This window comes from Arachis hypogaea, chromosome 13 (genome assembly GCF_003086295.3).
Source record: "Arachis hypogaea cultivar Tifrunner chromosome 13, arahy.Tifrunner.gnm2.J5K5, whole genome shotgun sequence".
NCBI lineage: Eukaryota > Viridiplantae > Streptophyta > Magnoliopsida > Fabales > Fabaceae > Arachis > Arachis hypogaea.
The window spans coordinates 75,143,275-75,215,363 of NC_092048.1; the positions used below are offsets into that span (position 1 = coordinate 75,143,275).

Genomic DNA, 72,089 nt, shown 5'->3' on the forward strand with positions numbered 1-72,089 from the left:
GCTCTCGATTCCTACTTTCCATTGCTTTTTGAATCACCTCATTTGGAGTTCTGTAGCTCAAGTTATTCATGTTGGAAGTATACCCCTTCAGGCTGTCGTGGCGCCAACGTTTGCCAAAAAGTTTGAGGCAAACGTTGGCGCAAGCTTTTTCTCCCCTGGGTATGTTGGTGTGGCACCAATGTATGCCAAAAAGCTTGAGGCAAACGTTGGCGCAAGCCTTTTCCTCCAGGGTGTTTGTTTTGTGGTGCCAACGTTTGCCAAAAAGCTTGAGGCAAACGTTGGCGCAAGCTTTTGCTCCATCCAGGGTGTTTTCAATCTTCCAAAAGTTTAAGCTAAAGCTTGAGGCAAACTTTGGCTCAAGCTTTTTGTTCTCTCTTGCTCCTAGCCATTCCTTCTTTCTTCAACCTTCTTCAAAGCTCTTTTCACCTATCATCAATCAACCAAGCACATCAAAGCTATGCTCAAAATCATGAGATTGTTATTCTTTCATAATATATAACAATTATAGCACAAAATCTCTTGAAAATGCATTAATTTATCCATGGTTGATCGAATCAAAGGAAACATGAAATTCCACCCAAATGGCTTACTTATTGCATAAGAATGCATGAAAACCAAGTAAAAAAACTAGTGAAAAAGTATAGGAAAACATGACATGGTGACATGTCATCACTAGCTCTACTAGAGTGCACTAGGGGGAATTGGGATTGAGAGCTGAGTTCTCTCCTCCTTGTTCTTGCTTTTGCATTTCTTACTTTTTGTTTTAAATCTTGGGTGGAGAATTGAAGAAATTCTGTTTCAATCTCACCTTGGATTCTCTCTTGTTCTCTTATTGCATAATTCAATTTTTTTATTGGCTGTTGTTAATTTTCTTCTTCTGCAACTTATGCTCTTCTGCGTTGGATCTTGAATTGGGATTGAAGAGCTCCATTGATTCAAATTCTAAGAATCATCTTTCACTCTTCCTCTCAATTGATCTAAGGATTTAGTTTTAATCTTCTCTTCTATTTTTAAATCTCATTTTCTTCTACACTTGTTTGGCATTTTACATTGCTGCAAATCTCATTTACATTTCCTGCACAATTTTAAATTCCTCTGCAATTGCTCTAAAATCCTGATTCACTGCAATTTTGCTTCTCTGTTTACATTGCTCTCAATTTACTTTCCTGCAATTTAAGCTTTCTGCAAGAGTTCTAAGCTTTGATCTATTGCTTTCTTTAATTTTCAGCACCCACTCCCCTTTACATTTGATGCAATTTACATTTCTTGTCATTTAAGTTTCTGCAATTTACATTTCTTGCTCTTTAAGATTCAGTCACTTTACTTTCTGCACTTTAATTTTACTTGCTATTTACTTTCTGTTGATCAACTTCACACAATTCACTCAATGTTAGCTTGACTAAACTAATCACCCACTAAAGTTGCTTGATCCATCAATCCCTGTGGGATCGACCTCACTCTAAGTGAGTTTTACTACTTTATGCGACCCGGTATACTTGCCGGTGAGTTTTAGGTGATTGGAATTTGTTTTCCAAAATTATTCATCAAGTTTTTGGCGTCGTTGCCGGGGATTGATTTAGATCAACAATGATTAAGTGGGTGAGAAGTCTAGATTAAGCATTTTTTTTGTTTTTGTTCTTGAAACCAAGGTGTTTTTGTTTTTGCCTCACTAAGAAATTCTCATCTCTGATATGAGTAATTTCAATTTTCATTGATGTTGCATTTTACAAAATACAAATGGAGTTCAACTCATCTTATGGTCAAACAAAATTTTATGGGATATTATCCACCATCATCAATCTCTAATGATGGCTGGAAATATCACCAAGAAAATACAAATTCTGAGCACTCCAATTCATGGAGATTTGCTTCAGAGACACAAGATGAGCAAGAAAATCATATGGATATTTTCCTCCACCATAAAATGATGCAAGTCATTATTCTAATGGTGGCTGGGAGTATCACCAAGGAATGAAAGAGCATCCACCCTCACGTCCCAGTTTCTCATTTAAATGTTTTTCATCACTTGATTATGCCTCAACACAAAGTTTTCTCCAAAATCCATACAAGTCATCCCATCAATCACACAACTCCTTTCACACCCCTCAACACAACTTTACCACAACACATCCATGTCACCAAAATTACTCTCAACCTTCATCTCTTGCACCAGCAGATGAGAATTACCTTCAATGGTCCAAAGAACCCATAGAAAGCCAATGCCAAGCCATTGAAATACACAGAAAACTCGTGGAAAGATACACACAATCCCAATCCTGGAAAGAAATCATCTTCAAGAAGATGAATGGGCCCTTAGAGCAAACAAGGGGGAACTTAGAACCATCAAACAGTAAGGATGAAGACCAAATTGTGAGTGAGGAAGTGGAAAAATAAGAACAAAAGGTCCCTGTTGCAAGTGAAATTGCAATAAAGGATGAGGGACATGAGCCAAGGATTTTACAATCACAAAAGCTACTTGAGGTGACAATGAAACATAAAGATTCCCTCCCAAAGGAATTAATGGAAAATCATGAAGAAAAAATTGAGGAAGATACTCAAGAGAATTCACACTCAAGTGAAGTAAAGAAGAAAGAGGAAAGGCTCAGGGAACCACCAATACAAGAGGCTCTTATGAAAAGAAGACTCCAACAATCACACAACCACCCAGACATGGATTCAAGGAAGTGAAGGAAATTAACAAAAGCACCAAGAAGAGGATTGTGACCAAGCTACCAAGGACAATATTCATGAGGAATAAAGGGTCAACCATAAGCAATCCAACCCCTGGACCATTAGTAAGCAAGCTCAATCAAGCCATGTACAAAAGAAAGCTTGCTGAGAGGAAACCAAGAAAGGGGACAATAGCTGAAACCTCTTGATGACAAGTCATCTAAGCCTAGTTTCACTAGCCTTTTTCTTTGTTTTTATTAGGTTTTATGCACTTTCTTACATTCTAAGTAAGTGATTTGGAATAAAAATTCATGACTTCTTTGAATCAAACAACCACCATGTAATTGATGCTAAATCATGAGGTTTAAGCTACATTTAATTGAATTTTAATGATTTATAAACCTTGTGAATTTAGTGATACTTTGATTGGTTGTTTTGATTACTTGTAGGTGAAGAAAGAAAAAAAAGAAGAAAAGCGTGGCTTAAGAAACGTTTCCAAAGGAAGCAAGAAGCGTGTCCAAAAGAAAGAGAAAGCGTGCCAAAAGGAAAGAAAAAGCATGATCACATTGAGGAAGAAAGGAAAGCTAAGTTAAGAAAGCAAACTGAGCTTCACAAGGAATGAAAGGAGAAGGCAAGCTACAAAGCTAAGTTCCAATAGTTAACTGAGCACTAAAGAAAGCAAGGAAATGGTGCAAAGCTAAGTTAACTAAGTTAACTTTATCGGGACCTCTCCATATTAATTCAAGAAGAAATTCCAAGGGATGAAGCCAACAAGATTCGAACCAAGGACCAAGGAGAAGCAAGGAACTCACCTTGCAAGGAAATTCAAGAAGAAATAGCCAAAATGCATCCTCCATGGTTCGAACTTGGAACCACACGCTACTCCTTGCAAGGGAATTTAAGAATAAATAGCTAGAATGCTTCCTCCAGGATTTGAACTTGGGAATTCTTTGAAACATAAGGAAGGAGTACCATCAAGCTTGCAAGGAAAATCAAGGAAAAATAGCTTAAATGCTTCCTCCAAGTTTCGAACTTGGGAACTCTTGGAAACACAAGGGAGGAACACCCACTCAACCAAGAAAATTAGCTCCAAGGCTTCCTCCACCAAGTGTTGAACCTGGGACCTTGAAGTCTCAAGCAAAGCCCTACAAGAAAGCTCAGTTGGTTTTTCCAACTGAGTATTGCCTCTCCCATTCTTCCCCACACTTTGGCGCACAAGTCTGCACACCAAGGGAGCTGTGACACACATTTTGGCGCACCAAGGAGGAAGCCTTGCGCATCATGACACGGTCTAGAGCTAAGTTGGATTTTCCAACTGAGCTCTAATACAATTGACACCCAAACAAGGTTGGGCGCACCAATTTGACACGGATGGAGCATGCTTGAAAGCTAAGTTGGATTTTCCAACTGAGCTTTCCCCTGGAGGTGCAATTTGGGCTACAAATTGGATTAAAAATCCAATTTAATTCATTTCTTCACCAAATCAAAAGCCCACCCAAATTCCAAAATCCAAGAATAGAAAGTGTATAAATAGGAGTTAGTTTGATGTAATTAGGACTTTTACTTTTTGAACTTTTGACTTTTGGGATTTTTACTTTAGAGTTTTCATTTTCATTTTTGAGCTTTTACTTTGACTTTTCTGAGAGAATTGGGAAGGAGAATTGATCCCTCTTCTTCTTGGTTCTTGTTTTGAGCACTCTTTTATTTTCTTGCTTTGGATCTTGGGTGGAGAATTGAAGAACTTCTGTTTCAATCTCACCTTGAGATCTTGTTTTAATTCTCTACATAATTGAATTGTTATTTACTTCACTGCTTCATCTTTAATTTACTTCTGCAATTTACTTTTCTTTACTTCTTTTGCAATTGTTCTTGTTGGATCAAGGAAGGATTTGAGATCTAGACTTGTTATCTAGTCTCTTCCACCCTGAGATCTTCAATCTCTTTTACTTTGCTACAAATTAAGCACTGCTTTCTCTGTCTTTTAAATTCTCAAAGCATTTTTACTTTTCTGTTGAGATTTAGTTTAATTCAATTAATCCTCTACTCTTCTGTTTATTGCAATTTACCTTTGCTTGTTTAAGTTCTGCAAAATCCCAATTCCCAATTCCTTTTACAATTCAAGCAATTTACATTTCTTGCACTTTAAGATTCAGCCATTTACATTTCTTGCAATCTAAGTTTCTGCCATTTACTTTACTTGTTCTTTAAGATTCAGCACATTTACTTTCCTGCTCTTTCATTTATTGCAATTTCCCCTTCCCTTTTACATTTCAAGCAATTTAGCTTCTGCAAATCACAAATCACTCAACCAAATCTTGATTCACTTGACTAAATCAACCACTAAACTAAAATTGCTCAATCCTTCAATCCCTGTGGGATCGACCTCACTCATGTGAGTTATTATTACTTGATGCGACCCGGTACACTTGCCGGTGAGTTTTGTGTTGGATCATTTTCCACACATCAAGTTTTTGGCGCCGTTGCCGGGGATTGATTAGATTGACAATGATTATGTGAAGTGAAGATCTAGATCAAGCACTTTTTATTTTTCTGATTTTGACTAACACACTAACTGTTTGAATATTTGCTTAAGCCAATTAACATTTCACTTCAGCCATGGATTGAAGTGTTATTGCTTTCTGGTGTTGTGACTTTTATGCTTGGGTTGTATGTCAGGTACAAGGAGAATTACACCCACTTTTTGTGAACAAGACGAAAGAACCCTCAGAAGATTAAGAAGAGCTGAAAGAGGGAAAAACATTATTGGAGAAGAGGAGTCAGAAGAAGAATTCCAAGATATGGAGGAACACTTAACAAACCCACCAAATGGAGCTGAAGGAGCAGCCAACAACAACAATAACCCACCACAGAGAAGAGTTTTGGCTTCCTACACATGTGCAGATCTTAGGCATTGTGGGAGTAGCATTCTTACCCCAAATGTCAATGCAAATAACTTTGAACTAAAGCCACAACTCATCACCTTGGTTCAAAACAATTGTTCTTATGGAGGAGGACCACTTGAAGACCCTAACCAACACTTGTCCACCTTCTTGAGGATTTGTGACACTGTCAAAACCAATGGTGTGCACCCTGATAGTTACAAGCTACTGCTATTTCCATTTTCTCTCAGAGACAAAGCCACTCAATGGTTGGAATCCTTCCCAAGAGACAGCATCAACAATTAGGATGATCTAGTAACCAAGTTCCTTGCCAAATTTTACCCACCTCAAAGAGTTATTAGATTGAAGACTGAAGTGCAAACATTCACACAAATGGATGCTGAACCCTTGTATGAGGCATGGGAACGATACAAAGCTCTAATCAGGAAGTTTCCACCAGGAATGTTCAGTGAGTGGGACAGATTGCAGAATTTCTATGAAGGCTTGACACTGAAATCTCAAGAGGCTTTGGATTATTCAGCAGGAGGTTCTTTGCAATTAATGAAAACGGCAGAGGAAGCCCAAAATCTCATTGATATGGTGGCCAATAATCAATATTTCTTTTCTCACCAAAGGCAACGCCAACCATCACAAAGGAAAGGAGTGATAGAGTTGGAAGGAGTGGACTCAATCCTAGCTCAAAACAAAATGATGCAGCAGCAAATTCAACAATAATTTGAGCAAATGGCCAAGAGGATTGATAGCCTCCAAGTTGCAGCAGTTAATACAAGCCAACCATCATCCACATGGGGGCAAAATGAAGAAACTCAAGAGGAGCAACAATAAGAACAAGTCCAGTACATGCACAACCAAAATTCTAGGCCAAATGAAGTCTATGGTGACACTTACAACCCTTCTTGGAAGAACCACCCAAACCTTAGGTGGGGAGACAATCATAACCAGAATCAACAACCATGGCAGAGAAACTCAAATCAAAATACTTTAAGAAACAACCAAAACCACAACCAGCAGCAAACTAACCAAAACCCTTACAGAAAACCCCAAAACAACTACCCCAACTCCAACCATTACCCATCCAATAATCAAACCTCAAATCAAAATACTTACCCTCAACCCTCAACACCCCACAATCAACCGATCTCACAAGATTCTCAAAGGATTAACAACCTGGAGCTATTAATGGAAAAGATGATGAAAAATCAGGAGATGACATTGAGGAACCAGGAAGCCTCTATGAAAAATATGGAAAGGCAAATCGGACAACTCTCCAAGCAGATTGCCATTGAAAGGCCATCAAGCTCACTACCAAGTGACACCATTCCCAATCCAAAAGAGGAGTGCAAGGCAATACAACTGAGGAGTGAAAAAGTCCTGGTGAAAAATGAAGAAGCAACTAAGAAGTCAAAGGAAAGTGACAAGAAACAAGCTGAAGAAGAGAAAGTCAATGACAAGAAGGAGACAGCAAGCAAGCCAACTCAGAATCAAGTTCAAGAAAAAGAAGATCAGCCACAAAAATCAAGAAAGGGAAAGGAAGTAATTGAAGAGCCAATTAAGGACCAAAGGCAGGGAATGAACTTCACTCCACCCTTGCCATATCCTCAAAGGTTCAACAAGGAGACTAAGGATCAACACTTCCCAAAATTTCTTAAAATCTTCAAGAAGTTGGAGATCAATATTCCCTTAGCGGAAGCACTTGAGCAAATGCCCCTGTACGCAAAGTTCTTGAAGGAACTTATCAACAAGAAGAGGAGTTGGCAAGTTAATGAAACTGTACTGCTCACTGAGGAATGCAGAGCACTAATCCAGAAGGGACTTCCTCCCAAACTTGAGGACCCTGGGAGTTTCTTTCTACCTTGCGCCATTGGCAGTATGACCATCAAGAAGGCGATGTGTGACTTGGGAGCTAGTATCAATCTAATGCCTGCCTCTCTAGTGAAAAGCTAGGCATAAAAGAGGTGAAACCAGTACAGATGTCTCTAGAATTGGTGGACAAATCAGTGATATGCCCCAGGGGTATAATTGAGAACCTTCTAGTCAAGGTAGACAGATTCATCTTCCCTGCAGATTTTGTGATCCTGGATTCGAATCAGGATGAGGACGACTCCATTATACTGGGAAGACCGTTCTTGGCCACTGCTAGGGCCATCATAGACATAGAGCAAGGAGAATTAACCCTCAGGATGCATAATGAAAGTATCACTCTGAGTGTACTACCAGAAACACAGAGCAGTAATGTAAAGAAGGATGGTACAGAAACAGACAAGGAAAATCTGCAGTGGAAGGAGGAAATCAACAAGACAAACAACAACTGCCCTCCCAAGCAAGAGATAAATGATATAGCAGGCCAAAAAGAGAAAGAGACTGTGCAAAGTAATAAAGAAGCTCAAGGGAACATTGTAGTATTGGCAACTAAGAAAAGGAATTTCAAAAGGGAGCCTGTTTTCAAAGAAGAAGAGTCAACAAAAGGAAGGAAGAAAAACAAAAACAGAATAAAAAAGGGTTGGAAGAACAAAAAAAAATTCCAACAGAAGGGCTCTCCAAAGGTGACAAAGTGCAGTTAGTCTATCAACAACTGGGGGCAGACCAACAGACTAACGATTACTATACTGTGAGCAAAATACTATCACTAGAACATGCTGAGATAGAGCACCAAGGAACAAAGAAGAAGCTCACGATCAGAGGGGACAAGTTGAGGTACTACAGTCATCAACCACCATAAAAGAGGGAGTCAATGTCAAGCTAATGACAATGAACGAGCGCTTCATGGGAGGCAACCCATGATTTATGATTCCTGCTTGCTTTTAAATTCAATAAAAGTATGATCACTTTAGCATGATTTTGAACTTGTCAAGACATCCTTGACAGATACATATACTGCTTTGAAATACATGCCAGACTTCTAAGTTTGGTGTGCTTGACAGCACACAAAAAGTTAACATTTCAAGCATTCTTAGATCATATGCTTAGTCATTTTGGTGAAGTATATGACCAAACATTAAGTTTGGTGTCTGCATATGTACAAATTTTGAGAAAAATATAACTTTTGTTCAGAAAATCAAAATCATGCAAAGATGGATCATACATTGTTTAGTTTTAGAAATTTATGCTAAGAAATAAATTGGCACTTATGGTGAAAGTATCAATTGTAACAAGCATTTATTCAAATCACTGAGCAAGAGACAAGTTTGGTGTTCACCAAACTTTGGTTCAGGGACACAATTGATCTTTCACAAATAAGGACCATTATATAAAATATAAGCATATGCCATTTGACCACCATGCTTTAAATGAGTTCTGAAGCATTTTGTTTTGATTTAATTAAAAAAAAAAGGGGCTTGAAGAAAAGACAAGAGGAAGGAACGGCTATGACAAGCCAAGAAGAGGATCACATGTGCCTAGAGAGGTGTGCCAATCTTGGAAAGCAAAATCTGCATGCATGCACCATTGGACACCGAAAAAGAGCAAGCAACCAATAGGAAGAGAATCCTTATCAAACTTCAACAATACATGCAGGCCATTCATTTCATGAATATCTATACTATTCAACTTAATCTCCACCATTCATCATCATAACCGAATGCATTACTCTTTTGTGATCTTGTTGGGAAATTTGAAAACCTTTTCCATAAATAGCCCCCAACACATTATAAAGAACACTTTCATACAGACCATTCTCACTCAAAGCACACAATTTCCTTCTTCTCTTCACAACAAAACCGAACATCACTCCAAACACAACCCCCAACTATCTCTTATTCACACACATATTCAATGGCCTCTTTAAGATCAAGGAGAAGACCAGGAAAGAAACCAATGGTGACAGAGCCTCCATCCTATGACACAAAAAGGTTCAGATCCCAATTTCATGAAGCAAGATACAATAGACTCATGAAGTTATGTCAAAGGTGTTGAAGTGGACTTTAGTCCACCATCAATCACAAGAGCTCTAAAGCTGAGAACCATAACTTATGATGAGCTTAGCTATGAAGATAGACTACGTGGTGATAATGACCCTGATGAAATATTGGAGGGGTTATGTATTGAAGGAAGAGACTGGGAAAGAGACTCACAGGGAGCCCCGAGTTGTCTGAAGAGACTTGATCTCAGACCTGAGGCAAATGGGTGGTATGAGGTGGTAAGGGTATCAATACTCCCCACTGCAAATACCTCATCAGTCATAATCAAGAGAGCTTTCCTGACATACTGCATCCTACATGGTGGGGAAATCGACCTTGCCCAAATCATAGCAGATAGCATCCAAGAGATGGCTGAAGACACAACTAAATCGGGTAGGCTTGGACACCCAAGCACAATCCTGAGATTGTGTAACAGGGCTGGAGTGCTCTTCGAGGATGAAGATACAGAGAAGGTGAAAGGAACCAGAGGAATTACAAAGAGAAAAATGGAAGGCCTTAATGAAGAAGAGGAGGAAGATCAAGAAGAAGAAAGAACTCACAGAAGAAGAAGGTCACATAAGAGGGACGAACAAGCTCAGGGTGTCATAGATATGAGTCAATTGCAGGAACTTCTTGATGAAATATCACAACAGAATGCGAAAGCGCAAGAGCAGTATTCAAGGCAACAGAAACTCTATCTGCAACAACAAGAGCAATATCTAGAGCACCGGAAACAATATTCGAAGGACAGAGAGCAAAATGAAGCCTGGCAACACAGAATGGAGGAAAGATTGGATAGCTGGCAGCAACAATCAATGGCCCAACAACAAGAACTTCAAGCTAAAGTTCTTGAGGGACAAAGGGAACTAACAACAGGACTTCAAGAGCCATATGATAAGATGTTCCTGACCCAAGCTAAGTATGGGGAATATACTCACAACTTATATCAGTGGAAGAATGTTCATCATACCATCGGAGAAACTAGACAAGTGCAGCAAATAGAGCATTATGAGGATACACAAGCAAAGTTGGAGTATTTAATCCGCTGCATGCCAGGACTAAACTCGCGAATCAAACCATTTAAGCAGTGCCAAGACTTAAGAGACCAACAGAAGGCAAGGACCCAGCATTATACGGACAGGATGTATCAAAGATTGGAGGCAGTTGGGCTTTCAAGCCTCATAGATCCCGTCTGGGACAGAAGGTGTCGAGTGAAGAAATTCAGGACTATACCAAGCTCTGGACGAGAAAGAAAAAGAAAGAAGAAAAGCCAAAAGTTGGCAAAGAAACAAACAATAAGGCTAGACACAAATAGCTTGGACCCTAGGACATATGCCTGTGGTGTTTGTGTACTAGGATATGCTTGGACAAGTAGGTTCTAAGGAGTATCTTAAAACTTGGCAACTTAGATCAACTGATTTGGGATTGTCAACTGAAAGTCCACAATAAAGAGCAACCTAGCTACAAAACATTTAGTAATCCAAAGAGATGCTGGGCATCAATGATCCTAGGAAGAAAGAAGTGAGCCATGTGTCTGTGGTGAAAAAAAAATGTTGAGTGAAGATAAGCCAAAGGCCACTGCAACATTTGACACCAAGCTTCTAATAGATAATAAGCTCTGAAATGCAAAAGAAAGCAAAAAAAAAAAAAGCTAACAAAGGGATTAAGCAAAAAGGTAAGGAATCATAGCAGCAACCTTAGTAAACCCTTAAGAAAGCATAGTTATTTTGACAGCAAGTAATAAATGAGCTATTTTTGTTCTGCATAAAACCCCATAAACAAAATTCAACTATTTGCCTAATAAGGACATGCATACCTATCTACTTCATTCTATCTTCTCTTATGTTTAAGTGCTTGCTTGGGGACAAGCAAGTTTTAAGTTTGGTGTTGTGATGACAAGTCATCTAAGCCTAGTTTCACTAGCATTTTTCTTTGTTTTTATTAGGTTTTATGCACTTTCTTGCATTCTAAGTAAGTGATTTGGAATAAAAATTCATGACTTCTTTGAATCAAACAACCACCATGTAATTGATGCTAAATCATGAGGTTTAAGCTACATTTAATTGAATTTTAATGATTTATAAACCTTGTGAATTTAGTGATACTTTGATTGGTTGTTTTGATTACTTGTAGGTGAAGAAAGAAAAAAAGAAGAAAAGCGTGGCTTAAGAAACGTTTCCAAAGGAAGCAAGAAGCGTGTCCAAAAGAAAGAGAAAGCGTGCCAAAAGGAAAGAAAAAGCATGATCACATTGAGGAAGAAAGGAAAGCTAAGTTAAGAAAGCAAACTGAGCTTCACAAGGAATGAAAGGAGAAGGCAAGCTACAAAGCTAAGTTCAAATAGTTAACTGAGCACTAAAGAAAGCAAGGAAATGGTGCAAAGCTAAGTTAACTAAGTTAACTTTATCGGGACCTCTCCATATTAATTCAAGAAGAAATTCCAAGGGATGAAGCCAACAAGATTCGAACCAAGGACCAAGGAGAAGCAAGGAACTCACCTTGCAAGGAAATTCAAGAAGAAATAGCCAAAATGCATCCTCCATGGTTCGAACTTGGAACCACACGCTACTCCTTGCAAGGGAATTTAAGAATAAATAGCTAGAATGCTTCCTCCAGGATTTGAACTTGGGAATTCTTTGAAACATAAGGAAGGAGTACCATCAAGCTTGCAAGGAAAATCAAGGAAAAATGGCTTAAATGCTTCCTCCAAGTTTTGAACTTGGGAACTCTTGGAAACACAAGGGAGGAACACCCACTCAACCAAGGAAATTAGCTCCAAGGCTTCCTCCACCAAGTGTTGAACCTGGGACCTTGAAGTCTCAAGCAAAGCGCTACAAGAAAGCTCAGTTGGTTTTTCCAACTGAGCATTGCCTCTCCCATTCTTCCCCACACTTTGGCGCACAAGTTTGCACACCAAGGGAGCTGTGACACACATTTTGGCGCACCAAGGAGGAAGCCTTGCGCATCATGACACGGTCTAGAGCTAAGTTGGATTTTCCAACTGAGCTCTAATACAATTGACACCCAAACAAGGCTGGGCGCACCAATTTGACACGGATGGAGCATGCTTGAAAGCTAAGTTAGATTTTCCAACTGAGCTTTCCCCTGGAGGTGCAATTTGGGCTACAAATTGGATTAAAAATCCAATTTAATTCATTTCTTCACCAAATCAAAAGCCCACCCAAATTCCAAAATCCAAGAATAGAAAGTGTATAAATAGGAGTTAGTTTGATGTAATTAGGACTTTTACTTTTTGAACTTTTGACTTTTGGGATTTTTACTTTAGAGTTTTCATTTTCATTTTTGAGCTTTTACTTTGAATTTTTTGAGAGAATTGGGAAGGAGAATTGATCCCTCTTCTTCTTGGTTCTTGTTTTGAGCACTCTTTTATTTTCTTGCTTTGGATCTTGGGTGGAGAATTGAAGAACTTCTGTTTCAATCTCACCTTGAGATCTTGTTTTAATTCTCTGCATAATTGAATTGTTATTTACTTCACTGCTTCATCTTTAATTTACTTCTGCAATTTACTTTTCTTTACTTCTTTTGCAATTGTTCTTGTTGGATCAAGGAAGGATTTGAGATCTAGACTTGTTATCTAGTCTCTTCCACCCTGAGATCTTCAATCTCTTTTACTTTGCTGCAAATTAAGCACTGCTTTCTCAAAGCATTTTTACTTTTCTGTTGAGATTTAGTTTAATTCAATTAATCCTCTACTCTTCTGTTTATTGCAATTTACCTTTGCTTGTTTAAGTTCTGCAAAATCCCAATTCCCAATTCCTTTTACAATTCAAGCAATTTACATTTCTTGCACTTTAAGATTCAGCCATTTACATTTCTTGCAATCTAAGTTTCTGCCATTTACTTTACTTGTTCTTTAAGATTCAGCACATTTACTTTCCTGCTCTTTCATTTATTGCAATTTCCCCTTCCCTTTTACATTTCAAGCAATTTAGCTTCTGCAAATCACAAATCACTCAACCAAATCTTGATTCACTTGACTAAATCAACCACTAAACTAAAATTGCTCAATCCTTCAATCCCTGTGGGATCGACCTCACTCATGTGAGTTATTATTACTTGATGCGACCCGGTACACTTGCCGGTGAGTTTTGTGTTGGATCGTTTTCCACACATCACCTCTCCCCCCTTGAGGTCATTCCTCTTAACAAATTGGAAGAAGAGGAAGAAAGTGAAGAACAGGTAGACCGTAGGTACATTTCTTTCTTTGCTTTGTTTAAATTCAATAAATTGGCATATGGTTACATTCTAAGTTTGGCCAATGCACCTTGGATTATTTTCCTTGCAAGCTTGGTGGCGCTCCTCCCTTATGTTTCAAAGGATTCCCAAGTTCGAAACTTGGCCCAAGCATTTTAGCTATTTCTTCTTGATTTTCCTTGCAAGGAGTAGCGTGTGGTTCCAAGTTCGAACCTTGGATGAAGCATTTTGGCTATTTCTTCTTGATTTTCCTTGCAAGGAGCGTTCCTTGCCTCTCCTTGGTCCTTATTTCGAAACTTGGTGGCTTCCTCCCTTGGAATTTCATCTTGAATTAATTTTGAGAGGTCCTTGATAAAGCTCACTTAGTGAACTGAGCTTTATGTTGTTCCCTTGCTTTCTTTAGTGCTCAGTTGACTATTTGAACTTAGCTTGGTGCCTTACTTTCTCTCATTTGTCTTTGTGAAGCTCAGTTTGCTTTCTCAACTTGGCTTCCATTCTTCTTTGATTTTTGCCACGCTTTTTCTTTCCTTGGACACGCTTCTTAAGCCACGCTTTTCTTATTTTCTTCTTTCTTCACCTACAATTAATCAAAACAACCAATCAAAGTATCACAAAATTCACAAGGTTTATAAATCAATTAATTATCAATCAAATTTAGCTTAAACCTCATGATTTTGTATTAATTAAAGGGTGGTTGATTGATTCAAAGAAGTTATGCATTTTCATTCGAAATTACTTACTTAGAATGCAAGAAAGTGCATAAAACCTAATAGAAACAAAGAAAAAGGCTAGTGAAACTAGGCTAAGATGACTTGTCATCACAACACCAAACTTAAAACTTGCTTGTCCCCGAGCAAGTACTTAAACATAAGAGAAGATAGAATGAAATAGATAAGTATGCATGTCCTTATTAGGCAAATAGTTAAATTTGGGTTATGGGGTTTTATGCAGATCAAAAGTAACTCATTTATTACTTGCTGTTAAAACAAACTATGTTTCCTTAAGGGTTCACCAAGGTTGCTGCTATAATTCCTTACCTTTTTGCTTATTTCCCTTGTTAGCTTTTTCTTCTTTCTTTTGCATTTCAGAGCTTATTACTTATTAAAGGCTTGGTGGCAAATGTTGCAGTGGCCTTTGGCTTAATTTCACTCAACATTTCTTCACCACAGACACATGTCTCACCTTTTTCTTCCTAGGATCATTGATGCCCAACATCTCTTTGGATCACTAAATGTTTTGTAGCTAGGTTGCTCTTTATTGTGGACTTTCAGTTGACAATCCCAAATTAGTTGATCTAAGTTGCCAAGTTTTAAAATACTCCTTAGAACCTACTTGTCCAAGCATATCCTAGTACATAAACACCACAGCCATATGTCCTAGGGTCCAAGCTATTGGTGTCTAGCCTTATTGTTTGTTTCCTTGCCAACTTTTGGCTTTTTCTTCTTTCTTTTTTTTTTTTCTGTTTTGGTTTATTTTCAAGGAGCTTTCATTAATTAAAGGATCATAGCAGCAAACTGGCTTAAGCTTCAAGTAACAAGTCATTCTTCAGCATTTATTCTATGAGCTATCAATTGAATCAAACACACACCACCATTAACTTTCATTCTAACTTTTGAAACATTGAACAATTGCTTTTCTAAATCAAACATCTTTCTTTTATTCAAACAGCAAGGGAAAACAAAACAAAGTAGTCAAGTTAATGAGTGATGACAATTATTATGCAGATGGTTTTTTTTTTCTAACTACTGATGTAGATAAATGAAATTACAGAATATAACACAATTGGAGGCATGTCATGTTTTAGACATGCATCTTCCTTATTGAAATTATGAAAGAACTTCACCACCTTTATTTGTCAAGCATTTCCATTCTGTTGGATTTGCTGGATTCTCCCTTCTTCTTTTTCCTCTTCCTTGTAAAATCTTCAGCTTCTTCACGGGGACATCTTCTATCCCATTCAGGATCTGTGAGACCAGAGCCCAACTTCTTCTAATCTTCGAATTGTTTTCTGGGTGAAGCGGTGAGACTTTGCTGCCTGGTGGTCTCTAAGTTCTTGGCATTGCTCAAATGATTTGATTTGTGGATTTAGTGCTGGCATGCAGCGGGTTAAGTACTCCAACCTTGCTTGCATATCCTCATTACTCTCTGTTTGTTGCACATATCTAACCTCTCCAATGGTGTGATGAATATTCTTCCACTGGTACAAGTTGTGAGTATATTCCCCATACTTGGCTTGAGTCAGGAACATTTTATCGTATGATTCCTTAAGATTTGCTGTTTGTTCCTTCTGCCCTTCAAGAATATTGGCTTGGAATTCTTGTTGTTGGGCCATTGATTATTGCTGCCAGCTCTCCAATCTTTCCTCTATTCTGTGTTGCCAAGCTTCATTTTGCTCCCTGTCCTTCGAATATTGTTTCCGGTGCTCTAGATATTGCTCTTGTTGTTGCAGATAGAGTTCATGTTGCCTTGAATACTGCTCTTGTGCTCTCACATTCTGTTGTGATATCTCATCAAGAACTTCCTGCAATTGACTCATATCTATGATGCCCTGAGCTTGTTCATCCCTCCTGTGTGACCTTCTTCTTCTTGATCTTCCTCCTCCTCTTCATTAAGGCCTTCTATTTTTCTCTTTGTAATTCCTCTGGTTCCTTTCACTTTCTCTGTATCTTCATCTTCGAAGAGCACTCCAGCTTTGTTACACAATCTCAGGATCGTGCTTGGGTGCCCAAGCCTACCCGATTTGTTTGTGTCTTCAGCCATCTCCTGGATACTGTCTGCTATGAGTTGGGCAAGGTCGATTTCCCCACCATGTAGGATGCAGTATGTCAGGAGAGCTCTCTTGATTATGACTGATGAGGTATTCGCAGTGGGGAGTATTGATCCCCTTACCACCTCATACCACCCCTTTGCCTCAGGTCTGAGATCAAATCTCTTCAGACAACTCGGGGTTCCCTGTGAGTCTCTTTCCCAGTCTCTTCCTTCAATACATAACCCCTCCAATATTTCATCAGGGTCATTATCACCACGTAGTCTATCTTCATAGCTAAGCTCATCATAAGTTATGGTTCTCAGCTTTAGAGCTCTTGTGATTGATGGTGGACTAAAGTCCACTTCAACACCTCTGACATAACTTTTGTACGATGGGCTGTTTTCGTTCTCCTTAACCGCATTGGCGTAAAACTCCCTTATTATCACAGCACTAATATCAGTGAGAGGACGGCACAGAAGATCCCATCTTCTTTCCTTGGTTATTTGTCGCATAATGGGATATTCTCCCTCCCTCAGTTCGAACCCCATTTCAGGGATGACAATCTTTGTTTTCATGAGTCTATTGTATCTTGCTTCATGAAATTGGGATTTGAACCTCTTTGTGTCATAGGATGGAGGTTCTGTCACCATTGGTTCCTTTCCTGGTCTTCTTCTTGAACTTGAAGGAGCCATTGAATATGTGTGTAAAGAAGAGATAAGCGGGGTTGTGTTTGGAGTGATGTCCGTTTTATTGTGAAGAGAAGAAAGAAATTGTGTGCTTTGAGTGAGAGTGGCCTGTATGAAAGTGCTCTTTATGATGTGTTGGAGGCTATTTATGGACAAGGTTTCCAAGTTTCCCAACAAGATCACAGGAGAGGAGTGAATTCGGTTATGATGATGAAGGGTGAGGATTGAGTTGAATAGTATAGAAACTCATGAAATGAATGGTCTGCATGTATTGTTGAAGCTTGACGAGGATTCTCTTCCTATTGGCTGCATGCTTTTTCGGTGTCCAATGGTGCATGCATGCAGATTTTGCTTTCCAAGATTGGCACACCTCTATAGGCACATGTGATCTTTCTCTTGACTTGTCATAACCGTTCCTTCCTCTTGTCTTTTCCTCAAACCTTCTTTTCTAATTAAATCAAAATGAAATGCTTCAGAACTTATTTAAAGCATGGTGGTCAAGTGGTATATGCTTACATTTTATATTATGGTCCTTAGTTGTGAAAGATCAATTGTGTCCCTGAACCAAGGTTTGGTGAACACCAAACTTGTTTCTTGCTCAGTGATTAGAATAAACGCTTGTCACAATTGATACTTTCACCATAAGTGCCAATTTATCTCTTAGCATAAATTTTTAAAACAAAACAATGCATGATCCATCTTTGCATGATTTTGATTTTCTGAATAAAAGTTGAATTTTTTTTCTCAAATTTCGTACACATGCAGACACCAAACTTAATGTTTGGTCATATACCTCACCAAAATGACTAAGCATATGATCTAAGAATGCTTGAAATGTTAACTTTTGTGTGCTGTCAAGCACACCAAACTTAGAAGTTTGGCATGTATTTCAAAGCAATGTATGCATCTGTCAAGGATGTCTAGAAAAATTCAAAATCATGCTAAAGTGATCACACTTTATTGAATTCAAAAGCAAGCAGGAATCATAAATCATGGGTTGCCTCCCATGAAGCGCTCTTTTATTGTCATTAGCTTGACATTGACCCCCTCTTTTATGGTGGTTGATGACTGTAGTGCCTCAACTTGTCCCCTCTGATCGTGAGCTTCTTCTTTGTTCCTTGGTTCTCTATTTCAGCATGCTCTAGTGAGAGTATTTTGCTCATAGTATAGTAATCATCAGTCTGTTGGCTTGCTCCCAGTTGTTGATAGACCAATTGCACTTTGTCACCTTTGGAAAGCCCTTCTGTTGGAATTTTTTTGTTCTTCCAACCCTTTTTGACTCTGTTTTTGTCTTTCTTCCCTCCTTTTGTTAACCCTTCTTCTTTGACAACAGGCTTCCTCTTGAGATTTCTTTTCTTAGTTGCCAATATTACAATGTCCTCTTGAGCTTCTTCATTATTTTGCACAATCTCTTTCTCTTTTTGACCTGCTGTATCATCTATCTCTTGCCTAGGAGGGCAGTTGTTGTTTGTCTTGTTGATTCCCTCCTTCCACTGCAGATTCTCTTTGTCTATTTTCGTACCATCCTTTTCTCCATTACTGATCTATGTTTCTGGCAGTACACTCAGAGTGACACTTTCATCATGCATCCTGAGGGTTAATTCTCCTTGCTCTATGTCTATGATGGCTGGTGCACGAAATTGTGATCTCCAGGCTCGAACAAATCCTGGTAATGGCTCCAAAGCTTGGTGCTCTGATCTTAATTCATGATTGTCACAACTTCGATACAACTAACCAGCAAGTGCACTGGGTCGTCCAAGTAATACCTTACGTGAGTAAGGGTCGAATCCCACGGAGATTGTTGGTATGAAGCAAGCTATGGTCACCTTGTAAATCTCAGTCAGGCAGATATAAAGTGATAATGGTGTTTTCGAATATTATATAATAAAATAGGGATAGAGATACTTATGTAATTCATTGGTAGGAATTTCAGATAAGTGAATGGAGATGCTTTTCGTTCCTCTGAACCTCTGCTTTCCTGCTATCTTCATCCAATCAGTCTTACTCCTTTCCATGGCTGGCTTTATGTGATACATCATCACTGTCAATGGCTACTTTCAGTCATCTCTCGGGAAAATGATCCAATGCCCTGTCACGGCACGGCTAATCGTCTGGAGGCATCACCCTTGTCAATGGCTTCATCTTATCCTCTCAGTGAATAATATGCTCACGCACCCTGTCACGGCACGGCTATTCATCTGTTGGTTCTCGATCATGCTGGAATAGGATTTACTATCCTTTTGCGTCTGTCACTAACGCCCTGCAATCGCGAGTTAGGAGCTCGTCACAGTCATTCAATCATTGAATCCTACTCGGAATACCACAGACAAGGTTTAGACCTTCCGGATTCTCTTGAATGCCGCCATCATTCTAGCTTACGCCACGAAGATTCTGGTTAGGAGATCTAAGAGATATTCATTCTAGCTTAATTCATGTAGAACGGAAGTGTTTGTCAGGCACGCGTTCATAAGGGAGAAGGATGATGAGCGTCACACATAATCATCACCTTCATCACGTTCTTGGGTGCGAATAGATATCTTAGAAGCGAAATAAGAAGAATTGAATAGAAAACAGTAGTACTATGCATTAATCTTTGAGGAACAGCAGAGCTCCACACCTTAATCTATGGAGTGTAGAAACTCTACCGTTGAAAATACATAAGTGAAGGTCCAGGCATGGCCGAGATGGCCAGCCCCCTAAAATGTGATCAAAGGATCATAAGGTGATCCAAAGATGCCTAATACAATAGTAAGAGGTCCTATTTATAATAAACTAGCTACTAGGGTTTACATGAGTAAGTATTTGATGTATAAATCCACTTCCGGGGCCCACTTGGTGTGTGTTTGGGCTGAGCTTAATGTGTTGCACGTGCACAGGCCATTTGTGGAGTTGAACGCCAGTTTTTGTGCCAGTTTGGGCGTTCAACTCTGGTTTCGGATCCTTTTCTGGCGCTGGACGCCAGATTTGGGTAGAAAGCTGGCGTTGAACGCCCGTTTACGTCATCAATTCTTGGCCAAAGTATGGACTATTATATATTGCGGGAAAGCCCTGGATGTCTACTTTCCAACGCAATTGGAAGCGCGCCATTTCGAGTTCTGTAGCTCCAGAAAATCCACTTTGAGTGCAGGGAGGTTAGAATCCAACAGCATCAGCAGTCCTTTTTCAACCTCTGAATCTGATTTCTGCTCAAGTCCCTCAATTTCAGCCAGAAAATACCTGAAATCACAGAAAAACACACAAACTCATAGTAAAGTCCAAAAATGTGAATTTAACACAAAATCTATTAAAAACATCCCTAAAAGTAACTAGATCCTACTAAAAACATACTAAAAACAATGTCAAAAAGCGTATAAATTGTCCGCTCATCACAACACCAAACTTAAATTGTTGCTTGTCCCCAAGCAACTGAAAATCAAAATAGGATAAAAAGAATAGAATATACTATAAATTCCAAACTATCAATGAAACAGAGCTTCAATCATATGAGCGGGACTTATAGCTTTTTGCCTCTTGAATAGTTTTGGCATCTCACTTTATCCATTGAGGTTCAGAATGATTGGCATCTATAGGAACTTCAGATTTCGAATAGTGTTATTGACTCTCTTAGTTCAGTATGATGATTCTTGAACACAGCTTCTTTATGAGTCTTGGCCGTGGCCCTAAGCATTTTGTTTTCCAATATTACCACCGGATACATAAATGCCACAGACACATAATTGGGTGAACCTTTTCAGATTGTGACTCAGCTTTGCTAAAGTCCCCAATTAGAGGTGTCCAGGGTTCTTAAGCACACTCTTTTTTTTTTGCTTTGGACCTTGACTTTAACCGCTCAGTCTCAAGTTTTCACTTGACACCTACATGCCACAAGCACATGGTTAGGGACAGCTTGGTTTAGCCACTTAGACCAGGATTTTATTCCTTTAGGCCCTCCTATCCACTGATGCTCAAAGCCTTGGGATCCTTTTTATTTGCCCTTGCCTTTTGGTTTTAAGGGTTATTGGCTTTTTGCTCTTGCCTCTTGGTTTTAAGAGCTTTTGGCTTTTTCTGCTTGCTTTTTCTTTCTATTTTTTTTTTCGCCTATTTTTTTTCCTGTAAGCTTTGTTCTTTGCTGCTTTTTCTTGCTTCAAGAATCATTTTTTATGATTTTTCAGATTATCAAATAACATGTCTCCTAGTCATCATTCTTTCAAGAGCCAACATATTTAACATTCTTAAACAACAACTTCAAAAGACATATGCACTGTTCAAGCATACATTCAGAAAACAAGAAGCATTATCACCACATCAATATAATTAAACTAAGTTCAAGGATAAATTCAAAACTCATGTACTTCTTGTTCTTTTGAATTAAAACAGTTTTTATTTTAAGAGAGGTGATGGATTCATAGGACATTCATAACTTTAAGACAAAGTTACTAACTACTAATGATCATGTAATGAAGACACAAACATAGATAAGCACATAACATAGAAAACGAAAAACAGAGAAAGTAAGAACAAGGAATGAGTCCACCTTAGTGATGTCCTTGAGCTCTTCTATGTCTCTTCCTTGCCTTGGCTGCTCCTCCTTCATTGCTTTTAGATCTTCTCTGATTTCATGAAGGATGATGGAGTGCTCTTGATGTTCCACCCTTAGTTGCTTCCAATAATTGTGTGGAAGAAAATGTATCCCCTGAGGTATCTCAGGGATCTCTTGATTTGCAGTCAAATGTTCTACCATGAGCTATAGACCCTTGATGGAAGCTTTTGTCTTCCCTTTCCTCTTTCTAGAGGTTTCTCTGGCCTTAGGTGCCATCAATGGTTATGGAAAAAACAAAAAAGCTATGCTTTTACCACACCAAACTTAGAATGTTGCTCGTCCTCGAGCAAAAGAAGAAAGAATAGAAGAAGAAGAAGAGGATATGGAGGAGATGGATGGAGGTGCGTATTCGGCCATATGGGTGGGATTGGGTGGGAAAGAGATGTTGAATTTTGAAGGTAGTGGTGTTTGGATGTGAGTGGTAAAGGGTTAATAAGGAAGAGTGTTTATTGGGAATAGAGGATGATTGAGAAAAGAGAAGAGAGTGAGTGGAGGTAGGTGGGGATCCTGTGGGGTCCACAGATCCTGAGGTGATCCTGTGAGGTCCCAGATCTTGAGGTGTCAAGGCATTTACATCCCTGCACCAATTTAGGCATGCAAAATGCCCTTGCACACAACTCTGGGCGTTCAGCGCCAGGTTGGTGCCCATTTTGGGCGTTCAACGCCCCTTTGCTGCCATTTCTGGCGTTGAACGCCAGAACCATGCTTGTTTTGGGCGTTCAGTGCCAGGATGCTCCCATTCTGGGCGTTCAGCGCCAGAACTATGCTCTGTTCTGGCGTTTGAACGCCAGACAGATGCTCCTCCAGGGTGTGATTTTTCTTCTACTGTTTTTTATTCCTGTTTTTGATTTTTTTGTTTATTTTGTGACTCCACATGATCATGAACCTAAGAAAACATGAAAAACAATAAAAATAAGAATTAGATAAACATTGGGTTGCCTCCCAACAAGCGCTTCTTTAATGTCAATAGCTTGACAGTGGGCTCTCATGGAGCCTCACAGATGTGCAGAGCTTTGTTGAGACTCTCCAACACCAAACTTAGAGTTTGGATATGGGAGTTCAACACCAAACTTAGAGTTTGGTTGTGGCCTCCCAACACCAAACTTAGAGTTTGACTGTGGGGGCTCTGGTTGACTCTGCCTTGAGAGAAGCTTTTTCTGCTTCCTCTCCATGGTTGCAGAGGGAGATCCTTGAGTTTTAAACACAAGGGAGTCCTCATTCCATTGAAGGATTATTTCACCTCTGTCAACATTAATCACAGCTCTTGCTGTGGCCAGGAAAGGTCTTCCTAGGATGATGGATTCATCCTCTTCCTTTCCAGTATCCAGGACTATGAAATCAGCAGGGATGTAAAGGCCTTCAACCTTTACTAATACGTCCTCTACTTGTCCATAAGCCTGTTTTCTAGAGCTGTCTGCCATCTCTAATGAGATTTTAGCAGCTTGCACCCCATAGATTCCCAGTTTCTCTATTACAGAGAGGGGCATGAGGTTTATTCCTGAACCAAGGTCACACAGAGCCTTAAAGATCATGGTGCCTATGGTACAGGGTATTATGAACTTTCCAGGATCCTGTCTCTTCTGAGGCAATGTCAGTTGATCCAGATCACTTAGTTCATTGATGAACAAGGGAGGTTCAACTTCCCAAGTATCAATGCCAAATAATTTGTTATTTAGCTTCATGATTGAACCAAGAAACTTGGCAGTTTGCTCTTCAGTAACATCCTCATTCTCTTCAGAAGAGGAATACTCATCAGAGCTCATGAAGGGCATAAGGAGGTTCAATGGGATCTCTATGGTCTCTAGATGGGCCCCAGAGTCCTTTGGTTCCTCAGAGGGAAGCTCCTTATTGACCAATGGACGTCCCAGGAGGTCTTCCTCCTTGGGATTCACATCCTCTCCTCTCCTCACAGGTTCGGCCATGGCGCTTATGTCAATGGCCTTGCACTCTCCTTTTGGATTCTCTTCTGTATTACTTGGGAGAGTACTAGGAGGGATTTCAGTGATCCTTTTACTCAGCTGGCCCACTTGTGCTTCCAGATTTCTAATGGAAGACCTTGTTTCATTCATGAAACTTACAGTGGCTTTAGATAGATCAGAGACTAGATTTGCTAAATTAGAAGCATTTTGTTCAGAGTTCTCTGTCTGTTGCTGAGTTGATGATGGAAAAGGCTTGCTGTTGTTAAACCTGTTTCTTCCACCATTGTTAAAGCCTTGTTGAGGCTTTTGATCCTTCCATGAGAAATTTGGATGATTTCTCCATGATGAGTTATAGGTGTTTCCATAAGGTTCACCTAAGTAGTTCACCTCTGCTATTGCAGGGTTCTCAGGATCATAAGCTTCTTCTTCAGGAGAAGCCTCTTGAGTACTGTTGGATGCAGCTTGCATTCCATTCAGACTCTGAGAAATCATATTGACTTGCTGAGTCAATATTTTATTCTGAGCCAATATGGCATTCAGAGTATCAACTTCAAGAACTCCCTTCTTCATAGGCGTCCCATTACTCACAGGATTCCTTTCAGAAGTGTACATGAACTGGTTATTAGCAACCATGTCAATGAGTTCTTGAGCTTCTGCAGGCGTTTTCTTTAGGTGAATGGATCCACCTGCAGAAGTGTCCAGTGACATCTTTGATAGCTCAGATAAACCATCATAGAATATATCCAGGATGGTCCATTCTGAAAGCATGTCAGAAGGACACTTTTTGATCAACTATTTGTATCTTTCCCAAGCTTCATAGAGGGATTCACCTTCTTTCTGTCTGAAGGTTTGAACATCAGCTCTAAGCTTGCTCAGCTTTTGAGGAGGAAAGTACTTGGCTAAGAAAGTCGTGACTAGCTTATCCCAAGAGTTCAGGCTGTCTTTGGGTTGAGAATCCAACCATAATCTAGCTCTGTCTCTTACAGCAAAAGGGAAAAGCATGAGCCTGTAGACTTCAGGATCTACTCCATTAGTCTTAACAGTATCACATATCTGCAAGAATTCAGTTAAGAACTGAAAGGGATCTTCAGATGGAAGTCCATGAAACTTGCAGTTCTGCTGCATCAGAGAAACTAATTGAGGTTTCAGCTCAAAGTTGTTTGCTCCAATGGTAGGAATGGAGATGCTTCTTCCATGTAAATTGGAATTAGGTGCAGTGAAGTCACCAAGCATCTTCCTTATATTATTATTATTTTTGGCTGCCATCTCCTTTTCCTGTTCGAAAATTTCTGAAAGGTTATCTCTGGATTGTTGTATTTTAGCTTCTCTTAATTTTTTTCTTCAGAGTCCTTTCAGGTTCTGGATCTGCTTTAACAAGAATGTTCTTGTCCTTGCTCCTGCTCATATGACAAAGAAGATGGCACAGAAAAAATAGTAATAATAATATGGATCCTTTATACCACAGTATAGGGATCCTTGTGTTAGTAGAAGAAAAGAAGGGAAGAAAATCTGAACTCAGAGAGAGAGGGGGTTCGGATTTTTGGAGAGTTGAAGGAAAGATGTTAGTATATCAATAAACAAATAGAAGAAGATGAGAGGGGGAAGTGAATTTTAGAAAACAATTTTTGAAAAAGAGTTAGTGATTTTTGAAAATAGTTTTTGAAAAAGGTTAGTATTTTTTTCGAATTTTTTTTAAATAAAAAATAAAAATAATTAGTTAATAAAAAAGAAATTTTTGAAAAAGAGGGAAGATATTTTCGAAAATTAGACAGAGAGAGAGTTAGTTAGGTAGTTTTGAAAAAGTTAAGAAACAAACAAATAGTTAGTTAGTTGAAACAAATTTTGAAAATCAATTTTGAAAAGATAAGAAGTTAGGAAGTTAGAAAAGATATTTTGAAAATCAATTTTTGAAAAAGATAAGATGAGAAGATATTTTTGAAAAGATATGATAGAAATTAGTTTTGAAAAAGATTTGATTTTTAAAATCTCAATTAATGACTTGATTCACAAGAAATCACAAGGTATGATTCTAGAACTTAAAGTTTGAATCTTTCTTAACAAGCAAGTAACAAACTTCAAATTTTTGAATCAAAACATTAATTGATTATGTTATTTTCGAAAATTTGATATAAAAATAAGAAAAAGATTTTTGAAAAATATTTTTGAAATTTTCGAAAATAACTAAGAATTTTGAAAAAGATTTGATTTTTGAAAAAGATTTTGAAAAAGATAAGATTTTCAAATTGAAAATTTGATTTGACTCATAAGAAACAATTTGATTTTAAAAACTTTTGAAAAAGTCAACTCAAATTTTCGAATTTGATGAGAGAAAAAGGGAAAGATATTTTTTTTTATTTTTGAAATTTTTATGAAATCATGAAAATTATGCAATGCATGAAATTTTTAGATCAAAACAATGAATGCATGCAAGAATGCTATGAATGTCAAGATGAACACCAAGAACACCATGAATGTCAAGATGAACATCATAGACACAATTTTGAAAAAAATTTAATGCAAAGAAAACATGCAAGACACCAAACTTAGAATTCTTTACTGCTTACGCACTAAGAATTCAAGAATGCATATGATAAACATGAAAAGACACAAAACAAAAAATCATCAAGATCAAACAAGAAGACTTACCAAGAACAACTTGAAGATCATGAAGAACACTATGAATGCATGAAATTTTCGAAAAATGCAAGATGCACATGCAATTGACACCAAACTTATGATATGACTCAAGACTCAAACAAGAAACATGAAATATTTTTTATTTTTGTGATTTTCTAAATTTTTTTGGATTTTTATTTTATATTTTTTTTGAAAAATTATTTTGAAAAAGAAAAATAAGGATTCCAAAATTTTTAATATGAATTCCAGGAATCTTATGCTCCAAAGCTCCAATCAAAGGGTCAGGCATGGCTTAATAGCCAGCCAAGCTTTAGCATATAATTACATGGACTGGAGTGATTAGTTGAATACCAATCCCCAAGCAGTTTGGGTATGGCTTTACAGCCAGATAGGATTCAACATGTTTCATGAAACACTAGAATTCATTCTTAAAAATCTTGAAGCCATAGAATAATTTATTTTTGAAAACATTATTTTTATTATTTTATTTTATTTTATTTTTTTTTCGAAAAAAAAGAAAAATTTTTGAAAGCTTTTTGAAAAATTTTTGAAAACAAAACAAAAAGAAAATTACCTAATCTGAGCAACAAGATGAACCGTCAGTTGTCCAAACTCGAACAATCCCCGGCAACGGCGCCAAAAACTTGGTGCACGAAATTGTGATCTCCAGGCTCGAACAAATCCTGGTAATGGCTCCAAAGCTTGGTGCTCTGATCTTAATTCATGATTGTCACAACTTCGATACAACTAACCAGCAAGTGCACTGGGTCATCCAAGTAATACCTTACGTGAGTAAGGGTCGAATCCCACGGAGATTGTTGGTATGAAGCAAGCTATGGTCACCTTGTAAATCTCAGTCAGGCAGATATAAAGTGATAATGGTGTTTTCGAATATTATATAATAAAATAGGGATAGAGATACTTATGTAATTCATTGGTAGGAATTTCAGATAAGTGAATGGAGATGCTTTTCGTTCCTCTAAACCTCTGCTTTCCTGCTATCTTCATCCAATCAGTCTTACTCCTTTCCATGGCTGGCTTTATGTGATACATCACCACTGTCAATGGCTACTTTCGGTCATCTCTCGGGAAAATGATCCAATGCCCTGTCACGGCACGGCTAATCGTCTGGAGGCATCACCCTTGTCAATGGCTTCATCTTATCCTCTCAGTGAATAATATGCTCACGCACCCTGTCACGGCACGGCTATTCATCTGTCGGTTCTCGATCATGCTGGAATAGGATTTACTATCCTTTTGCGTCTGTCACTAACGCCCTGCAATCGCGAGTTAGGAGCTCGTCACAGTCATTCAATCATTGAATCCTACTCGGAATACCACAGACAAGGTTTAGACCTTCCGGATTCTCTTGAATGCCGCCATCATTCTAGCTTACGCCACGAAGATTCTGGTTAGGAGATCTAAGAGATATTCATTCTAGCTTAATTCATGTAGAACGGAAGTGTTTGTCAGGCACGCGTTCATAAGGGAGAAGGATGATGAGCGTCACACATAATCATCACCTTCATCACGTTCTTGGGTGCGAATAAATATCTTAGAAGCGAAATAAGAAGAATTGAATAGAAAACAGTAGTACTATGCATTAACCTTTGAGGAACAGCAGAGCTCCACACCTTAATCTATGGAGTGTAGAAACTCTACCGTTGAAAATACATAAGTGAAGGTCCAGGCATGGCCGAGATGGCCAGCCCCCTAAAACGTGATCAAAGGATCATAAGGTGATCCAAAGATGCCTAATACAATAGTAAGAGGTCCTATTTATAATAAACTAGCTACTAGGGTTTACATGAGTAAGTATTTGATGTATAAATCCACTTCCGGGGCCCACTTGGTGTGTGTTTGGGCTGAGCTTAATGTGTTGCACGTACAGAGGCCATTTGTGGAGTTGAACGCCAGTTTTTGTGCCAGTTTGGGCGTTCAACTCTGGTTTTGGATCCTTTTCTGGCGCTGGACGCCAGATTTGGGTAGAAAGCTGGCATTGAACGCCAGTTTACGTCGTCAATTCTTGGCCAAAGTATGGACTATTATATATTGCTGGAAAGCCCTGGATGTCTACTTTCTAACGCAATTGGAAGCGCGCCATTTCGAGTTCTTTAGCTCCAGAAAATCCACTTTGAGTGCAGGGAGGTCAGAATCCAACAGCATCAGCAGTCCTTTTTCAACCTCTGAATCTGATTTCTGCTCAAGTCCCTCAATTTCAGCCAGAAAATACCTGAAATCACAGAAAAACACACAAACTCATAGTAAAGTCCAGAAATGTGAATTTAACACAAAATCTATTAAAAACATCCCTAAAAGTAACTAGATCCTACTAAAAACATACTAAAAACAATGTCAAAAAGCGTATAAATTGTTCGCTCATCAATGGCCCTAGCAATGGCCAAGAACGGTCTTCCCAGTATGATGGAGTCGCCCTCATCCTGATCTGAATCTAAGATCACAAAATCTGCAGGGAAGATGAATTTGTCTACCTTGACTAGAAGGTTCTCAATTATACCTGATGTGTTTTTTATGGAAAAACGAATTTCCAAAACACCCAAACCTAACCGGCAAGTATACCGGGTCGCATCAAGTAGTAAAACTCACGTGAGTGAGGTCGATCCCACAGGGATTGATGGATCAAGCAACTTTAGTGGGTGATTAGTTTAGTCAAGCTAACATTGAAGTGAATTGTATGAAATTGTAGCCAACAGAAAGTAAATGACAATGAATTTAAAGTTGCAGAATGTAAATTAGAATGTAAATTGGCAAGTAATTTAAAGAGCAAGAAATGTAAATTGCAAGAATCTTAAATTGCAAGAAAAGTAAATTGCATGAAATTAAAGGGGAGTGGGTGCTGAAAATTAAAGAAAGAAATAGATCAAGCAAATGGAAATTTAAATTACCGGAAGAATAAAGGAAATTGGATGCTGGGAATTAAAACAGAATTGAGATTGTGAAGTTCAGTGAATTAAGGAATGCTCAGATGCTCAGCTCAATTACAAAATAAAATTGAAGATCTCAGGGAATCAAAGAGACTAGAAAATAAGTCTAGATCTCAAGCCCTTCCTTGATTCAACAGCAGATAATTGCAGAAGAAAATAGAGAAGAAAGTAGTAAAGACAATTTAGATCCAAATCACAATTCCTTCAAATTATGCAGCAAGTAAACAGAGAGAAATCTCAGAGGGAGAATGAAACAGAACACCTTCAATTCTCCACCCAAGACTCAAAAACAAAGAAAAGAAAACTAAAGAGAGAGAGCTCTCTAATGCCAATGCTCCCTAGTAGAGCCAACCTTCAATGCTCTCTATCAGAGTCCACCTCCTTCGTAAAATGAAAATGATGCCTTTTTATAGGCTTTTACAAACATGACAAATGAAAATGAAATTGAAAGCAAATTACAAAGAAAATGAAAATTCCTGATCAAATTGTTTCTTGTGCCTTTGAGTGATGTCAATTGGGCTTTTGGCCTTGATGGAATTGGGTTGAAGATGGCCTCTGTTGATTGCTCTTGGAGTTGGAGAGAAACCCACTTGTGAACCGGGCCATGAACCATTAAAAGTTGAGTCAAAGTTTGAGGCAAACTTTGACTCAAACTTATTCACCAAACTCATCATGCAGATGGCCATTTTGCTGTCATCCACGTTTGAGCCAAAGTTTGAGGTCAAACTTTGAGCCAAACGTGGATCCCTCTTGTTGCATATCAAGCCTTGGGATGCTACTTTGTCCTCTTGTCAACGTTGCCAATTTTATGCCCACTATAGACTATTATATATGGTTGGAAAGCTCTAAATGTCAGCTTTCTAACCCAAATGAAATCAACTCAATTGGACATCTACAACTCAAGTTATGCTCCTTTGAAGAGGACAGGGTCGCTGGCTTTGGTGTGCAACGTTTGAGGTAAAGTTTGCCTCAAACGTGGTCGAAAACGCCAGTTCTGGAGGCTCAAACGCATTGTCCATCCCATACTATTATATATTGTTGGAAAGCCCTGAATGTCTACTTTCCAATGCCGTTGGAAGCGCATCATTTGGAGCTCTACAGCTCAAGTTATACTCCGTCGAAGGTGCAGAGGTCAGTTGGCCTCACTGCAGGTTGCCACCATGTTCGTTTATGCACATTGCGGGGCAGTTTCTCCCTCAATTTTAGTGTCCACCATGCAGTGCCATATATGCTTGGAAAGATCTCGATTCCTACTTTCCATTTCTTTTTGAATCACCTCATTTGGAGCTCTGTAGCTCAAGTTATTTATGTTGGAAGTATACCCCTTCAGGCTGTTGTGGCGCCAACGTTTGCCTAAAAGCTTGAGGTCAAATGTTGGCGCAAGCTTTTGCTCTTCTCCAGGGTGTGTTTGTTGTGGCGCCAACGTTTGCCTAAAAGCTTGAGGTCAAACGTTGGTGCAAGCTTTTGCTCCATCCAGGGTGAATTCAACTCTTCCAAAAGTTTGAGCTAAAGTTTGAGGCAAGCTTTTGCTCAAGCTTTTTGTTCTCTCTTGCTCCTTGCCATTTATTCTTTCTTCAACCTTCTTCAAAGCTCTTTTCACCTATCATCAATCAACCAAGCACATCAAAGCTATGCTCAAAATCATGAGATTGTTATTCTTTCATAATATATAACAATTATAGCACAAAATCTCATGAAAATGCATTAATTTATCCATGGTTGATTGAATCAAAGGAAACATGAAATTCTACCCAATTGGCTTACTTATGGCTCAAGAAAGTGCATAAAACCTAAAAAAAACAAAGAAAAAGCATAGAAAAACATGACATGATGACATGTCATCACAACACCAAACTTAAACCTTGCTTGTCCCCAAGCAAGAAAAGAATCATGCAATAGAGATTGACAATCCAAGGTAAGAAGAATAGCAACTCAATGTTCATGGCAAGCTAGTTTTCTATGCATGCTACAATTACAAAAGAGATGTAAATGATTGATGCTTCTCTCTAGCTCAATTTATGAAATCTTTCTCTTATATTTCTTCCTTGAAACAAGCTTTTGATTTTCTTATTAGCTTCTCCTTTTGGGTGCTTTGCCCCATGAGTTGATAACAAAGTTACGACTTCTAAATGCTTTGTTTTCAAGTATCCACTTGATACATAAGCACCACAAGCATTTGATTAGAGGACTTCATTAAGCTCATTTTTCTTTTCTTTTCTTGACTCTCTAATCATTGATGCTCAGAGCCTTGAGCTTTGAGGGAGTGCTTTTGCACTTTGAGCCTAACCTTGACTTCTAAGTGTTTTGTTTTCAAGCATTTGGCTTGATACATAAACACCACAAGTACTTAACAAATAAATTGCCATTGGTACTCAGAGCCTTCAGCTTTCTCATTCTTTCCCTTTTTCTTTTCTTGCTTTAATTGTATTTGCCTCTTCAAGGTTTTCATGATTTTCAAAAGATTTCACAAAATGTCCTAGATGAAAACTTCAATTAAATAAAATCCAATGCAATTAAGCAACAATCAAACATACTAGCTTTCCAATACTTTTATGCATATGCTAAAATCTTCTTTAATGCCTTGTTTGTTTATGATCATGATACTTTATTGCTTTTGAATTCACAAAACTCAAGTTGGTAATCATAATGGCACAGCACCATGTTGCAATTTAGTTATCAAACTATGCCTTTTCATACACACATGCACACAGAGAAGGTAAAGACAATCATGCAGTTTATAGTGCTTGAAACAAATGAGAGGAAAAGGAACTTTACAACCTTGTAGTTCATCTTCTCTATTGTTGTCATTTTCCTCCCATTCTCCTCCTTCCCATACCAAACTCAGAATGCTTGCTCATCCTCAAGAAACTATTAGAACCGTGGCTATGGGGCTAAGATGGATCATGAATGTCTTACATAAGAAATGTTAGTAGTACATGTGTTTCAAGCAAGCAAAATTAAAGATAATAATAAAGGCACAAGAGACAGCGACATTTTGATTGCATAGATAAGAAGGTGTGCACAATACATTGCATAAAAGATAAGTGGCACACCAAACTTAGTGTGACACTTTCACTTGAAATTGATGCAAGTATCTAGTAGATATGGGAACCAAATTTTTGTTGCATAGCAACACCAAACTTAGAATGCAATCATATGTCCATTTTATTTGAAATAAGACTAAATGAAACTGTTGTATGTTAAATACAATCACCAAGCCAAGAATCTTGTCATGAATAAAGCTCTCTTGGTGATGCATTAACAAACACAGTTAATAAAAGAAAGCATAAAAAAATGTAAATGAATAAAGATGAAATTAAAATGTTAAACCAAAAGAGAAAAATAAAATTGCAGAGGCATTATGATTATGCAAACAAGTAGTGTTGCTTGAATAAATTGCATAGAAAAATAAGTGGCACACCAAACTTAGAATCTTGGTGTGTCACTTTCATTTTTAATTTGATGCAATCATCCAAAAAGATTGAAAACAATTTGTTGCAAGGCAACACCAAACTTAAAATGTAACCATATGCCAATTTATTGAATTTAAACAAAGCAAAGAAAGAAAACAAAGCAGAGAAGAATTGTTACCTATGGTTGGGTTACCTCCCAACAAGTGCTCTTTTAGTGTCATTAGCTTGACATGTTGTTCTTCACTTTCTTCCTCTTCTTCCAGTTTGTTAAGAGGAATGACCTCAAAGGAGGGAAGGATTCAGCTAGTGTCCCTTGTCTTGGCCTTTCCTCAGCAAGCTTCCTTTTGCAAATGGCTTGATTGAGCTTGCTTGCTGGATCAGGGGAAGGATTGCTTGTAGTTGACCTTCTTTTCTTCATGAATATTGTCCTTTGTAGCTTGGTCACAATCCTCTTCTTGGTGCTTTTATTAATTGCCTTCACTTTCTTGAATCCAAGTCTTGGTGGTTGTGTGATTGTTGGAGTTTTATCTTCATCCAGAGCCTCTTGAATTAGTGGTTCCATGAGCCCTTCCTCTATGCACTTCTCTGCTTCAATTGAGTGTGACTTCTCTTGATTGTCCTCCTCCATTCCTTCTTCACAACTTTCCATCAAGTCTTTTGGGAGGGAATCTTCGTGTTCTATTGTCACTTCAATTAGTTCTTGTGAATGTAAAATCCTTGGCTCATGTTCCTCATTCTTCAATACAATTTCACTTGACACAGGGACCTTTGGTTCTTGTTTTTCCACTTCCTCACCCACAAATTGGTCTTCATCCTCACTGTTTGATGGTTCTAAGTTCTCCCTTGTTTGCTCTAAGGGCCCATTCATCTTCTTGAGGATGGTTTCTTTCCAGGATTGGGGTTGTGTGTATCTTTCCACGAGTTTTCTGTGTATTTCAATGGCTTGGCATTGGCTTTCTAAAGGTTCTTTGGACCATTGAAGGTAATCCTCAACTGCTAATTCAAGAGATGAAGGTTGAGAGTAATTTTGGTGACATGGATGTGTTGTGGTGAAGTTGTGTTGAGGGGTATGGAATGAGTTATGTGGTTGATGGGATGACTTGTATGGATTTTGGAGGAAACTTTGTGTTGAGGCATAATCAGGTGATGAAGAACTTTCAAATGAGAAACTGGGACGTGAGGGTGGATGCTCTTCCATTCTTTGGTGATGCTTCCATCCACCATGAGGATAATGATATGAATCATTTTGTGGTGGTGGTTGGTATCCCATATGATTTTCTTGCTCATCTTGTGTCTCTGAAGCAAATCTCCATGAATTGGAGTGCTCAGAATGTGTATTCTCTTGGTGATATTCCCAGCCACCATTAGAGATTGGTGATGGTGGGTAATATCCCATAAAATTTGTTTGATCATAAGATGAGTTGAACTCCATCTAAATTTTGTAAAACACAACACCAAGGAAAATTGAAATTCATATCTCAGAGATGAATTTCATAGTGAGGCAATACCTCAAACACCTTGGTTTCAACTTAGAACAGAGAACAAAAACAAAGAAAATGCTTGATCTAGACTTCTCACCCACTTAATCATTGTTGATCTAAATCAATCCCCGGCAACGGCGCCAAAAACTTGATGTGTTTTTTTGTGGAAAAACGAATTTCCAAAACACCCAAACCTAACCGGCAAGTATACCGGGTCGCATCAAGTAGTAAAACTCACGTGAGTGAGGTCGATCCCACAGGGATTGATGGATCAAGCAACTTTAGTGGGTGATTAGTTTAGTCAAGCTAACATTGAAGTGAATTGTATGAAATTGTAGCCAACAGAAAGTAAATGACAATGAATTTAAAGTTGCAGAATGTAAATTGGCAAGTAACTTAAAGAGCAAGAAATGTAAATTGCAAGAATCTTAAATTGCAAGAAAAGTAAATTGCATGAAATTAAAGGGGAGTGGGTGCTGAAAATTAAAGAAAGCAATAGATCAAGAAACTGGAAATTTAAATTACCGGAAGAATAAAGGAAATTGGATGCTGGGAATTAAAACAGAATTGAGATTGTGAAGTGCAGTGAATTAAGGAACGCTCAGATGCTCAGCTCAATTACAAAATAAAATTGAAGATCTCATGGAATCAAAGAGACTAAAAAACAAGTCTAGATCTCAAGCCCTTCCTTGATTCAACAGCAGATAATTGCAGAAGAAAATAGAGAAGAAAGCAGTAAAGACAATTTAGATCCAAATCACAATTCCTTCAAATTATGCAGCAAGTAAACAGAGAGAAATCTCAGAGGGAGAATGAAACAGAACACCTTCAATTCTCCACCCAAGACTCAAAAACAAAGAAAAGAAAACTAAAGAGAGAGAGCTCTCTAATGCCAATGCTCCCTAGTGGAGCCAACCTTCAATGCTCTCTATCAGAGTCCACCTCCTTCGTAAAATGAAAATGATGCCTTTTTATAGGCTTTTACAAACATGACAAATGAAAATAAAATTGAAAGCAAATTACAAAGAAAATGAAAATTCCTAATCAAATTGTTTCTTGTGCCTTTGAGTGATGTCAATTGGGCTTTTGGCCTTGATGGAATTGGGTTGAAGATGGCCTCTGTTGATTGCTCTTGGAGTTGGAGAGAAACCCACTTATGAACCGGGCCATGAACCATTAAAGCTTGAGTCAAAGTTCGAGGCAAACTTTGACTCAAACTTATTCACCAAACTCATCATGCAGATGGCCATTTTGCTGTCATCCACGTTTGAGCCAAAGTTTGAGGTCAAACTTTGAGCCAAACGTGGATCCCTCTTGTTGCATATCAAGCCTTGGGGTGCTACTTTGTCCTCTTGTCAACGTTGCCAATTTTATGCCCACTATAGACTATTATATATGGTTGGAAAGCTCTGAATGTCAGCTTTCTAACCCAAATGAAATCAACTCAATTGGACATCTACAACTCAAGTTATGCTCCTTTGAAGAGGACAGGGTCGCTGGCTTTGGTGTGCAACGTTTGAGGTAAAGTTTGCCTCAAATGTGGTCGAAAACGCCAGTTTTGGAGACTCAAACGCATTGTCCACCCCATACTATTATATATTGTTGGAAAACCCTGAATGTCTACTTTCCAATGCTGTTGGAAGCGCATCATTTGGAGCTCTACAGCTCGAGTTATATTCCGTCGAAGGTGCAGAGGTCAGTTGGCCTCACTGCAGGTTGCCACCATGTTCGTTTATGCACATTGCGGGGCAGTTTTCTCCCTCAATTTTAGTGTCCACCATACAGTGCCATATATGCTTGGAAAGCTCTTGATTCCTACTTTCCATTGCTTTTTGAATCACCTCATTTGGAGCTCTGTAGCTCAAGTTATTTATGTTGGAAGTATACCCCTTCAAGCTGTTGTAGCGCCAACGTTTGCCTAAAAGCTTGAGGTCAAACGTTGGCGCAAGCTTTTGCTCTTCTCCAGGGTGTGTTTTTTGTGGCGCCAATGTTTGCCTAAAAGCTTGAGGTCAAACGTTGGCGCAAGCTTTTGCTCCATCCAGGGTGAATTCAACTCTTCCAAAAGTTTGAGCTAAAGTTTGAGGCAAGCTTTTGCTCAAGCTTTTTGTTCTCTCTTGCTCCTTGCCATTTCTTCTTTCTTCAACCTTCTTCAAAGCTCTTTTCACCTATCATCGATCAACCAAGCACATCAAAGCTATGCTCAAAATCATGAGATTGTTATTCTTTCATAATATATAACAATTATAGCACAAAATCTCATGAAAATGCATTAATTTATCCATGGTTGATTGAATCAAAGGAAACATGAAATTCTACCCAATTGGCTTACTTATGGCTCAAGAAAGTGCATAAAACCTAAAAAAAATAAAGAAAAAACATAGAAAAACATGACATGATGACATGTCATCAATACCCCTGGGGCATATCACTGACTTGTCCACCAATTCTAGAGACATTTGTACTGGTTTCACCTCTTTTATGCTTAACTTTTTCACTAGAGAGGCAGGCATTAGATTGATACTAGCTCCTAAGTCACACATCGCCTTCTGGATTAGTGCTCTGCATTCCTCAGTAAGCAATACAGTTTCATTAACTTGCCAACTTCTCTTCTTGTTGATAAGTTCCTTCAAGAACTTTGCATACAGGGGCATTTGCTCAAGTGCTTCAGCTAAGGGAATATTGATCTCCAACTTCTTAAAGACTTCAAGAAATTTTGTGAAGTGTTGGTCCTTAGTCTCTTTGTTGAACCTTTGAGGATATGGCAAAGGTGGTGTGAAGTTCATTCCTGCCTTTGTTCCTTGGTTGGCTCTTTCATTGCTTCCTTCTCTTTTCTTGATTTTTGTGGCTGATCTTCCCTTTCTTTGAGCTCTTCTGCGGTTTGCTTGCTAGCTGTTACATCTTCATCATTGGCTTTCTTGGTTGCTTCTTCATTTTTCACCCGGATTTTTCCACTCCTCAGTTGTATTGCCTTGCACTCCTCTTTTGGATTAGGGATGGTGTCACTTGGTAGTGAGCTTGATGGCCTTTCAATGGTAATTTGCTTGGAGAGTTGTCCAATTTGCCTTTCCATATTTTTCATGGAGGCTTCCTGGTTCCTTAATGTCATCTCTTGGTGCTTCATCATCTTTTCCATTAAGAGCTCCAAGTTGTTATCCTCTGAGAGTCTTGTGAGATTGGTTGATTGTGGGGTGTTGAGGGTTGAGGGTAAGTGTTTTGATTTGAGGCTTGGTTATTGGATGGATGATGGTTAGAATTGGGGTAGGTGTTTTGTGGTTTTCTGTATGTGACTTGGCTATTGTGCTGTTGGTTGTTTTGGTTTGTGTTTTTCCAATTGTTTTGGTTTGAGTTTCTCTGCCATGGCTGTTGAGTTTGATTATGGTTGTCTCCTCATCTGAGGTTGGGATGGTTCTTCCATGAAGGGTTGTAAGTATCACCATAGACTTCATTTGGCCTAGAATTTTGGTTGTGCATGTACTGGACTTGTTCTTGCTGTTGCTCCTCTTGAGTTTCTTCATTTTTCCCCCATGTGGATGATGGTTGGCTTGTGTTGACTGCTGCAACTTGGAGACTATCAATCCTCTTGGCCATTTGCTCAAATTGTTGTTAAATTTGCTGCTGCATCACTTTGTTTTGAGCTAGGATTGAGTCCACTCCTTCCAACTCCATTACTCCCTTCCTCTGTGATGGTTGGCGTTGCCTTTGGTGAGCAAAGAAATATTGGTTTTTGGCCACTATATCAATGAGATTTTGGGCTTCCTCTGCCGTTTTCATTAGTTGTAAAGAGCCTCCTGCTGAATAATCCAAAGCCTCCTGAGATTTCAGTGTCAAGCCTTCATAGAAATTCTGCAACCTGTCCCACTCACTGAACATTCCTGGTGGACACTTCCTGATTAGAGCTTTGTATCGTTCCCATGCCTCATACAAGAGTTCAGCATCCATTTGTGTGAATGTTTGCACTTCAGTCTTCAATCTAATAACTCTTTGAGGTGGGTAAAACTTGGCAAGGAACTTGGTTACTAGATCATCCCAATTGTTGATGCTGTCTTTTGGGAAGGATTCCAACCATTGAGTGGCTTTGTCTCTGAGAGAAAATGGAAATAGCAGTAGCTTGTAACTGTCAGGGTGCACACCATTGGTTTTGACAGTGTCACAAATCCTCAAGAAGGTGGACAAGTGTTGGTTAGGGTCTTCAAGTGGTCCTCTTCCATAAGAACAATTGTTTTGAACCAAAGTGATGAGTTGTGGCTTTAGTTCAAAGTTATTTGCATTGACATTTGGGGTAAGAATGCTACTCCCACAATGTCTAGGATCTGCACATGTGTAAGAAGCCAGAACTCTTCTCTGTGGTGGATTATTGTTGTTATTGGCTATCCCTTCTGTTCCATTTGGTGGGTTTGTTAAGTGTTCCTCCATATCTTGGAATTCTTCTTCTGACTCCTCTTCTCCAATAATGTTCTTCCCTCTTTCAGCTCTTCTTAATCTTCTGAGGGTTCTTTCGTCTTGTTCACAAAAAGTGGGTATAACTCTCCTTGTACCTGACATACAACCAAAGCATAAGAATCACACAACACCAGAAAGGCAATAACACTTCAATCCATTGCTGAAGTGAAAGGTTAGTTGACTTAAGCAAAAATTCAAATAGTTAGTGTGTTAGTCAAAAATTAAAGAAACAGAAAATAAAAAGTGCTTGATCTAGATCTCCACTTCACTTAATCATTGTCAATCTAATTCAATCCCCGGCAACGGTGCCAAAAACTTGATGTGTGGAAAACGATCCAACACAAAACTCACCGGCAAGTGTACCGGGTCGCATCAAGTAATAATAACTCACATGAGTGAGGTCGATCCCACAAGGATTGAAGGATTGAGCAATTTTAGTTTAGTGGTTGATTTAGTCAAGCGAATCAAGTATTGGTTGAGAGGTTTGTAATTTACAGAAGTTAAATTGCTTGAAATGTAAAGGGAGAGGGGAAATTGCAGTAAATGAAAGAGCAAAGAAAGTAAAAGTGCTGAATCTTAAAGTGCAAGTAATGTAAATTACAGAAACTTAGATTGCAAGAAATGTAAATGACTGAATCTTAAAGTGCAAGAAATATAAATTGCTTGAATTGTAAAAGGGATTGGGAGTTGGGATTGCAGAATTTAAACAAGAGAGAGTAAATTGCAATAAACAGAAGAGTAGAGGATTAATTGAATTAAACTAGATCTCAACAGAGAAGTAAAAATGCTTTGAGAATTTAAAAACAGAGAATGACTTGTGCTTAATTTGAAGCAATTTAAAAGAGGTTGAAGATCTCAGGAGTGGAAGAGACTAGATAACAAGTCTAGATCTCAAATCCTTCCTTGATCCAACAAGAGCAATTGCAAAAGGAAATGAAAATAAATTGCAGAAGTAAATTGCAGAAGAGTAGAAGAATGAAGCAGTAAATAGAAACTGAAATTCAATTATGCAGAAGATTAAAACAAGAGATCTCAAGGTGAGATTGAAACAGAAGTTCTTCAATTCTTCACCTAAGATCCAAAGCAAGAAAAGTAAAGAGTGCTCAAGCAAGAACCAGGAAGAAGAGAGATCAATTCTCCTTCCAAATTCTCTAAGATCCAAATTCAAAAGTAAAAAGCTCAAAAATGAAAATGATAATTGAAAGGAAAATTCAAAGTAAAGTCTAGTGGTCCTAATTACATCAAACTAGCTCCTATTTATACACTTTCTATTCTTGGATTTTGGAATTTGGATGGGCTTTTGATTTGGTGAAGAAATGGATTAAGTTGGATTTTTAATTCAATTTTCAGCCCAAGTGCACCTCCCAGGGGCAAGCTCAGTTGGAAAACCAAACTGAGCACTCAATTGTTGCTGCCCGTGTCAAGTATGGTGCGCGTCCCAGCCTTGGTTGAGTGCGTGACACTAGAGCTCAGTTGGAATTTTGAACTGAGCTCTAGGCCGTGTCAAGTGCGCCTCATGGTGTCATGGCCGTGTCATGGTGCGCTAGGCTTGCTCCTTGTTGCGCCAATTTGTTGCTTGGCCGTGTCAAAGTGTGGGGGAAGATTGGGGAGGTTGATGACAAGTCATCTTAGCCTAGTTTCACTAGTCTTTTTCCTTTGTTTTCATTTAGTTTTATGCACTTTCTTAAGCCATAAGTAAGCCAATTGGGTTGAATTTCATGTTTCCTTTGATTCAACCAACCATGGATAAATTGATGCATTTTCATGAGTTTTTGTGCCATAATTGCTCATGTGACAAGAAGAAGAACAACTCTCATGATTATGGCATAGCTTTGATACAATTGTTGATTGATGATAGGTGGAATAAAGCTTGGAAGAAGGTTGCAAGAATGGGCTTGAAAAGAGGGATTCACGTTTGAGCTAACGTTTGCCTCAAACGTTGAGGCAAACGTTGGCTGAAGAAGAAGCAAGGGAAGGCAACGTTTGCGCCAACGTTTGCCTCAAACGTGAGGTCAAACGTTGGTGCCAAAAAGAAGAGAAAAAGCACCCCTGGAGCAAACCAACGTTTTCGCCAACGTTTGCCTCAAACGTGAGGTCAAACGTTGGCACCAATTTAGCATAAAGAAGAGTCCCTGATTGATGAGTTAATTGAGCCACGTTTGCGCCAACGTTTGCCTCAAACGTTGGGCCAAATGTTGGCCAAAGGAGTAGCATGGGAGAACCACGTTTGAGCTCATGTTTGACCTCAAATGTTGGCTCAAACGTGGATGACAGCAAGTGGCCGAGCTGCATAATTGGTTTCACGAAGACTTGAGTCAACGTTTGCCTCAAACGTTGACTCAAACGTGAATGGTTCATGGCCCGGTTCACAAATGGATTTCTTCCTAACACCAAGAGCAATCAACGGAGGCTACTATCAACCCAATTCCATCAAGACTAAAGGCCCAATTCAAGGCTTAATGATCATTTGAAGAAAGTGTATAAATAGCTTAGGATTTGAAGTTTTAAGGGAGCTTTTTCCTTTTTAGTTTTTACTGAGTGATTTTGGGGAGAGCTTTTCCTTTTTAGTTTTGCTGAGTAGTTTTTGGAGAGCTTTTGGGTTTTGAGCTATTTGGAGATTTTGAGTCTTGGGTGTTGAAGAATTGAGAAAATTCTGTCTCAATCTCACCTTGAGATCTCTCTGTTTTCTTTACTACACTTTTTGAGAAATCAATATTTGAATTCCTTTCTTCTACTGCTTGATCTTTACTTTTCTTGCAATTGAATTCTAAATTTGGATCTAGGAAGGCATTGAGATCTAGACTTGGTTATCTAGTCTCTTGGGTCCTGAGATCTACATCTTTCAATTTCAATTTCCTTGTTTCGTTGCTACACCAAGCTTATTGTTATTGTCATTTGAGATCCAGTTTGATTAAATCCATATTTTATATTCCTGCTTGTTGCAATTTACTTCTCCTTGTTTAATTTCTGCAATCCCAATTCCCAACTCCTTTTATAATTCAAGCAATTTACATTTCTTGCACTTTAAGATTCTGCAATTTACATTTCTTACGTTCTAAGTTTCTGCCATTTAATTTCTTGTTCTTTAAGATTCAGCTCTTTTTCTTTTTTTGTTCCCTTTAATTTCCTGCAAATCACCCACTCCCCTTTACATTCTATGCAATTTAATTCCTGTCAACACAATTTCACACAATCAACACTTGTTTGCTTGACTAATTCAACCACTAAACTAAAGTTTCTCAATCCTTCAATCCTTGTGGGATCGACCTCACTCCCGTGAGTTTTATTACTTGATGCGACCCGGTACACTTGCCGGTGAGTTTTGTGTCGGATCGTTTTCCGCACATCAAGTTTTTGGCGCCGTTGCCGGGGATTGAATAGATTGACAATGATTAAGTGAGGTGGTAGTTTAGATCAAGCACTTTTTCTTTAATTTTTTACTAACCCACTAACTGTTTGATGTTTTATCTCAACTGACTACACTCAATTTTCAAAAGTACCACTGTGTGTTCCGTTTGTTGATTTATATGTCACAGGAAAGAAGAGAGGCCAGAGGGAAGGATATCATTGAAGAAGGAGTTTCTGAGAAAGAAGAACACCACAACATGAAGCCGCAACTCATTACACTAATCAAGAACAATTGTTCCTATGGTGGAAATCCATTGGAGGATCCTAAACAGCACATATCCATTTTTCTGAGGATTTGTGGTGCTGTCAATCTCGATGGTGTAAATCATGATACCTATAGGCTCTTGTTATTTCCTTTCTCACTGAGGGATGAAGCGGCACAATGGCTTGAAACCTTTCCCCAAGGAAGTATCACTAGTTGGGATGATTTGGTTGCCAAGTTTCTAGCCAAATTCTCCTCATCCCAACAAAACATCAAGATGAAAGAGGGAATACATCCATTCATACAAGGAGAGGAAGAACCATTGTTCAAAGCATGGGAAAGATACAAGAAAGCAAGTGACAAAGTGGGTTTCCAAGCGTTCTATGAAGGATTAACCTCAGAAACAAGAAGAGCGGTAGATTACTTCTCAGATGGCCTACTTAAAGCAACAGCAACCGGCCAAGGAACTGCAGAATTAAATGACAAAAGAGCCAATAACCAACACTCATTTGAGAAATCACAGAATGCAATTTCAGAAAAGGAAGTGATGAATCTTGAAGGAGTGACGGCAGTCATGAATCAAAACAAACAGCTACACCGGCAAACTCAGCAACAATTGGAGTCAATAGCTCGACAAATTGATTTTCTACATTCTACTACAGTGAATGCACAATTTCCACCATGGAAGCCACATTCTTATCTAAGAATGGGTGAATATCAACATCAGGAACAAAGGGACTTCAACTACAACAACCCCAATTTTCCAAACCTGCAAAAACACCACCATACCAACAACAATCACTATATACCACCACACTACCCACCCTTCCAACCTCCAACACCCCACAACCAACCAATCTCACAAGACTCTCAGAGGATCATCAATCTGGAGATCTTAATAGAGGGAATGATGAAACACCAAGAGGTGACAATGAAGAACCAGGAAGCCTCAGTCAGAAGAATTGAGAAGCAAATGCAACAACTGGCTAAGAACCTCGTAGAAATGGGTGAGAAGAGGGCTAAAGGAAAAGAATCACTCATCCAGGATGAGCATCACAGAGCAAAGCCTCACTTAGGAGGACAATGGGACAAGGAGAAGGAAGCCCAGAATCTGAGCTGAGCAAGCATAGAGGATGTCAAGCTAATGACAATAAAGAAGCGCTTGTTGGGAGGCTGATGACAAGTCATCTTAGCCTAGTTTCACTAGTCTTTTTCTTTTGTTTTCAATTGTTTTTATGCACTTTCTTGAGCCATAAGTAAGCCAATTGGGTAGAATTTCATATTTCCTTTGATTCAATCAACCATGGATGAATTAATGCAATTTCATGAGATTTTGTGCTATAATTGTCATATATTATGAAAGAATAACAAACTCATGATTTTGAGCATAGCTTTGATGTGTTTGATTGATTGATGATAGGTGAAAAGAGCTTTGAAGAAGGTTGAAGAAAGAAGAAAGGGCAAGGAGCAAGAGAGAACAAAAATCTTGAGCAAAAGCTTGCCTCAAACTTTAGCTCAAACTTTTGGAAGAGTTGAATTCACCCTGGATGGAGCAAAAGCTTGCGCCAACGTTTGCCTCAAGCTTTTTGGCAAATGTTGGCGCCACACACCAACACCCTGGAGGAGAAAAGCTTGCGCCAACGTTTGCCTCAAGCTTTTTGGCAAACGTTGGCGCCACAAATGCATACAAGGTGATCCACGTTTGGCTTAAAGTTTGACCTCAAACTTTAGCTCAAACGTGGATAGCAGCAAAAGGGGGTGGCTGGTATAAAAAGCTTGAGCCAAAGTTTACCTCAAACTTTGACTCAAGCTTTTGTGCTTTATGTCCCGATTCACAATGGGTTTCTCTCCAACTCCAAGTGCAATCAACAGAGGATTTTATCAACCCAATTCCATCAAGAGCAAAGGCCCAATTCAAGGCTTGAAGACCATTTGAAGAAAGTGTATAAATAGCTTAGGATTTAAGTTTTCTGAGAGCTTCCCTTTAGCATTTGGAGAACACTTAGAGAGAGAGCTCACCTTTACATTTTGGAATTATTGTTTTTTTAGAATTCAAGAGAATTAGGAAGGAGAATTGATCTCTCTTCTTCCTTGTTCTTGCTCAGCACTCTTTACTTTTCTTGCTTTGGATCTTGGGTGGAGAATTGAAGAACTTCTGTTTCAATCTCATCTTGAGATCTTGTTTAATTTTCTGCATAATTGAATTTCCATTTCTGTTAATTGCTTCTTCTTCTACTATTTCTGTAATTTACTTTTCTTCATTTTCTTTGCAATTGTTCTTGCTGGATCTAGGAAGGCAGTGAGATCTAGACTTGGCTATCTAGTCTCTTGAGTCCTGAGATCTACAGCTTTCAATTTCAATTTTCTTGTTTCGTTGCTACGCCAAGCTTATTTTCATTTTCATTCAAGATCTGGTTTAATTGAGTCCATCTGTTACAATTCTGTTTGTTGAATTTTACTTTTCCTTGTTTAATTTATGCAAATCCAAATCCCAATTCCCTTTACGATTCAAGTTATTTAAATTTCTTGCATCTTAAGATTCTGCAATTTACATTTCTTGCAATCTAAGTTTCTGCAATTTAATTTCTTGTTCTTTAAGATTCAGCACTTTTATTTTCTGCCCTCTTTAATTTCTTGTTCTTTAAGATTCAGCACTTTTATTTTCTGCCCTCTTTAATTTCTTGTCAATTGTCCCTCTTCCCTTTTACTTTTCATGCAATTTAGTTTCTGCAAATTAAAAATCACTCAACCAAATCTTGATTCACTAGACTAAGTCACCCACTAAACTAAAATTGCTCAATCCTTCAATCCCTGTGGGATCGACCTCACTCCCGTGAGTTTTATTACTTGAAGCGACCCGGTGCACTTGCCGGTTAGTTTCGTGTTGGATCGTTTTCCACACATCAAGTTTTTGGCGCCGTTGTCGGGGATTGAAATAGATTGACAATGATTAAGTGAAGTGGAGATCTAGATCTAGCATTTTTATTTTCTGTTTCTCTAACTTTGGATTAACCCACTAACTGTTTGAATTTTTACTTGAACTAACTGAAACCTCACTTTAGCAATAAAGTGAAGTTTTCTTGGTTTCTCTGGCTTCGTATGATTCTCATACTTCAGCTTGTTGAATATACGAGAGAAGTAATTCTCTCTTACTAATCTTTCAAGCCTATCAACTGTTTGATACATTGTGTCAGCTAAACCTTTTAACCATATTTTGGACATGAATGTATTCAATCTTCATTTGGACTATTTGTGATTGTGCAGATCATGGAGAAGAACCCAACGAATCCCAGTCAGCATGGTAGTAATGTCCCCACCTTAGATGATAATGCAACCCATAACTTGAAGCACTCACTTGTCACCATGAACGACATTGCTCAGTGGTTTGAAGCTTTCCCACAAGGAAACATCATCGGATGGGAAGAACTAATGAGTGAACTCCTAGCCAAGCTGAAACCACCTCAGGGAATTGTTAAACCAGAGGCAGAAGTGCAACCATTCACACAAGAGAAGGAAATTGAAGGTGTCCGTGCAGTCATGAACCAAAACAAGCAGATGCATCAGCAAACTCTACAACAACTAGACATGATGGTCAGAAAAATCAATGAGCTGAGAATTGCTGTAGTACATGCGTACAACCTAACTCAAAACTCCTACGGGTGGAATCAAGCTGAACAAGGTTCTGGAGCAATTAACCATGAGCAACAAAGTTATGAGCAATCACATTCTCCAAACAGTTCCTCTAGCATATTCCAATACAGGTCTCAGAATGATGTGTACAGCCCACCCTGGAGAACTCAGTCCAACTGGAGGGGGGTTGAAAACCAAAATCAAAGACCAAGGGACTTCAACTGCAACAATCCCAACTTCAAAAACCAGCATAAAAACCACCCCCACAACAACAATCATCATGCACCACCCCAATACACATATTTCCAACCCCATCCTACCTCACAACTCGCCCAAAATGACTCTCAATAACCATCACAGTTAACACAATCACGACCAATTCCAAACTTTCAAAGACTCTATGTTCTAGAAATGATGATGGAAAGGTTCGTGAAAGTTCAAGAGATGATAATAATAGAGCAGGAAGAAGCAAGGAAAAATCAAGAGATGATAAGCAGGAACCAAGAGGCCTCACTTAGAAGAATTGAGAGGCAAATGGAACAGCTAGCTAGACACCTTGCAGAAATGGGCGAGAGGAGGACAAATATATTCCTAAAGGCCACTGAAGATGACCCAAAGAACAGCGAAAAAGCTGCTGGGTTGAAAGGGAAAGCAGTTATGGAGGAAAGTGATAAGGCTATGGAAAAGGAAATAATCATCAAAGAAAGACAAAACAGAGGAATTCCACAAAAAGAAACAGAGGAAAGGAAGCTGATGAGCGGATAATTTATACGCTTTTTGACATTATTTTTAGTATGTTTTTAGTAGGATCTAGTTACTTTTAGGGATGTTTTCATTAGTTTTTATGTTAAATTCACATTTTTGGACTTTACTAAGAGTTTGTGTGTTTTTTTGTGATTTCAGGTATTTTCTGGCTTAAATTGAGGGACTTGAGCAAAAATCAGATTCAGAGGTTGAAGAAGGACTGCTGATGTTGTTGGATTCTGACCTCCCTGCACTCAAAGTGGATTTTCTAGAGCTACAGAACTCGAAATGGCGCGCTTCCAATTGCGTTGGAAAGTAGACTTCCAGGGCTTTCCAGAAATATATAATAGTCTTTACTTTGGCCAAGAATAGATGACGTAAACTGGCGTTCAACACCAGTTTTCTGCCCAAATCTGGCGTCCAGCGCCAGAAAAGGAGCCAAAACCAGAGTTGAACGCCCAAACTGGCACAAAAGCTGGCGTTCAACTCTAAGAAAGACCTCTACACGTGTAACACTCAAATCTCAGCCCAAGAACACACCAAGTGGGCCCCGGAAGTGGATTTATGCATCAATTACTTACTCATGTAAACCCTAGTAGCTAGTTTATTATAAATAGGACATTTTACTATTGTATTTGACATCCTGGATTGTATTTTGATCCTGTGATCATGTTTTGGGGGCTGGACATCTCGGCCATGCCTGGACCTTCACTTATGTATTTTCATACGATAAAGTTTCTACACTCCATAGATTAAGGTGTGGAGCTCTGCTGTTCCTCAAAGATTAATGCAAAGTACTTCTGTTTTCTATTCAATTCATCTTATTTCGCTTCTAAGATATCCATTCGCACCCAAGAACGTGATGAAGGTGATGATTATGTGTGACGCTCATTACCATTCTCCCCTATGAACACGTGCCTGACAAACACTTCCATTCTACATGAAATAAGCTAGAATGAATATCTCTTAGATCTCTTAATCAGAATCTTCGTGGCGTAAGCTAGAATGATGGCGGCATTCAAGAGAATCCGGAAATTCTAAACCTTGTCTGTGGTATTCCGAGTAGGATTCAATGAATGAATGACTGTGACGAGCTCCAAACTCGCGATTGCAGGGCGTTAGTGACAGACGCAAAAGGATAGTAAATCCTATTCCAGCATGATTGAGAACCGACAGATGAATAGCCGTGCCGTGACAGGGTGCGTTGATCATTTTCACTGAGAGGATAAGATGAAGCCATTGACAAGGGTGATGCCTCCAGACGATTAGCCGTGCCGTGACAGGGCATTGGATCATTTTCCCGAGAGAGATGACCGAAAGTAGCCGTTGACAATGGTGATGTATCACATAAAGCCAGCCATGGAAAGGAGTAAGACTGATTGGATGAAGATAGCAGGAAAGCAGAGGTTCAGAGGAACGAAAGCATCTCCATTCGCTTACCTGAAATTCTCACCAATGAATTACATAAGTATTTCTATCCCTATTTTATTATATTATTTTTGAAAACTCCATTATCAATTTATATCTGCCTAACTGAGATTTGCAACGTGACCATAGCTTGCTTCATACCAACAATCTCCGTGGGATTCGACCCTTACTCACGTAAGGTATTACTTGGACGACCCAGTGCACTTGCTGGTTAGTTACACGGAGTTGTGAACCATGGTCTTGGCATCATGTTTTTGGCGCCATTACCAGGGAAAGAAAGAGCGATGAATTTTACATAATTAAAGTGTAATCACGATTCCGCGTACCAAGTTTTTAGCGCCGTTGCCAGGGATTGTTTGAGTAGGGACAACTAACGGTTCATCTTGTTGCTCAGATTAGGTAATTTTCTTTTTATTTTATTTTCAAAAATTTTTCAAAAATATTTCTAAAATTTTCTCATCTGTTTTCGAAAAAAAAATAAAAATGTTTTCAAAAAATTTATTCAAAATTTTTAAGAATGAATTCTAGTGTTTCATGAAGCATGTGAAGCCTGGCTGGCTGTAAAGCCATGTCTAAATTTATTTGGACTGAGGCTTGCAATTTGTTATCAAGAGCAATATACTCTGGTGTTAAATGCTGAAGCTTGGCTGGCCATTGGCCATGTCTAGTGTTTTGGACTGGAGCCTTCATTGAAAGCTTGGCTGGCTAGTGAGCCATGTCTAATTCCTGGACTGAAGCTTTAGACTAAGAATGCAAGATTCCTGGAATTCATGTTAATAATTTTGGAATCCTTATTTTTTCTTTTTCATATAATTTTTGAAAAAATCCAAAAAATTAGAAAATCATAAAAATCAAAAACATTTTTTGTGTTTCTTGTTTGAGTCATGAGTCATGTCATAAGTTTGGTGTCAATTGCATGTGCATCTAGCATTGTTCGAAAATTCTCATGCATTCATAGTGTTCTTCATGATCTTCAAGTTGTTCTTGGTAAGTCTTCTTGTTTGATCTTGATGATTTTTTGTTTTGTGTCTTTTATTGTTTTTCATATGCATTCTTGAATTCTTAGTGTCTAAGCATTAAAGAATTCTAAGTTTGGTGTCTTGCATGTTTTCTTTGCATTAAAAGTTTTTCAAAATTGTGTCTATGATGTTCATCTTGACATTCATAGTGTTCTTGGTGTTCATCTTGACATTCATAGCATTCTTGCATGCATTCATTGTTTTGATCTAAAAATTTCATGCATTGCATAATTTTCATGTTTTTCATAAAAATTTCAAAAATAAAAAAAAATATCTTTCCCTTTTTCTCTCATCAAATTCGAAAATTGAGTTGACTTTTTCAAAAATTTTTAAAATCAAGTTGTTTCTTATGAGTCAAATCAAATTTTCAGTTTGAAAATCTTATCTTTTTCAAAATCTTTTTCAAAAATCAAATCTTTTTCAAAATTCTTAGTTATTTTCAAAAATTCCAAAAATCTTTTTCAAAAATCTTTTTCTTATTTTTATATCAAATTTTCGAAAATAACATAATCAATTAATGTTTTGATTCAAAAATTTGAAGTTTGTTACTTGCTTGTTAAGAAAGATTCAAACTTTGAATTCTAGAATCATATCTTGTGATTTCTTATGAATCAAGTCATTAATTGTGATTTTAAAAATCAAATCTTTTTCAAAAACTAATTTCTATCATATCTTTTCAAAAATATCTTCTCATTTTACCTTTTTCAAAAAGTTGGTTTCAAAATATCTTTTCTAACCTCCTAACTTCTTATCTTTTCAAAATTTGTTTCAACTAACTAACTAACTTTTTGTTTGTTTCTTAACTTTTTCAAAACTACCTAACTAACTCTCTCTCTCTAATTTTCGAAAATATCTTCCCTCTTTTTCAAAAATTTCTTTTTAATTAACTAATTATTCTTATTTTTATTTTTGATTTTAAAAAAATTTTCGAAAAATACTAACATTTTTCAAAAACCATTTTCGAAAATCACTAACTCTTTTTCAAAAATATTTTTCGAAAATTATCCCTCTGCCATCTTATTCTATTTATTCATTCATCTACTAACATCTCATCTCACATCTCAACCCTCCTCACAGTTGTGTTTCTTCCATTATATTACATTCTTTGTCTCCCCCTTTTCTTCCACTTACAAAGGATCTCTATTATTATTATTATTTTTCTGTGCCCTCTTCTTTGTCATATGAGCAGGAGCAAGGATAAGAACATTCTTGTGGAAGCAGATCCAGAACCTGAAAGGACTCTGAAAAGGAAACTAAGAGAAGCTAAAATACAACAATCCAGAGATAACCTTTCAGAAATTTTCGAACAGGAAGAGGAGATGGCAGCCGAAAATAATAATAATGTAAAGAAGATGCTTGGTGACTTTACTACACCTAATTCCAATTTACATGGAAGAAGCATCTCCATTCCTGCCATTGGAGCAAACAACTTTGAGCTGAAACCTCAATTAGTTTCTCTGATGTAGCAGAACTGCAAGTTTCATAGACTTCCATCTGAAGATCCTTTTCAGTTCTTAACTGAATTCTTGCAAGATATGTGATACTGTTAAGACTAATGGAGTAGATCCTGAAGTCTACAGGCTCATGCTTTTCCCCTTTGCTGTAAGAGACAGAGCTAGATTATGGTTGGATTCTCAACCCAAAGACAACCTGAACTCTTGGGATAAGCTGGTCACGGCTTTCTTAGCTAAGTACTTTCCTCCTCAAAAGCTGAGCAAGCTTAGAGCTGATGTTCAAACCTTCAGACAGAAAGAAGGTGAATCCCTCTATGAAGCTTGGGAAAGATACAAACAGTTGACCAAAAAGTGTCCTTCTGACATGCTTTCAGAATGGACCATCCTGGATATATTCTATGATGGTTTATCTGAGCTATCAAAAATGTCACTGGACACTTCTGCAGGTGGATCCATTCACCTAAAGAAAACGCCTGCAGAAGCTCAAGAACTCATTGACATGGTTGCTAATAACTAGTTCATGTACACTTCTGAAATGAATCCTGTGAGTAATGGGACGCCTATGAAGAAAAGAGTTCTTGAAGTTGATACTCTGAATGCCATATTGGCTCAGAATAAAATATTGACTCAGCAAGTCAATATGATCTCTCAGAGTCTGCATGGAATGCAAGCTGCATCCAACAGTACTCTCAAGAGGCTTCTTATGAAGAAGAAGCTTATGATCCTGAGAACCCTGCAATAGCAGAGGTGAATTACTTAGGTGAACCTTATGGAAACACCTATAAATCATCATGGAGAAATCATCCAAATTTCTCATGGAAGGATCAAAAGCCTCAACAAGGCTTTAATAATGGTGGAAGAAACAGGTTTAATAATAATAAACCTTTTCCATCATCCACTCAGCAACAGACAGAGAACTCTGAACAAAATGCTTCTAATTTAGCAAATCTTGTCTCTGATCTATCCAAGGCCACTGTGAGCTTCATGAATGAAACAAGGTCTTCCATTAGAAATTTGGAAGCACAAGTGGGCCAGCTGAGTAAAAGGATCACTGAAATCCCTCCCAGTACTCTCCCAAGCAATACAGAAGAGAACCCAAAAGAAGAGTGCAAGGCCATTGACATAAGCACCATGGCCGAACCTACAAGGGGAGTGGAGGACGTGAATCCCAAGGAGGAAGACCTCCTAGGACGTCCAGTGATCAATAAGGAGCTTCCCTCTGAGGAACAAAAGGACTCTGAGGCTCATCTAGAGACCATAGAGATTCCATTGAACCTCCTTATGCCCTTCATAAGCTCTGATGAGTATTCCTCTTCTGAAGAGAATGAGGATGTTACTGAAGAGCAAACTGCCAAGTTTCTTGGTGCAATCATGAAGCTGAATGCCAAATTATTTGGCATTGATACTTGGGAAGTTGAACCTCCCTTGTTCATCAATGAACTAAGTGATCTGGATCAACTGACATTGCCTCAGAAGAGACAGGATCCTGGGAAGTTCATAATACCCTGTACCATAGGCACCATGATCTTTAAGGCTCTGTGTGACCTTGGTTCAGGAATAAACCTTATGCCCCTCTCTGTAATAGAGAAACTGGGAATCTATGGGGTGCAAGCTACTAAAATCTCATTAGAGATGGCAAACAGTTCAAGAAAACAGGCTTATGGACAAGTAGAGGACGTGTTAGTAAAGGTTGAAGGCCTTTACATCCCTGCTGATTTCATAGTCCTGGATACTGGAAAGGAAGAGGATGAATCCATCATCCTAGGAAGACCTTTCCTGGCCACAGCAAGAGCTGTGATTGATGTTGACAGAGGTGAAATAGTCCTTCAATGGAATGAGGACTCCCTTGTGTTTAAAACTCAAGGATCTCCCTCTGCAACCATGGAGAGGAAGCATGAAAAGCTTCTCTCAAAGCAGAGTCAACCCAAGCCCCCACAGTCAAACTCTAAGTTTGGTGTTGGGAGGCCACAACCAAACTCTAAGTTTGGTGTTAAACTCCCATATCCAAACTCTAAGTTTGGTGTTGGAGAGTTTCAACAATGCTCTGAACATCTGTGAGGCTCCATGAGAGCCCACTGTCAAGCTATTGACATTAAAGAAGTGCTTGTTGGGAGGCAACCCAATTTTTATTTATCTAACTATATTTTTCTTAGTTATATGTCTTTATAGGTTCATGATCATGTGGAGTCACAAAATAAATATAAAAATTGAAAACGGAATCAAAAACAGCAGAAGAAAAATCACACCCTGGAGGAGCATCTGTCTGGCGTTCAGCGCCAGAACAGAGCATGGTTCTGGCGCTGAACGCCCAAAATGGGCAGCTTCTGGGTGCTGAACGCCAGAACAGGCATGGTTTTGGCGTTCAACGCCAGAAATGGCACACAAATGGGCGTTGAATGCCCAAAATGGCCACCAACCTGGCGCTGAATGCCCAGAGTTGTGTGCTAAGGCATTTTTACATGCCTAATGGGTGCAGGGATGTAAATCCTTGAACACCTCAGGATCTGTGAACCCCACAGGATCCACTCAGGATCTGTGGATCCCACAGGATCCACTCAGGATCTGTGGACCCCCACAGGATTCCCACCTACCTCCACTCACTTCTCCTCACCACTCTCTTTCACACAACCCCATAAACACTCTTCCCCAAAAACCCTTCACCAATCACCTCAAACTCTCTTCCCCATCACCTCTTCACCACTCACATCCATCCACTCTTCCCCATAAACCTACCTCATAAACTCCACCTACCTTCAAAATTCAAAACCAATTTCCCACCCAAACCCACCCATATGGCCGAAACCTTTCCCCCCTCTCTTCCCTATATAAAGCCCTCCATTCTTCATCAAATTCACACAACACACCCCTCTACACCCTTCTTGGCCGAAACACTCCCCACTCTCCCTCTCCTCCCTTTCTTCTTCTTCTTCATCTATTCTTTCTTTTATTGCTCGAGGGCGAGCAAAAATTCTAAGTTTGGTGTGGTAAAAGCATAAGCTTTTTGTTTTTCCATTACCATTGATGGCACCTAAGACCGGAGAATCCTCTAGAAAGGGGAAAGGGAAGATAAAAGCTTCCACATCCGAGTCATGGGAGATGGAAAGGTTCATCTCCAAAGCCCATCAAGACCACTTCTATGATGTTGTGGCCAAGAAGAAGGTGATCCCTGAGGTCCCTTTCAAACTCAAAAGAAATGAGTATCCGGAGATCCGACATGAAATTCAAAGAAGAGGTTGGGAAGTTCTAACAAATCCCATCTAACAAGTCAGCATCCTAATGGTTCAAGAGTTCTATGCTAATGCATGGATCACCAAGAACCATGATCAAAGTAAGAACCCGGATCCAAAGAACTATGTTACAATGGTTCGGGGGAAATACTTGGATTTTAGTCCGGAAAATGTGAGGTTGGCGTTCAACTTGCCAAACATGGAAGAGAACGCACGCCCCTACACAAGGAGAGTCAACTTTGATCAAAGGTTGGACCAAGTCCTTATGGACATATGTGTAGAAGGAGCTCAATGGAAGATTGACTCCAAAGGCAAGCCGGTTCAACTAAGAAGATTGGACCTCAAGCCTGTAGCTAGAGGGTGGTTGGAGTTCATTCAATGCTCAATCATTCCCACTAGCAACCGGTCTGAAGTTACTATAGACCGGGCCATCATGATCCATAGCATCATGATTGGAGAAGAGGTGGAAGTTCACGAGATTATACCTCAAGAACTCTACAAGGTGGCTGACAAGTCCTCCACTATGGCAAGGTTAGCTTTTCCTCACCTCATTTGCCACCTATGCAATTCGGCTGGGATTGACATAGAGGGAGATATCCTCATTAAAGAGGACAAGCCCATCACTAAGAAAAAGATGGAGCAAGCAAGAGAGCCCAGTCATGGAGCTCAAGAGGCGTATGAAGCTCATCACCATGAGATCCCGGAGATGCCTCAAATGCACTTTCCTCCACAAAACTACTCGGAGCAAATCAACACCTCCCTAGGAGAATTGAGTTCCAATATGGGACAACTAAGGGTGGAACATCAAGAGCACTCCATCATGCTCCATGAAATAAGAGAAGATCAAAAAGCAATGAGGGAGGAGCAACAAAGACAAGGAAGAGACATAGAAGAGCTCAAGGACATCATTGGTTCCTCAAGAAGGAAACACCACCATCACTAAGGTGGATTCATTCCTTGTTCTTGCTTTCTCTGTTTTTCGTTTTCTATGCTATGTGCTTATCTATGTTTGTGTCTTCATTACATGATCATTAGTAGTTAGTAACTTTGTCTTAAAGTTATAAATGTCCTATGAATCCATCACCTCTCTTAAATGAAAAATGTTTTAATTCAAAAGAACAAGAAGTACATGAGTTTCGAATTTATCCTTGAACTTAGCTTAATTATATTGATGTGGTGACAATGCTTCTTGTTTTCTGAATGTATGCTTGAACAGTGCATATGTCTTTTGAAGTTGTTGTTTAAGAATGCTAAATATGTTGGCTCTTGAAAGAATGATGACTAGGAGACATGTTATTTGACAATCTGAAAAATCATAAAAATGATTCTTCAAGTAAGAAAAAGCAGCAAAGAACAAAGCTTGCAGAAAAAAAAAATAGGCAAAAAAAAATATAGAAAGAAAAAGAAAGAGGCAAGAGCAAAAAGCCAATAACCCTTAAAACCAAAAGGCAAGGGCAAATAAAAAGGATCCCAAGGCTTTGAGCATCAGTGGATAGGAGGGCCTAAAGGAATAAAATCCTAGTCTAAGCGGCTAAACCAAGCTGTCCCTAACCATGTGCTTGTGGTGTGTAGGTGTCAAGTGAAAACTTGAGACTGAACGGTTAAAGTCAAGGTCCAAAGCAAAAGAAGAGTGTGCTTAAGAACCCTGGACACCTCTAATTGGGGACTTTAGCAAAGCTGAGTCACAATCTGAAAAGGTTCACCCAATTATGTGTCTGTGGCATTTATGTATCCGGTGGTAATACTGGAAAACAAAGTGCTTAGGGCCACGGCCAAGACTCATAAAGAAGCTGTGTTCAAGAATCATCATACTGAACTAGGAGAGTCAATAACACTATTCGAAATCTGAAGTTCCTATAGATACCAATCATTCTAAACTTCAATGGATAAAGTGAGATGCCAAAACTATTCAAGAGGCAAAAAGCTATAAGTCCCGCTCATATGATTGAAGCTATGTTTCATTGATAGTTTGGAATTTATAGTATATTCTCTTCTTTTTATCCTATTTGATTTTCAATTGCTTGGGGACAAGCAACAATTTAAGTTTGGTGTTGTGATGAGCGGATAATTTATACGCTTTTTGACATTGTTTTTAGTATGTTTTTAGTAGGATCTAGTTACTTTTAGGGATGTTTTCATTAGTTTTTATGTTAAATTCACATTTCTGGACTTTACTATGAGTTTGTGTGTTTTTCTGTGATTTCAGGTATTTTCTGGCTGAAATTGAGGGACTTGAGCAAAAATCAGATTCAGAGGTTGAAGAAGAACTGCTGATGCTGTTGGATTCTGACCTCCCTGCACTCAAAGTGGATTTTCTGGAGCTACAGAACTCGAAATGGCGCGCTTCCAATTGCGTTGGAAAGTAGACTTTCAGGGCTTTCCAGAAATATATAATAGTCCATATTTTGGCCAAGAATAGATAACGTTCAACCAGTTTTCTGCCCAAATCTGGCGTCCAGCGCCAGAAAAGGAGCCAAAACCAGAGTTGAACGCCCAAACTGGCACAAAAGCTGGCGTTCAACTCCAAGAAAGACCTCTACACGTGTAACACTCAAAGCTCAGCCCAAGCACACACCAAGTGGGCCCCGGAAGTGGATTTATGCATCAATTACTTACTCATGTAAACCCTAGTAGCTAGTTTATTATAAATAGGACATTTTACTATTGTATTTGACATCCTGGATTGTATTTTGATCCTGTGATCACGTTTTGGGGGCTGGCCATCTCGGCCATGCCTGGACCTTCACTTATTTATTTTCATACGGTAGAGTTTCTACACTCCATAGATTAAGGTGTGGAGCTCTGCTGTTCCTCAAAGATTAATGCAAAGTACTTCTGTTTTCTATTCAATTCATCTTATTTCGCTTCTAAGATATCCATTCGCACCCAAGAACGTGATGAAGGTGATGATTATGTGTGACGCTCATTACCATTCTCCCCTATGAACACGTTCCTGACAAACACTTCCGTTCTACATGAAATAAGCTAGAATGAATATCTCTTAGATCTCTTAATCAGAATCTTCGTGGCGTAAGCTAGAATGATGGCGGCATTCAAGAGAATCCGGAAAGTCTAAACCTTGTCTGTGGTATTCCGAGTAGGATTCAATGAATGAATGACTGTGACGAGCTCCAAACTCGCGATTGCAGGGCGTTAGTGACAGACGCAAAAGGATAGTAAATCCTATTCCAGCATGATCGAGAACCGACAGATGAATAGCCGTGCCGTGACAGGGTGCGTTGATCATTTTCACTGAGAGGATAAGATGAAGCCATTGACAAGGGTGATGCCTTCAGACGATTAGCCGTGCCGTGACAGGGCATTGGATCATTTTCCCGAGAGATGACCGAAAGTAGCCGTTGACAATGGTGATGTATCACATAAAGCCAGCCATGGAAAGGAGTAAGACTGATTGGATGAAGATAGCAGGAAAGCAGAGGTTCAGAGGAACGAAAGCATCTCCATTCGCTTACCTGAAATTCTCACCAATGAATTACATAAGTATTTCTATCCCTATTTTATTATATTATTTTTGAAAACTCCATTATCAATTTATATCTGCCTAACTGAGATTTGCAACGTGACCATAGCTTGCTTCATACCAACAATCTCCGTGGGATTCGACCCTTACTCACGTAAGGTATTACTTGGACGACCCAGTGCACTTGCTGGTTAGTTACACGGAGTTGTGAACCATGGTCTTGGCATCATGTTTTTGGCGCCATTACCAGGGAAAGAAAGAGCGATGAATTTTACATAATTAAAGTGTAATCACGATTCCGCGTACCAGAAGCCCATAGTGTGAGGAGGAAACCAAAGGCAACAGAAGCCTCAACTTCCATGATCCGAGGATGAAAAATGTCAAGCTAGTGACAATAAAAGAGCGCTTGTTGGGAGGCAACCCAACCGGAGGTAACTATCTTTTCATATCTATTTCAATAAAAAGGTTAATTAGTTTTATCTATGTTGCAAGGAGCTAAGTTTGGTTTTACACACAAAAACAATCTAAGGGAGAATGAAGGATTCTAAGTTTGGTGTTTCACCAAAATTTCATCATAAAATATATTCTCACCTACTGCATAATGCTAGCTTCAAGCATCTAGACGAACTAGTTAACTATTCTGCTGTTTCCTAGTTTTTAGTTCTATTGCTTTTGAAAAAGAAAAAGAGTTTCACACATGGTTAATCTGATGCATGAGAACCATTGGCAAGGTACTAAGTTTGGTGTTCCCACACCAAAGTAAGTTCAAAGGCCCACAAATAATTCATGCATGCTAACCATTTTTCAAGTGCTTGGGGAACAAGCAACTTTCAATATCACTGCAGAGCACCATACAAAATTTTGAAAGATTTAGCATCATCAATCAAAGAGGTGAAAGAGGAATGTGAAGACCAGCAATGATGATGAGGAAGAGGACAGCAAGTAAACTCCAAAAGGTTGTATTGTTCATTATCAGATATTGCTGTGATTAAAAGTGATATTATACCCCTATCTGTCCTTCTGTCTAGTATAGTTTTTCTGCAATTCAATAATCAAGATGCTTGATCATTTACAACACTATACTCTCCAAACTTGTTTGCACTCAATATTTCAAAAATGCATCACATGAAAGTTCTTTGAAAAGAAGGATTAAGGAATTAAACAATTTTGAGGCAAGCAAAAGATTAGGAAAAGTGGTGGTTCTAGTTGTATAATCATGTATTGAGGTTGCATGCTTATGAAAACTTGCATGGGAGCTCATAGGCGGGACATAGAGTTCAAAGAAGTGTTGTGGAGATTCTCAAACATTTATTGATCCAAGAAGCAACAAACAAAACAAAAGAAAATAAAGAAAATACAAAAACAAAAAGAACATGGCCCAAGGCTCTGAGCATCAATTACTAGGCAGAGAAGAAGAAAAGAAACAAGAATTCAAAGAGTTGTTATCCTAGTAAATGCTTGTGGTCGAATTGTGTCAAAGAGAGAGGCTTGAGTAAGTAAATATTTAGGGGTGCTTTAACACCTAATACCTTAAAACCAACTGGTTTAGGAGTATTGATTGAAAGCTTATCTAAAGAGCCGCTTTGAGACATGACACTTAGAGTCAAGGCCAAAGCACAGCAACTATAAGCTGCTTCAAGGTGATTACCTATAGAGAGATCTCCATGATATCATTTGGATGAAAGTCCTAGGACCTAAGACCCCCAATATGTAAGGACTAGTAAGCACTGAGGCCCTTGCATGAGCATATGATTTAGAGTTCACCCCACTGTCATTTAATCACTTCACTCACAGGACCTTACAAGTTATTCTTCAATCCGTCTTAATTAAAAGAACCTTTGAGCATAACTCCTTTCTTGCTTGGGGACAAGCAAGCTTTAAGTTTGGTGTTGTGATGACAAGTCATCTTAGCCTAGTTTCACTAGTCTTTTTCTTTTGTTTTCAATTGTTTTTATGCACTTTCTTGAGCCATAAGTAAGCCAATTGGGTAGAATTTCATATTTCCTTTGATTCAATCAACCATGGATGAATTAATGCAATTTCATGAGATTTTGTGCTATAATTGTCATATATTATGAAAGAATAACAAACTTTTGGAAGAGTTGAATTCACCCTGGATGGAGCAAAAGCTTGCGCCAACGTTTGCCTCAAGCTTTTTGGCAAATGTTGGCGCCACACACCAACACCCTGGAGGAGAAAAGCTTGCGCCAACGTTTGCCTCAAGCTTTTTGGCAAACGTTGGTGCCACACATGCATACAAGGTGATCCACGTTTGGCTTAAAGTTTGACCTCAAACTTTAGCTCAAACGTGGATAGCAGCAAAAGGGGGTGGCTGGTATAAAAAGCTTGAGCCAAAGTTTACCTCAAACTTTGACTCAAGCTTTTGTGCTTTATGTCCCGATTCATAATGGGTTTCTCTCCAACTCCAAGTGCAATCAACAGAGGCTTTTATCAACCCAATTCCATCAAGAGCAAAGGCCCAATTCAAGGCTTGAAGACCATTTGAAGAAAGTGTATAAATAACTTAGGATTTAAGTTTTCTGAGAGCTTCCCTTTAGCATTTGGAGAACACTTAGAGAGAGAGCTCACCTTTACATTTTGGAATTATTGTTTTTTTAGAATTCAAGAGAATTAGGAAGGAAAATTGATCTCTTTTCTTCCTTGTTCTTGCTCAGCACTCTTTACTTTTCTTGCTTTGGATCTTGGGTGGAGAATTGAAGAACTTCTGTTTCAATCTCACCTTGAGATCTTGTTTAATTTTCTGCATAATTGAATTTCCATTTCTGTTAATTGCTTCTTCTTCTACTATTTCTGCAATTTACTTTTCTTCATTTTCTTTGCAATTGTTCTTGCTGGATCTAGGAAGACAATGAGATCTAGACTTGGCTATCTAGTCTCTTGAGTCCTGAGATCTACAGCTTTCAATTTCAATTTTCTTGTTTCGTTGCTACGCCAAGCTTATTTTCATTTTCATTCAAGATCCGGTTTAATTAAGTCCATCTGTTACAATTCTGTTTGTTGAATTTTACTTTTCCTTGTTTAATTTATGCAAATCCAAATCCCAATTCCCTTTACAATTCAAGTTATTTAAATTTCTTGCATCTTAAGATTCTGCAATTTACATTTCTTGCAATCTAAGTTTCTGTAATTTAATTTCTTGTTCTTTAAGATTCAGCACTTTTATTTTCTGCCCTCTTTAATTTCTTGTCAATTGTCCCTCTTCCCTTTTACTTTTCATGCAATTTAGTTTCTGCAAATTAAAAATCACTCAACCAAATCTTGATTCACTAGACTAAGTCACCCACTAAACTAAAATTGCTCAATCCTTCAATCCCTGTGGGATCGACCTCACTCCCGTGAGTTTTATTACTTGATGCGACTCGGTGCACTTGCCGGTTAGTTTCGTGTTGGATCGTTTTCCACACATCAGAGGCAACCCAACCTGAGGTAGTTCTCTTTTCATAGCTATTTTAATAAAAAGGTTAATTAACTTCATCTATACTGCAAGAGGCTAAGTTTGGTGTTACACACCAAAACAATATAAAAGAGAATGAAGGATTCTAAGTTTGGTGTTTCACCAGAATCCCATCATAAAATATATTCTTACCTTCTGCATGATGCTAGCTTCAAGTATTTAGATGAACTAGTTAACTATTCTACTGTTTCCTAGTTTTTAGTTCCACTACTTTTGAAAAAGAAAAAGAGTTCCACACATGGTTAATCTGATGCATGAGAACCATTGGCAAGGTACTAAGTTTGGTGTTTCCACACCAAAGTAAGTTCAAAGGCCCACAAATAAATTATGCATGCTAACCATTTTTCAAGTGCTTGGGGAACAAGCAACTTTCAATATCACTGCAGAACACCATACAAACTTTTGGAAGATTTAGCATCATCAATCAAAGAGGTGAAAGAGGAATGTGAAGACCAGCAATGATGATGAAGAAGAGAACATCAAGTAAACTCCAAAAGGTTGTATTGTTCATCATCAGATATTGCTGTGATTAAAAGTGATATTGTACCCCTATCTGTCCTTCTGTCTAGTATAGTTTTTCTGCAACTCAATAATCAAGATGCTTGATCATTTACAACACCATACCCTCCAAACTTGTTTGCACTCAATATTTCAAAAATGCATTGGTACGCGGAATCGTGATTACACTTTAATTATGTAAAGTTCATTGCTCTTTCTTTCCCTGGAAATGGCGCCAAAAACATGATGCCAAAACCACGGTTCACAACTCCGTGTAACTGACCAGCAAGTGCACTGGGTCGTCCAAGTAATACCTTACGTGAGTAAGGGTCGAATCCCACGGAGATTGTTGGTATGAAGCAAGCTATGGTCACCTTGCAAATCTCAGTTAGGCAGATATAAATTGATAATGGTGTTTTCGAATTTAATATAATAAAATAGGGATAGAAATACTTATGTAATTCATTGGTAGGAATTTCAGATAAGCGAATGGAGATGCTTTCATTCCTCTGAACCTCTGCTTTCCTGCTATCTTCATCCAATCAGTCTTACTCCTTTCTATGGCTGGCTTTATGTGATACATCACCACTGTCAATGGCTACTTTCGGTCATCTCTCGGGAAAATGATCCAATGCCCTGTCATGGCACGGCTAATCGTCTGGAGGCATCACCCTTGTCAATGGCTTCATCTTATCCTCTCAGTGAAAATGGTCAACGCACCCTGTCACGGCACGTCTATTCATCTGTCGGTTCTCGATCATGCTGGAATAGGATTTACTATCCTTTTGCGTCTGTCACTAACGCCCTGCAATCGCGAGTTTGGAGCTCGTCACAGTCATTCATTCATTGAATCCTACTCGGAATACCACAGACAAGGTTTAGACTTTCCGGATTCTCTTGAATGCCGCCATCATTCTAGCTTACGCCACGAAGATTCTGATTAAGAGATCTAAGAGATACTCATTCAGTCGAAGGTAGAACGGAAGTGGTTGTCAGGCACGCGTTCATAGGGAATGATGATGATTGTCACGTTCATCACATTCAGATTGAAGTACGAATGAATATCTTAGAAGCGAAATAAGATGAATTGAATAGAAAACAGTAGTACTTTGCATTAATCTTTGAGGAGCAGCAGAGCTCCACACCTTAATCTATGGAGTGTAGAAACTCTACCGTTAAAAATACATAAGTGAAAGGTCCAGGCATGGCCGAGATGGCCAGCCCCCTAAAACGTGATCACCAGATCAAAATACAATCCAGGATGGTTAAAACGACACCTAATACAATAGTAAAAGGTCCTATTTATAATAAACTTGCTACTAGGGTTTACAGAAGTAAGTAATTGATGCATAAATCCACTTCCGGGGCCCACTTGGTGTGTGCTTGGGCTGAGCTTGAGTGTTGCACGTGTAGAGGTCCTTCTTGGAGTTGAACACCAGTTTTTGTGCCAGTTTGGGCGTTCAACTCTGGTTTTGGCTCCTTTTCTGGCGCTGGACGCCAGATTTGGGCAGAAAGCTGGCGTTGAACGCCAGTTTATGTCGTCTATTCTTAGCTAAAGTATGGACTATTATATATTGCTGGAAAGCCCTGGATGTCTACTTTCCAACGCAATTGGAAGCGCTCCATTTCAAGTTCTGTAGCTCCATAAAATCCACTTTGAGTGCAGGGAGGTCAGAATCCAACAGCATCAGCAGTCCTTCTTCAACCTCTGAATCTGATTTCTGCTCAAGTCCCTCAATTTCAGCCAGAAAATACCTGAAATCACAGAAAAATACACAAACTCATAGTAAAGTCAGAAATGTGAATTTAACATAAAAACTAATGAAAACATCCCTAAAAGTAACTAGATCCTACTAAAAACATACTAAAAACAATGTCAAAAAGCGTATAAATTATCCGCTCATCACAACACCAAACTTAAATTGTTGCTTGTCCCCAAGCAACTAAAAATCAATTAGGATAAAAGAAGAGAATATACTATAAATTCCAAACTATCAATGAAACATAAATCCAATCAAATGAGCGGGACTTATAGCTTTTTTCCTCTTGAATAGTTTTGGCATCTCACTTTATCCATTGAAGTTTAGAATGATTGGTATCTATAGGAACTTCAGATTTTGAATAGTGTTATTGACTCTCCTAGTTCAGTATGATGATTCTTGAACACAGCTTCTTTATGAGTCTTGGCCGTGGCCCTAAGCACTTTGTTTTCCAGTATTACCACCGGATACATAAATGCCACAGACACATAATTGGGTGAACCTTTTCAGATTGTGACTCAGCTTTGCTAAAGTCCCTAATTAGAGGTGTCCAGGGTTCTTAAGCACACTCTTTTTTGCTTTGGACCCTGACTTTAACCGCTCAGTCTCAAGTTTTCACTTGACACCTACACGCCACAAGCATATGGGTAGGGACAGCTTGGTTTAGCCGCTTAGACCAGGATTTTATTCCTTTAGGCCCTCCTATCCACTAATGCTCAAAGCCTTGGGATCCTTTTTATTTACCCTTGCCTTTTGGTTTTAAGGGTTATTGGCTTTTTGCTCTTGCCTCTTGGTTTTAAGAGCTTTGGCTTTTTCTGTTTGCTTTTTCTTTTTCTTTCTATTTTTTTTCGCTATATTTTTTTTTTCTGCAAGCTTTATTCTTTGCTGCTTTTTCTTGCTTCAAGAATCATTTTTATGATTTTTCAGATTATTAAGTAACATGTCTCCTAGTCATCATTCTTTCAAGAGCCAACATATTTAACATTCTTAAACAACAACTTCAAAAGACATATGCACTGTTCAAGCATACATTTAGAAAACAAGAAGCATTGTCACCACATCAATATAATTAAGCTAAGTTCAAGGATAAATTCGAAACTCATGTACTTCTTGTTCTTTTGAATTAAAACATTTTTTATTTAAGAGAGGTGATGGATTCATAGGACATTCATAACTTTAAGACAAAGTTACTAACCACTAATTATCATGTAATGAAGACACAAACATAGATAAGCACATAACATAGAAACGAAAAACAGAAGAAATAAGAACAAGGAATGAATCCACCTTAGTGATGGTGGCGTTTCCTTCTTGAGGAACCAATGATGTCCTTGAGCTCTTCTATGTCTCTTCCTTGTCTTTGTTGCTCCTCCCTCATTGCTTTTTGATCTTCTCTTATTTCATGAAGCATGATGGAGTGCTCTTGATGTTCCACCCTTAGTTGTCCCATATTGGAACTCAATTCTCCTAGGGAGGTGTTGATTTGCTCCCAATAGTTTTGTGGAGGAAAGTGCATTTGAGGCATTTTCGGGATCTCATGGTGATGAGCTTCATACGCCTCTTGAGCTCCATGAATGGGCTCTCTTGCTTGCTCCATCTTCTTCTTAGTGATGGGCTTGTCCTCTTTAATGAGGATATCTCCCTCTATGTCAATCCCAGCCGAATTGCATAGGTGGCAGATGAGGTGAGGAAAGGCTAACCTTGCCATAGTGGAGGACTTGTCAGCCACCTTATAGAGTTCTTGAGGTATAATCTCATGAACTTCCACCTCTTCTCTAATCATGATGCTATAGATCATGATGGCCCGGTCTATAGTAACTTCAGACCGGTTGCTAGTGGGAATGATTGAGCATTGAATGAACTCCAACCATCCTCTAGCTACAGGCTTGAGGTCCAATCTTCTTAGTTGAACCGGCTTGCCTTTGGAGTCAATCTTCCATTGAGCTCCTTCTACACATATGTCCATAAGGACTTGGTCCAACCTTTGATTAAAGTTGACCCTTCTAGTGTAGGGGCGTTCATTGATGACAAGTCATCTTAGCCTAGTTTCACTAGCCTTTTTCTTTTGTTTTCAATTGAATTATGCACTTTCTTGAGCCACAAGCAAGCCAATTGGGTAGATTTTCATGTTTCCTTTGATTTAATCAACCATAGATAAATTAATGCAATTTCATGAGGATTTATGCTATAATTGCCACATATTATGAAAGAATGACAATCTCATGATTTTGAGCATAGCTTTGATGTGTTTGGTTGATTAATGATAGGTGAAGAAAGCTTGGAGAAAGGTTGAAGCAAGAAGGAATGGCTAGGAGCAAGAGAGAACAAAAAGTTTGAGCAAAAGTTTGCCTCAAACTTTAGCTCAAACTTTCGAAATAAGTGAAAACACCCCAGGGAACAAAAAGCTTGAGCAAAAGTTTGCCTCAAACTTTAGCTCAAACTTTTGGGAAAAAAGCTTGCGCCAACGTTTGCCTCAAACTTTTTGGCAAACGTTGGCATCACAAATCAACACCCTGGAGACAAAGAGTTTGCGCCAACGTTTGCCTCAAACTTTTTGGCAAACGTTGGCGCCATGAGTGTGCAAAAGGGGGCCAACGTTTGAGCAAAAGTTTGACCCCAAACTTTAGCTCAAACATTGGTAGCAGCAAGAATGGGGCAGCTGATGTAAAAAGTTTGAGTAAAAGTTTGCCTCAAACTTTTACTCAAACTTTTACTCAAGCTTTTATAATTCCCAACCCGGTTCACTTCGGTTCTCTCTCCAACTCCAAAAGCAATCAACCAAGGCCTCTATCAACCCAATTCCATCAAGAGCAAAGGCCCAATTCAAAGCTTGAAGACCATTTGGAGAAAGTGTATAAATAGCTTAGGATTTAAGTTTTTGAGGGAGCTTTTCCTTTAGTTTTCATAGAGAGTTTTCAGAGAGCTTTTCTTTTCGGTTTTGAATTGGTAGTTTTGTAGAGAGCTCACCTTTACATTTTGGCATTGTTGTTTTAATTCAGGAGAATTTTGGGGAGGAGAATTGATCTCTCTTCTTCTTTGTTCTTGCTTGAATACTCTTTACTTTTCTTGCTTCGGATCTTGGGTGGAGAATTGAAGAAATTCTGTTTCAATCTCACCTTGGGATCTTGTTTAATTTTCCGCATCATTGAATTTCAGATTCTGTTAATTGCTTCTTCTTCTACTTTCTCTGCAATTTACATTTCCTTTGCAATTGTTCTTGTTGGATCTAGGAAGGCATTGAGATCTAGACTTGGTTATCTAGTCTCTTGAGTCCTGAGATCTGGATTCCCATTCTCAATTTCTCTGTTTACTGCTTTTCAAGCTCTTTTATATTTCTGTTTTAGATCCGATTCAACCCAAGGCATCTTCTACTCTTCTGTGTGTTGGATTTTACTCTTCCTTGTTTAATTTCTGCAAATCCAATTCCCAATTCCCTTTACAATTCAAGTCATTTACATTTCTTGCACTTTAAGATTCTGTAATTTACATTTCTTGTGTTCTAAGTTTCTGCCATTTAATTTCTTGCTCTTTAAGATTTAGCATTTTACATTTCAGTTCTCTTTAATTTCATGCAAATTACCCATCCCCTTTATTTTCTATGCAATTTAAATTCTGCAAATCACAAATCTCTCAACCAAATCTTGATTCGCTTGACTAAATCAACCACTAAACTAAAATTGCTCAATCCTTCAATCCCTGTGGGATCGACCTCACTCCCGTGAGTTATTATTACTTGATGCGACCCGGTGCACTTGCCGGTGAGTTTTGTGTCGGATCGTTTTCCGCACATCATTCATCTCCTTGCATCATGGGCAAGTTAAACGCCAACCTCACATTCTCCGGACTAAAATCTAAGTATTTCCCCCGAACCATTGTAACATAGTTCTTTGGATCCGGGTTTTTACTTTGATCATGGTTCTTGGTGATCCATGCATTAGCATAGAACTCTTGAACCATTAGGATGCCGACTTGTTGGATGGGATTTGTTAGAACTTCCCAACCTCTTCTTTGAATTTCATGTCGGATTTCCGGATACTCATTTCTTTTGAGTTTGAAAGGGACCTCAGGGATCACCTTCTTCTTGGCCACAACATCATAGAAGTGGTCTTGATGGGCTTTGGAGATGAACCTTTCCATCTCCCATGACTCGGATGTGGAAGCTTTTGTCTTCCCTTTCCCCTTTCTAAAGGATTCTCCGGTCTTAGGTGCCATCAATGGTAATGGAAAAAAAAAAGCTTATGCTTTTACCACACCAAACTTAGAATTTTGCTCGCCCTCGAGCAATAAAAGAAAGAATAGATGAAGAAGAAGAAGAAATGGAGGAGAGGGAGAGTGGGGAGTGTTTCGGCCAAGAAGGGTGTAGAGGGGTGTGTTGTGTGAATTTGATGAAGAATGGAGGGCTTTATATAGGGAAGGGAGGGGGGAAAGGTTTCGGCCATATGGGTGGGTTTGGGTGGGAAATTGGTTTTGAATTTTTGAAGGTAAGTGGAGTTTATGAGGTAGGTTTATGGGGAAGAGTGGATGGATGTGAGTGGTGAAGAGGTGATGGGGAAGAGAGTTTGAGGTGATTGGTGAAGGGTTTTTGGGGAAGAGTGTTTATGGGGTTGTGTGAAAGAAAGTGGTGAGAAGAAGTGAGTGGAGGTAGGTGGGGATCCTGTGGGGTCCACAGATCTTGAGGTGTTCAAGGATTTACATCCCTGCACCCATTAGGCATGTAAAAATGCCTTTGCACACAACTCTGGGCGTTCAGCGCCAGGTTGGTGGCCATTTTGGGCGTTCAACGCCCATTTGTGTGCCATTTCTGGCGTTGAACACCAGAACCATGCCTGTTCTGGCGTTCAGCGCCCAGAAGCTGCCCATTTTGGGCGTTTAGCGCCAGAACCATGCTCTGTTCTGGCGCTGAACGCCAGACAGATGCTCCTCCAGGGTGTGATTTTTCTTCTGCTGTTTTTTATTCCGTTTTCAATTTTTTTATATTTATTTTGTGACTCCACATGATCATGAACCTACAAAGACATATAACTAAGAAAAATATAGTTAGATAAATAAAAATTAGGTTGCCTCCCAACAAGCGCTTCTTTAATGTCAATAGCTTGACAGTGGGCTCTCATGGAGCCTCATAGATGTGCAGAGCTTTGTTGAGACTCTCCAACACCAAACTTAGAGTTTGGATATGGGAGTTCAACACCAAACTTAGAGTTTGGTTGTGGCCTCCCAACACCAAACTTAGAGTTTGACTGTGGGGGCTCTGGTTGACTCTGCTTTGAGAGAAGCTTTTTCTGCTTCCTCTCCATGGTTGCAGAGGGAGATCCTTGAGTTTTAAACACAAGGGAGTCCTTATTCCATTGAAGGACTATTTCACCTCTGTCAACATCAATCACAGCTCTTGCTGTGGCCAGGAAAGGTCTTCCTAGGATGATGGATTCATCCTCTTCCTTTCCAGTATCCAGGACTATGAAATCAGCAGGGATGTAAAGGCCTTCAACCTTTACTAACACGTCCTCTACTTGTCCATAAGCCTGTTTTCTTGAACTGTCTGCCATCTCTAATGAGATTTTAGCAGCTTGCACCCCATAGATTCCCAGTTTCTCTATTAAAGAGAGGGGCATGAGGTTTATTCTGATGTGTGGAAAACGATCCAACACAAAACTCACCGGCAAGTGTATCGGGTCGCATCAAGTAATAATAACTCACATGAGTGAGGTCGATCCCACAGGGATTGAAGGATTGAGAAATTTTTGTTTAGTGGTTGATTTAGTCAAGCGAATCAAGTTTTGGTTGAGTGATTTGTGTTTTGCAGAAACTAAATTGCTTGAAATATAAAGGGAGATAGGTAAAGTGCAGTAAATTAAAGAGCAGGAAAGTAAAGAAGCAGATTCTTAAAGTGCAAGTAATATAAATTGCAGAAACTTAGATTGCAAGAAATGTAAATGGCTGAAGCTTAAAGTGCAAAAAATGTAAATTGCTTGAATCATAAAAGGAATTGGAAATTGGGATTGCAGAATCTGAACAAGAACAACTAAATTGCATTAAACATAAAAGAGAAAATCTAAGTGCAGTGAAGTGGATCTTAACAGAAAAGTAAAATGACTTGAAGAATTTAAAAGCAAGAAAGCAGTGCTTAATTTGTAGCAAAGTAAAAGAGGTTGAAGATCTCAGGAGTGGAAGAGACTAGATAACAATTCTAGATCTCAAATCCTTCCTTGATCCAACAAGAACAATTGCAAGAGAAATGAAGAAAAGTGAATTGCAGAAATTGTAGAAGAAGAAGCAGTAAAGGGAAATTGGAATTCAATTATGCAGAAAATTAAAACAAGATCTCAAGGTGAGATTGAAACAGAAGTTCTTCAATTCTCCACCCAAGATCCAAAGCAAGGAAATAAAAGAGTGTTCAAGCAAGAACAAGAAGAAGAGAGATCAATTCTCCTTCCAAGTTCTCTGAAATCTAAACTCAAAAACAAAAGCTCAAAAATGAAAAATGAAAGTTCAAAGAAAAATTCAAAATAAAATTCAGCTCCCTAATTACATCGAACTAACTCCTATTTATACACTTTCTATTCTTGGATATTGGAATTTGGATGGGCTTTTGATTTGGTGAAGGAATGAAGTAAGTTGGAATTTTAAATTTCAATTTCAGCCCAAATGCATCTCCCAGGGGAATGCTCAGCTCACAAAGTGAGCTGAGCTTTGTGCCTTGCATAGCGTGTCTTGCTGGTTGGGAAGCATCAGGGGAGAGCTCAGCTCACTTTGTGAGCTGAGCGCTAGTGTCTTGGTGCCAATTTGTGCGCGCCTTGTGCTGCCCAGGACCGTGTCATACGCACTCCACTCTTTTCCAGGCCGTGTCAAGATGTGTTGCATGTGCCCATGGATAGCGCTCTGCTCACTTTGTGAGCTGAGCTTTGGTGCATCCAAGGAAGGGTCCTTGGTTCGAAACTTGGAGGAAGCATTCGCTGGAGCTTTTCCTTAGTTTTCTTGTGATGCCTTGCTTCCTTGTTTCCTCATGGTGGTGAGTTCGAACCTTGAGGAGTGCATTTGGCCATTTTTTGCTTATTTTCCTTAGTGAGTAGCGCCTCTCCCATCCCCCTTGGTCATGAGTTCAAGTCTTGGAGCATGCATTTGCAAATCATTTTCTTTGAATTATTTCCTCAATGCTCTCGATAATGCTCACTTTGTGAGCTGAGCTTGGTTCCTCATTTCCTATTTCTTGGCCTTGTGTTGTGCTCAGCTCACAAAGTGAGCTGAGCTTTGTGCCTTGGTCTCCTGGAAGCAAGTGTAGCGCTCACTTAGTGATCTTTGGAGAGAGCTTCATGGTTTTGTTGCACCACACTTCCTCCTTTCTTGGCCACACTTTTTCTCCTTTGAGCCACGCTTCTTAGGCCACGCTTCCTTCTTTTCTTCTTTTCTTCACCTACAATTAATCAAAACAACCAATCAAAGTATCACCAAATTCACAAGGTCTATTAATCATTAAAAATCAATTAAATTTAGCTTAAACCTCATGATTTAGCATCAATTTCATGGTGGTTGTTTGATTCAAAGAAGTCATGCATTTTCATTCCAAATTACTTACTTAGAGTGCAAGAAAGTGCATAAACCAAATGAAAAACAAAGAAAAAGGCTAGTAAAACTAGACTATGATGACTTGTCATCATATTCCTGAACCAAGGTCACATAGAGCCTTAAAGATCATGGTGTCTATGGTACAGGGTATTATGAACTTTCCAGGATCCTGTCTCTTCTAAGGCAATGTCAGTTGATCCAGATCACTTAGTTTATTGATGAACAAGGGAGGTTCAACTTCCCAAGTATCAATGCCAAATAATTTGGCATTCAGCTTCATGATTGCACCAAGAAACTTGGCAGTTTACTCTTCAGTAACATCCTCATTCTCTTCAGAAGAGGAATACTCATCAGAGCTCATGAAGGGCATAAGGAGGTTCAATGAAATCTCTATGGTCTCTAGATGAGCCTCAGAGTCCTTTTGTTCTTCAGAGGGAAGCTCCTTATTGATCACTGGACGTCCCAGGAGGTCTTCCTCCTTAGGATTTGCGTCTTCCTCTCCCTCTTTGGGTTCGGCCATGGTGCTTATGTCAATGGCCTTGCACTCTCCTTTTGGATTCTCTTTTGTATTGCTTGGGAGAGTACTTGGAGGGATTTCAGTGATCCTTTTACTCAGCTGGCCCACTTGTGCTTCCAAATTTCTAATGGAAGACCTGGTTTCATTCATGAAACTCACAGTGGCCTTAGATAGATCAGAGACTAGATTTGCTAAATTAGAAGCATTTTGTTCAGAGTTCTCTGTCTGTTGCTGAGTGGATGATGGAAAAGGTTTATTATTGTTAAACCTGTTTCTTCCACCATTATTAAAGCCTTGTTGAGGCTTTTGATCCTTCCATGAGAAATTGGGGTGATTTTTCCATGATGAGTTATAGGTGTTTCCATAAGGTTCATCTAAGTAATTTACCTCTGCTATTACAGGGTTCTCAGGATCATAAGCTTCTTCTGCATAAGAAGCCTCTTGAGTACTGTTGGATGCAGCTTGCATTCTATGCAGACTCTGAGAGATCATATTGACTTGCTGAGTCAATATTTTATTCTGAGCCAATATGGCATTCAGAGTATCAACTTCAAGAACTCCCTTCTTCATAGGCGTCCCATTACTCACAGGATTCCTTTCAGAAGTGTACATGAACTGGTTATTAGCAGCCATGTCAATGAGTTCTTGAGCTTCTGCAGGCGTTTTCCTTAGATGAATGGATCCACCTGCAGAAGTGTCCAGTGACATCTTTGATAGCTCAGATAAACCATCATAGAATATATCCAGGATGGTCCATTCTGAAAGCATGTCAGAAGGACACTTTTTGGTCAACTGTTTGTATCTTTCTCAAGCTTCATAGAGGGATTCACCTTCTTTCTGTCTGAAGGTTTGAACATCAGCTCTAAGCTTGCTCAGCTTTTGAGGAGGAAAGTACTTGGCTAAGAAAGCCGTGACCAGCTTATCCCAAGAGTTCAGGCTGTCTTTGGGTTGAGAATCCAACCATAATCTAGCTCTGTCTCTTACAGCAAAAGGGAAAAGCATGAGCCTGTAGACTTCAGGATCTACTCCATTAGTCTTAACAGTATCACATATCTGCAAGAATTCAGTTTAGAACTGAAAAGGATCTTCAGATGGAAGTCCATGAAACTTGCAGTTCTGCTGCATCAGAGAAACTAATTGAGGTTTCAGCTCAAAGTTG

At 38.9% G+C, this 72,089-nt stretch overlaps 3 non-coding genes across 3 annotated transcripts; 2 read left to right on the plus strand and 1 right to left on the minus strand.

Annotated features, from left to right (window-relative positions):
• Positions 1–24,373: 24,373 nt before the first annotated feature.
• LOC112738645 (small nucleolar RNA R71) lies at positions 24,374–24,481 on the plus strand. The gene has a single exon (XR_003169592.1). It is a non-coding gene; the product is annotated as a small nucleolar RNA R71 (small nucleolar RNA).
• A 26,193-nt stretch (positions 24,482–50,674) lies between these two features.
• Positions 50,675–50,782, minus strand: LOC112738825 (small nucleolar RNA R71). The gene has a single exon (XR_003169781.1). It is a non-coding gene; the product is annotated as a small nucleolar RNA R71 (small nucleolar RNA).
• A 20,910-nt stretch (positions 50,783–71,692) lies between these two features.
• LOC112739309 (small nucleolar RNA R71) lies at positions 71,693–71,800 on the plus strand. Its single transcript, XR_003170241.1, has one exon. It is a non-coding gene; the product is annotated as a small nucleolar RNA R71 (small nucleolar RNA).
• Positions 71,801–72,089: the final 289 nt, after the last annotated feature.